Source organism: Phaseolus vulgaris, chromosome 4, assembly GCF_000499845.2.
Source record: "Phaseolus vulgaris cultivar G19833 chromosome 4, P. vulgaris v2.0, whole genome shotgun sequence".
In the NCBI taxonomy this organism is placed as follows: Eukaryota; Viridiplantae; Streptophyta; class Magnoliopsida; order Fabales; family Fabaceae; genus Phaseolus; species Phaseolus vulgaris.
The window spans coordinates 12235961-12308049 of record NC_023756.2 but is presented as its reverse complement, the minus strand read 5'-3'; the positions used below and the strand labels follow the sequence as shown (position 1 = coordinate 12308049).

General features: G+C 35.4%; 2 protein-coding genes and 1 long non-coding RNA gene across 3 annotated transcripts; 2 read left to right on the top strand and 1 right to left on the bottom strand.

The window, feature by feature from the left end:
- Nucleotides 1–15366: 15366 nt before the first annotated feature.
- LOC137838297 (uncharacterized) lies at nt 15367–16136 on the bottom strand. The gene is made up of 2 exons (XM_068647548.1): nt 15560–16136; nt 15367–15515 (listed from the first exon to the last, which is right to left on the bottom strand). The coding sequence occupies exons 1-2, from the start codon at nt 16134–16136 to the stop codon at nt 15367–15369; spliced, it is 726 nt and encodes a 241-aa protein (XP_068503649.1).
- Nucleotides 16137–43935: 27799 nt separating this feature from the next.
- LOC137836472 (uncharacterized) lies at nt 43936–44311 on the top strand. Its single transcript, XR_011085295.1, has 2 exons — nt 43936–44043; nt 44132–44311. It is a non-coding gene; the product is annotated as an uncharacterized lncRNA (long non-coding RNA).
- A 5886-nt stretch (nt 44312–50197) lies between these two features.
- Nucleotides 50198–71185, top strand: LOC137838296 (uncharacterized). The gene is made up of 7 exons (XM_068647546.1): nt 50198–50296; nt 50413–50589; nt 55469–55499; nt 57336–57818; nt 60543–61031; nt 61532–62029; nt 64944–71185. Exons 1-7 carry the CDS (start codon nt 50198–50200, stop codon nt 71183–71185), a joined length of 8019 nt encoding a protein of 2672 aa, XP_068503647.1.
- Nucleotides 71186–72089: the final 904 nt, after the last annotated feature.

Sequence of the window (72089 nt, the reverse complement as noted above, 5' to 3'; positions counted from 1 at the left end):
GACAAGGCGAGTATCGGATGCAACAAAGTACACCGTCTCTGTGATATCGCTCGTCGCAAGTGCCATCCTCCTCATTGCTACACCATGCATGTTCCAGCTGAGGAAACCTCACCGTCGATGAATGTCCACTCTGCGAATCCCGTCATCGATGGGCAAGCTGTTTCCTTCATGCTGACGTAACAATCATCTTTACTGAACTTACACGCTTGAACTTACCCGCCTGAACCTCCAACAGCTTCAACTAAGTTTACTGGGAAACCCGGCAATGTGCTTCTTGTGGCGATGTCAAACCACCTGATCTTCCATTATCTAACACGGCGATGACACAAAGACCTGGCGACAACCGACTATGTACACTGCAGAACGACACTTCCACAAACGGCGACTATGCTCACTCCTGGACCATTCATCTTTCTCTTGTCCACGTGTCCTGCTGAGCACGCCCTACGTAGTCATTTGCTAAACACGTCGTCACACCCGATGACCTGATCAATACACAAGCCGCCCAGTCTTGAGCTGTGGCTTGCTCGGCGAAAAGACTAAAGAGTTAAATTTCCGGCGACCTACGTGGCCTTGCGCGTTGGCGCTCATACTGTTTACTGATTTGACATTTCACCAACCCCTCCGATCAAACGACACGTGGACTTGTCAACGACTATTATTCATTGCCGTTTGCGCTTCTTGCAACGTTCGAAATTTTTAATACCTTCGCGCCACTTCACTGTTTCATTATCTTCTTCTTCACTTCAAACTCCCGAAATACTCTAGCGAACGTTTCGTCTCCCTCAATCATCATCTTGATCAACACACTTCTGATCATCAAAAAGGTAACCGTGCATCTTTAGGTCTTTAATTAGGAGTCTTAGGGGGGTGTGCGTTAGTAGAGCGATGTAGGAGTAATAGGGAGGTGCCAAAGTGAGAGAGGAGGTCACACCTTCCTCATGCTTGACGCCACTTTCATGTATTTGGGGGGAATTTTGAATTTAATTTGCTTTGCATTTCAGCACCTCTAGGCTATAAATTAAGGTGCTGCCTTTGTATTTTTCAGATTTGAATTTTGATTAGAGAAACTATACTCAATATTTGAGAGAGCATTGGAGAGCTTTGTGCCTTCCTCACTTAGTCTTATCTTGAGAGTTCTATGGTTACCTCAAGTGGCAGCTTGCACACTCATCTTGGAGTCACCATCCTCTAAGTGGCGTGATCATCCAACCATTCCTCCATCTTCATGAGCTTTCTCTTCTCCTTCCTTCCTTCTCTTGTTATGTTCATGTCTTAGCTTGCTTCTTTGCATTTTTCAGTTTAGCATTTTCAGTCAATTGTGTTTTGCTTCGATTCATTTCAATTTCTACCCGTTCATCTTTGCTTCTTCTTCATTTTCTTGCTTAATTGTTTGGTGCATTTCTGTTCTTACACTTTTGGTTCGGTGCCTTTGCCTTTTCAATCAATTTGTTCGGTTCAATTTGACAATACATGGAACTTCCATATGAGTTTGGTTTTGGTACTAGTCTTGGTGAGTTCTTAAACATAGAACCTTGATCCAATTCTATCTTAAAGTGCCTATCTCATATCCAACTCAAGATGATTCCTAAGAATGTCAAGAATCATTCATATTGTGCTATTGGAATCATATCATGTGGTATCATGAGTTTAGGTGTGTTCTTGTTTAATTTTTGAGTTGTGTTGCACTTTATTTCAATAGCTCTTTAATTTCTTGCAATTTACGTTTCTGTTTTAGGCTTATTTGAGTTTTCTTGTTGTTTTCTTTATGTTGCCTATCATATGTTTGAGTATTTTCCTTTTTGAATCCATACAAGTTTTGTCTTAGTCTTGTTTTTCCATAATTGTCATCACTTCTTGTAGTACTTTTATTGAATTTTTTGTTTCTTGCTTTGGTGTCATATAATTTTTCTGAGTTTGATATTTGATCCTTTGTGCATTTTCTGTTTTAGAATTGAGTTCATACTTGTATTCTAGACCTATACAAGTTCCTATACATCATTTTCCATTATGTCTTTGCTAGTTCATAATTCTGTTTTTCATTCCTATTAGGATTCCTCTGTTTTCTGAAAATGTGCTTACTGTTTTTCCTTATTGCAATTGATTTACGCACTGGAAAATTCTGAAATTCTGGATTTGTGTTCTTCAAAGTGTTAGAAAAGAGTAGAAAAAATAAGTACTCAAAAATTCAAAGTACACAAAAAATGATAAATAAAACACAAAAAGTGTATAATTCTGCCGAAAAAAATACGGTAATCTGGCAGCGATTTTGAAAAATTTATCTCAATTAATTGGCTTACTGTTTTTGCGTAATTCCAGTGCCATTTTTGAGCTAAGATCTTGAAGTTTCTGTGGTTTAAATTTCATAATCCAGTTCGCTTTATATCATTCCAGTTAAATCAATGAACATCAAGCACAGTTTGCAAAAAATATATATATATATATATATATATATATATATATTTTTTCCAGTAGTTCTGTTTTTGTTTTCTTCATCTACTCTAGTGCTTTTCTTTAAGTATTCTTTTGTGTGCCTACTTTTTCATTGAGTTCCTTCACCGCGCGCCTAAACGCCATGGTTGTCGAGAGTCTTCCTCAAATCGTCGGTGAAGGTCTGAAAGACTCCTTGCGCAAGTTCGAAGTTGATAACCGCATCCATCAGGAGGAGGCGAGCACCGCGAGAGCCGAAGCTGACAAAGTCAAATGTGACATGATGATGCAAGGGCTAGAGTTCTCGCGGGTGGAAAATGCTCTCAACGACGAGCTCCGAAGTTTGCGCAAGGACAAAGCTGAACTGCGCCAGAAACTGCACAACAAACTTCAGGACGTCGTTGAGTTAGAGGGCAAGATCGTTCCTATGAGGACCAGAATTGCAGAGCTGGAGGTGGCCCGAAAAGCTGACGAGGCCAAGATGGCCAAACTGGAGAAGAGGTCGACCGAGAGGGAAACCCTTCTGGGGAAAGTCGAAGCGGATCGGAACAAGAAGTCCAAAGAGCTGAACAACGCTACTGCAGAGCTTACCCAAGTGCGCGAGGAGAATAGTGGGCTCAAGAAGAAGATCGACGAGCTTGAACTTGAGGCCGCCCAGGTTCGTGAAGAGAACAGTGGGTTCAAGACAAAGATCGACGAGCTTGAGCTTGAAGCTGCCCAGGTTCGTACCTCAGGCTTTGGGGCTGCTTTGGAGCAGTTTGCTTGCAAATTCCCCGATCTCGACCTCTCCGAGTTTTCAGTGTACAACGAAGTGGTGGATGGCAAGATCATGCCTCCAACTTAACTGCTCCCATCTGCCACTTCAATTTTACCACCTTGAAACTCTTGTATTTAACCTTGATTTATATGTAATAACTTTCATTCTGTTCAAACTGTTTTGATATACATGTATATATGTGGCTTCTAACTTTATCTGTTGTGCGATCACCTGATATAACTGGCTAGTTTTTACTCAACCCAATTCACTTAGCACAAACTGATACTTAATTCTCTGGAAATCAACTTAACTTAAACAAACTGTTAGTCTATAGCGATAACATTTGACACGAAATCACTTACTAGGCAGTAGGCGTGGGTCAATCTTAGTATCTGGAATCTTGCTCGCCTGATCTGCCAAGTGGCATGTGTGTTTCTATGTTATCGCCTAAAACTTTGCTGATCTGGCTCTCACCGTGTAACCTTCTTTCTATTTCAATCTCAAAGCCATAGGCTTTCGGCGACGCCATTTTCCTTTTAACTGAAAACGTCCCCTGCGGGGCCACCTCACGACTTCATCTTTGCTCGACTGGAAGGAGAGCTGCCTTTCGGATCTCCCTCTACCTTCCCTGAGTCTTTAACCTGAGATAGCTTAAGTCATTGTTCCCTCATCTGGGGGTAGAGCCGCCTTTCGGATCCTTCTCTACCTCCCTAAGTTTTAGAACGATAATTTAGGTGGTGAGGTGTCCTTTGCGAACCTTCCTCAGCCATCCTTTAACTTCTTTTCTAACTGGTCTTACTAGGTCAATATTGATGTTTCACTCAAGGGAAAAGGCGTTTTCCATCAACCTTCCTTTCCCATACTTAAGATCATTAACACCCCTGACTTTTCAGCTTTATCTTGCCTGAACTCACTTGAGGGTGAGAAGGGCTTTTCCTGATGCCTCAACTTGCCCAGGGGTTACATCTCCTCCTCCCCTGGATGCACTGAGGACTTTCAAACTTGCCTCAATTTGCTTACGCAAAGAGGTCTTGCAATCTGCTCTTGCCTGTACTCGCTCAGGGCGAGGAGGACTTTTTACTCTCTTCTCGCCTACACTCGCTCAAGGCGAGGAGGTCTTTTTAATCTCTTCTCGCCTACACTCGCTCAAGGCGAGGAGAGTTAATCTTTTCTCGCCAGATGGCGATGAGAACTTAAAAAACTTTATACTTGTGCCTCCGATCGCCAGGTGGCGATTAGGACTTAAAACTTTTACTTGTACCTCCGATCGCCAGGTGGCGATGAGGGTTTAAAACTTCATGCTTTAAAACTTTGTACTGAATGCATGCGATCTGAATTCACCGTTGCTTTAAATTACACAAGGGCGACAAAGTCTCTTTTCTGAAAACTTAAAAACGATAATCATGCAAACTTAATAACTTGGAAACTTTGATAAACTTCAAAACCTTCTTTATTGGGTGGCCTCGTTAAAAACCCTCCTTAGGGAAAAAAGAGTGCCCCCTTGAAAAACTGTTTTAATTGAAACTGCTTTAAACTGTTCGAGTTAACCACTACTTACAATGCTCTAACTGTAATAAAACTTGAGATGGGTGGCGTTCCAAGTGCGAGGAATCGCCCCTCCTTCCAGCGTCTCCAAGCGGTAGGCGTCGTTCCCGAGTGCTTCGGTTATTCTAAACGGTCCTGTCCACTTGGGTGACAATTTGTTCTCCATCTCATACTGGTGGGTCTTCCTCATCACCAGGTCACCATCTCTGAATTGCCTTGGCCTTATTCTAGAGTTGTACTTGTGTTCAACTCTTCTCTTCACTACTTCGGCCTTCACCCGTGCTTCCTCCCTGACTTCATCCAGCATATCCAAGTTCATTCTCCTTTCTTCGTTCGAGTCTTCCGCCACGAAGTTTTGGAATCTCGGCGAGCTTTCCTGGGTTTCAACTGGAATCATCGCATCACACCCATACACTAAACTAAACGGGGTTTCGTGGGTTCCCGATTGCTCAGTGGTATGATATGCCCATACTATACGGGGAACATCCTCAGCCCAAGACCCCTTGGCCTTCTCCAATCTCCTCTTCAAGCCTCTCAACAAAACCCGATTGGCTGACTCCACTTGCCCATTCGTTTGTGGGTGCTCCACAGAAGCAAACACCTGCTGTATTCCAACATCCCCACACAGCTTCTTCAACAGGTGACTTGCAAATTGAGTCCCATTATCTGATACCAAACGCTTGGGCACACCAAATCGACACACAATATTCTTCCACACGAAACTCTGAATCTTGTGCGCGGTGATCTGGGCTACTGGTTCTGCTTCAATCCACTTTGAGAAGTACTCGATCGCCACAACCAAATACTTCATTTGCCTGATCGCCAATGGAAAGGGTCCCAGAATATCGATTCCCCACGTATGGAACGGCCAGGGGCTGTAAATTGACTTTAGCTCTTCTGGAGGCGCCTTGTGCCAATCGGCGTGCTGCAGGCATTGCTTGCAACACTGAGCATATTTCTTGCAATCTTCCCTCATTGTGGGCCAGTAATAACCTGCACGGAGAGTTCTTGTTGCCAAAGCTCGGCCCTCGATGTGACTCCCACAAATCCCCTCATGGAGCTCAGCCATAATTCTCATGCACTTCTCTCCATGTACACATACTAAAAGAGGATGTGTGAACCCAAACCTGTACAACTCGCCATCGATGAGGGTGAACCTGCTGGAGTTCTTCTTTATCTTTCTAGCCTTCGTCGGGTCTTTTGGGAGCACGCCATCCTCCATGTAGCGCTGGTATGGCGTTATCCATGTATCTGGCTCGTGGATAGCGCAAACTTGCGTCATCTTCGTCTCTCCCACTGGATGTGCTCTGACTCTCGGCGTCCTCAAAGTCTCCTGAGTCAAAGATCTATGACTCCTCGCCGTCCCTTCCATTGACTTGCAAAATTGAAGAACCTGGTGATCTGCCACGAATGCTCGAGGTGTCTTCAAAGTTTCTTGTATAACGGTCCTCTGCCTGCCCCCCTTGCCCGAACTGGCGAGCTTGGCTAGGAAGTCAGCTCGGGCATTCTGCTCCCTTGGCACGTGCACCACTTCAAACAAAACAAAGGACCTCTTCAACTCTTTCACATACTCCAGGTAAACCGCCATCTGCGGATCTTTGGCTTGAAACTCGCCAATTACCTGCCCAGTGACCAACAACGAATCACTCTTGGTCATCAGCTCCTTTGCTCCCATCTCCTTTGCCAACAAAATACCGGCGATCAAAGCCTCATACTCCGTTTGGTTATTGCTGGCTTTGAAGGCAAACCTCAGAGATTGTTCTATCAACACACCGTTGGGTCCTTCCAAAATAACTCCAGCCCCGCTACCCTGCTGGTTAGACGACCCGTCCACCGAGAGCACCCAACGAAAATCATCCCCGGCACTCTGCACTGTTTCAGAAGATAGCTCGACCACAAAGTCAGCAAAGATTTGCCCCTTGATCGGTCCTCGGGGCTCATACTTGATGTCGAATTCTGACAACTCCACCGCCCATTTTACCATCCTCCCAACTACATCCGGTTTCTTCAAAACCTTCTGGATGGGTAAGTCAGTCATTACCAACACTGTAAAGCTCTGGAAGTAATGACCCAGCCTCTTCGCCGAAAACACAACCGCCAGCGTTGCTTTCTCTAAGGCCTGATATCTCACTTCTGGGCCCTACAACACCTTGCTAACAAAATAGATAGGCTTCTGGACTTGATCTTGATCCTGGACGAGCACCGCACTTATCGCCTTCTCAGTTATGGCAAAATATAACCTGAGGGGCGTTCCCATTTGAGGTTTGCACAGAACCAGCGGGCTCGCCAAATACGCTTTGAGCTTCACAAAAGCTTCTTCACACTCCCTCGTCAAGACAAACCTTTTATTCCTCTTCAGACATTGGAACTACGGGTGGCCTTTTTCTCCACTGGCAGATACGAACCGAGACAGGGCGGCCATCCGGCCTATGAGCTGCTGCACCTCCTTTACAGTGGCAGGACTCCTCATAGCCAGAATGGCAGCACACTTGTCAGGATTCGCCTCGATTCCCCTCTCAGTCAAGAGAAATGCCAGAAACTTCCCTGCCTCCACGTCGAAAATGCACTTCTCGGGATTCAATTTCAGCTTGTACTTGGTTATTGTAACGAACAACTCCTCCATATCAGTAACGTGCCTGCTCTTTTCCAGAGATGTCACGACCATATCGTCAACATACGCTTGCACGTTCCGCCCAAGCATAGGCGCAAGCACCTTATCCATTAGCCTCTGGTACGTGGCTCCCGCGTTCTTCAGCCCAAAGGGCATCACCTTGTAGCAATAGCACGACCTTTCCGTCATGAAAGAAGTCTTTTCCTCATCCATGGGATGCATCTTAATCTGGTTATATCCGAGAAGGCGTCCAAGAAGCTAAGCAATTTACACCCTGACGCACTGTCTACCAGGGCATCTATACTTGGCAAAGGATAAGAATCCTTTGGACAGGCATTATTCAGATCCGTAAAATCAACACACATCCGCCACTTCCCACTGCTCTTCTTGACCAGAACGACGTTGGCGAGCCATTCTGGATATTGAATTTCCCTGATATGGCCTGCCGCGAGGAGTTTCTGCGTTTCGTCCCTGATCGCCTGTCTCTTTTCCTCGTTGAACTTTCTCCTTCTCTGGCGGATTGGCCTGACTTGGGGATCCATTGCTAAACGATGACACAAAAAATCGGGGTCAATCCCCGGCATGTCTGAAGCAGACCATGCAAACGCATCCAGGTGTCTACTTATTACCTTGGCGATCTGGTCTTGTGTCTCGCCATCTAAGATTTTCCCCAGCTTAAACGTTTTGCCGCCAATCTTCTTCTCAAGCCACTCCTCGACCGGCTGAGGCCTCTTCTCATGGGCGATCAGCGCTCTCGCAACTCCTGACTCCCTGGCGACCTCCGAGCAGTTTTTCTCTTCCTCCACCCGAGCGGCGTTCTCTGACACCGCCTCAACATCCACCGTCACCCCGTCCCTTTCGGCGGCCACCTCAAATGTTGTATCCACAACTAGCCGATTTACCTGCTCAGGCTCCACACCAGGGGGCGACGTTGTGGTTACATGGCATACTGATCTCTTGCTCTTGAGACTGTTTTCATAGCACTTCTTAGCCTCCTTTTGATCAGAACGGATAGTGATGACCATCCCCTCCATTGCAGGTAACTTGACCTTCATGTGCCTCGTTGAAGGCACAACTCCTAACCTGTTGAGTGTTGGCCTTCCCAGTAGGATATTATATGCCGAAGGAGCGTTCACAACAAGGTACCTGATCTTTTATGTGCGCGAGGCCAACCCATCTGTGAACGTCGTCCTTAACTCAATGTACCCCCTGACCTCCACTTGATCACCAGCGAAACCGTACAAGCAGCCCCCATATGGCCTCAGCTGGTCAGGGGATAACTGTAACTTTTCGAAAGTCGGCCAGAACATCACATCTGTCGAGCTTCCTTGATCGACCAACACCCGATGAACCATCCTCCCCGCCGTAACAAGCAACACCACAATGGGATTGTTGTCATGAGGCACAACATCCCTAAGATCTTCTTTGGTGAACGTGATGTCCACGTCGGGCGAGTGATCCTCAAAAGCCTCTACTGACATCACGGACCTTGCATATTTCTTCCGCTGTGATGCAGTACACTCGCCACCCGAGAATCCACCAGCTATAGTGTGGATCTCGTCGTGAATGGGTACTTCATGTTGCTGTCCCTCACCGCTCGCCGGTTGTGAACCTGACAATTGCCTCGTTTGCTTCTCCAGCAAATAGTCTTTCAAGAACCCACACTTGACCAACTCGGCGAGTTGGTATCCCAAAGCCAAACACGAATTGATGGAGTGGCCAAAGCTCTTGTGGAACTCACACCACGCGTCTGGTTTTGGCCCCAACACCTTATCCGTCGTCTTCTCAGGTACCTTGAGCCTGGCAGCAATGTTCGGAATGGCGAGCAGGTCAGCCAATCCCATCACAAACTCGTACCTCGGCGGGCGATTAGACTCTTTAGGCCGCCCTGGCCCCTTCCCCTTGCTCTTCTTTGGATCATAAGGATGATGCATCCTTTGATCCTTCTTCCCTGCCGCCGCCTCCATCACCCTCTGCGGCTGAATCCTCCTTTGAGCGCGTGGCTTAGTTGGGGCCACATTTCCCCTTTTCTCGGAGACTTCTCTCTCAGCAGCGATGTGAGCCACGACACGTCGCCGGATTTCAGCGAACGTGGCGGGGTGGCTCCTGATCAGCGATTCACTAAAAGGTCCAGGCAACACGCCCTTTTTGAAGGCATGCACAAACATTTCTTCATCCTTACCTGGCAAGCGGACAATCTGAGCTCCGAATCTGTTCAAAAAATCCTTCAGAGACTCCCATTGATACTGCCTCACGTCGAACAGATCGTAAGACTCCAACGGCGGTGCCTTGTTCACTATGTACTACTCAACGAACATCTTGGAGAACTGCTGGAACGTGGTAATGTGGCCAGTAGGTAGACTGACGAACCAGTCCAACGCTGTTCCACTGAGAGTGCTCATGAACACCTTGCAGTAGACCGCGTCTGAACCTCCTGAGAGCATCATCTGCGTGTGAAATGCCGTGAGATGAGCCTCAGGATCTTCCACCCCGGTGAAAGATGCTTTCACCACTACCGCGTTTGCAGGGACCACCGTGTCCATGATCTCCTGAGAAAACGGCATGGGAAAACTACACGGTAGGGACGGGGGTGCAGATCTGTCCCCAATCGCACGCTCCTCCCGTCCCTGAAGGGCTTTACGTAGCTCTTCGTTAACTTTGTTGAGCTCTTCATTCCTAAACTGTGCCACTAGTGCCTCGTGCATTCTCTCTTGTTCAAAACGTGATGCAGCTACGTTCTCCTGCAACGTCCTCATCATCTCCATCACCTGCGTCATAGACACAACGTCCTCTTCGGTTGACGGCGCGACTGAACTAGATCGTGTTGTCCTCATTCTTTCTCAGCAAACTCAACAACTCAAAGAAACTCCAAACGAAAGGTGAAATCTCATGAAAACCGACTGCGACAGCAAGCAGTCGAACAGAAATCACCAAAACTTCAACAAACTCGAACTGTGGTTGGGAATCACCTTTTATACGACCCCACGGTGGGCGCCAGATGATCCTGCCGGTTGACTAAGCTCAGGAACGATGCCTCGTCACGATCTTTCCTCACCAGCTTTGACACCACGTGCCCTTCAAGTCCGCACTACAGATTGTCTCTCCGAGAACCTGAAAACACAAGATGGCGCCTTTGCCGCCGGTGGCACTCCGACGCTCAAGTCAGTAACAAGAACACCCAAAAACTGAGAGAAAACTATGTTCTGTAGAACCTTACTAAAGTGCACTCAACCCAAAAACAATAAGCCGTAATGAACGTACCTCTGCAAATTCTGTTAAGTTTACCTTTATACCTAGGTTTTTTCTCTCTCCAGGCAGTTACGCTTTGGACGCGTGGCTCGCATCCAACCCTGCACGTGTCATCATCTAGGATGGGGTAACAGGTAGTACCCAGCCCTACACGTGTCATCATCTGAGCTAGGATAACTTCAGCGTCATTTTTATGTAGCATCCAACCCTACACGTGTCGTCATCTGGGTTGGGGTAACTGGTAGTACCCAACCCTACACGTGTCATCATCTGGGCTGGGGTAACTTGAGCGTCATTTCTATGTAGTAACCAGTCGCGCGACCAAGCCTCCTATTCAAGGAGTAATCTAGCACGTAACACGCTCTGGAACGCCACCCGACAAGGCGAGTATCGGATGCAACAAAGTACATCGTCTCTGTGATATCGCTCGTCGCAAGTGCCACCCTCCTCATTGCTACACCATGCATGTTCCAGCTGAGGAAACCTCGCCGTCGGCGAATGTCCACTCTGGGAATCCCGTCGTCGATGGGCAAGCTGTTTCCTCCAACTCACTCGACCTTCACACTCCATGCTGACGTAACAATCATCTTTACTGAACTTACACGCTTGAACTTACCCGCTTGAACCTTCAACAGCTTCAACTAAGTTTACTGGGAAACCCGGCGATGTACTTCTTGTGGCGATGACACAAAGACCTGGCGACAACCGACTATGTACACTGCAGAACGCCACTTCCACAAACGGCGACTATGCTCACTCCTGGACCATTCATCTTTCTCTTGTCCACATGTCCTGCTGAGCACGCCCCACGTAGTCATTTGCTAAACACGTCGTCACACCCGATGACCTGATCGGTACATTCCTCACCATTAAAAATTAAGCATACTACTAAACCCAAGGAATTTGAATCTCAATATAAAAAACAAGCATTCATAAACTACAATAACTTAAGAAATATCACATTGCTTTTCAATCCCACTAGGGTATGTTTAGCAACTCATAATAAAATCTTATAATGAATATTCAAGATGATAAGCAAGAGAACAACAAACATGGATCCTTTGAATGTTGTTGGCCAACTTAGGCTTTTGATCCTTTTCTCCAGAGTCTTGGCTAGACTTCAGCCTTGAGACTTTCTTATGATCAATCTCTTATACCTCTCAGTGCATCTATTACTCTTAATGACTCTACCTATCAATGGCTTTCCTCCTTGATGGTTTGGAATACTGCCACGAGGTCTCTATTTATAGAATTTTAGAGTGGAGCTCTAAGGGATTCATGAGATTGGTGGTTCGCTTAGTAAAGGCCAATCTACTCCACATATTGGCCTTCTTCAAGCTGAAGTAATTTTTGGGCTTCAAGCCTAGTTCTTGGGCTTCTTAGTATTCTCAGATTCAATGATCTACCAGGGATTCTGTTGGATATAGTCTAGCCACAAACACCTACATAAGAAGGAAAATTAAGAACTAGAGTTTGTCTAAGCATCTACTTGCACGTATAGGCCTAATTGGGCTTTTGTTTATCTTTTGTAGGTCTACTAAAGAGGACATGATGCAATGGTGCCTTGAGTTGGGCCATGGATTCAATGGAGGCAGCAGAAAACTTGTAGAGTTGTGGAGGAAGCACCGAATGGTATGAGTTTTGGAGAGTGAAAGGGTGGTTTTCTCTAGGTGCAAATGGCCAAGTAAGAGGTTAGGCCAACTTCATTGAGTTCTAGAATGCAAGAGAGCATCATAGATAGAGACTTGAGAGATATGTGCTGAGAGTTTTAGAAACATAAATTCAATATATCATTCAAGTCTAAAGTATTACAAAATAAGGAAGCTCCTAAGATTACTATTAGTGTTCTAAAATACTCTTCATTCCTAGCATGTCATGTGTAAATCCTATGTGCAAGAAAATTTCCACTCATGACTTGACATGTGGCACAAAAGGATTAAAGAGTCCTGGAAGAGGCGCCTTGTTTTGACTCTTGAGAAGAGCTTGAAGAGTCACTCCATGTAAAGAAGAGGCACCTAAAGGATATTTTGTTTAGAGAGAAAGATATTCCCACTCTAAAGTTGGCTCAGAAATACAAATACAAAAAATACTATTATATAATTTACATATTTAAGACTAGAAGATTTTGATTGTGCATGTGAGGGGAGTCTTCTGAATATCTTCTCCTTTCTCTATTCTTCTACCCATGGCACGTGTGAGTGGTCCTACATGGGTATTGATGGATGGTTCTCCATCAGGAAAAATCTAGGATGAAAAAGGAAATAAAACATATCCAAGACCTCCAAGCCATCCCAATATCAACTAAAATATTGGTTAGAAGAACACAAGAAGACTGAGTCTCAGCTGACTTCAGAGGAGAGAAGTCAACATTATTTTAGGGTCAAAACTTAGTTAAAACTTAATAAAAATTACAAAATCACAGTGAAACTCATCAAATAAGTGAGACTCACAATTTTGTGATTTCTAATCAATTTCGGTCAATATTAGAGGTTGTGTTTGAATGATTGTATTGCTAGCATTCTTTGTGTTAAGAAAGGAAAAGATGCAAAAAAAAACAAGTTTAAGGACCCAATCAAACTGTAATTGTTTGTGTTTTCCTCTTGACAAGAGAAGATCTAAGAAATAAGCTAGCAGTTGAAAAAACATTAACAAGAATAATCATGTTACCTACCATAAACCCATGATTATATGTACTACTTTGGCTCATTCACAAACAAAAACAAGAATGTGCTAGAAGGTTTAGCACCCAAAGAAACAAGCAAAATAAGAACAGTTAGAAAACACTACTTCATAAAATTTTATACCCTCATAATAAAACTCACAGCCACTCACCTTTCTAGTTCTTTTTAATCCTTTGAAGAACTCTATGCATACAAAGTAATAATCCTCATTAGTAATACTAACAAATTGTATTACTTGAGTGTAAGCACACTACTAAAGAACACAACTTGGACACTACTAAAGAATACAACTTGAACAATATTAAACAAAATAGAAGAGTCTGACGTATCACCTTTAACTCCCAGAAGATTAACTCCTTTATCGCTCACCTCTACAGGGGATGACACATATCCACACTCAATCAAAGTGCTCAGAATAATTTCAAGCTTATCCTAAATAACGCTCCTACAAGGCAATAAACTAAATAATACTCTTCAGACAATAAACAAAAACTAGAAAGTGATAATGTTGTGAAATAAAGTGTAGAAGAGCGCAATGTGACTGCAAACAAATTTTGAAAGCAGAACTTGTTTATTACAAATAAGGAATCTAGAAGATTGTTGTTAGATTTGCATATCGGATTCTATTAGGCTAATATGGCATTCTGTTATTTTGTTAGAGCATGTTTATGTTATACTTATTATTATTCTACATCACACACTTGTTATACTTATTATTATTCTCTTGTCAAATAGTTGTTTCCACTTTATTGGAAAGCATTTTGCCTAAATCAATAACTTAAGAAATATAGGAATAAATTGTCCAAACCCACCAGACAAAGTTACCACATAATTTAACCTTTAAAATAAAAGGAACATCTTCATACTAAAGATATATAAATGTGTGTGGTTTGGATCATTTGCAGTTATATTTTCTACTTCACCCTTAAATATTTACTTTATAAGTAAAAGTTAAATAAATATATAAGCTACAAAAATATAATTAAGCATTTGTTAGATATCTGAACAAGTACTTCACGAGCTTTTATAAAAAGATATATAATAACAGATCTGAGAGATTCATTCACTTGTCCCATCTTCTAAGAAACCATGGGCTGAAACACCATAATAATTTAAGGAAAATGCAAGATTGGTTTGGCCTCCCTGAAGATGAGTCCAACAATACCAAAACAAGACAATTCAACTATACAAAATGACAATGAGGCATAGATTGGCCTAAGAAAGCGTGCATATTCATGAGGCACACAGTATAATTTTTTATCTGTTGACCTAAACTTTATCAAACTTTTAACAAATTCAAAAAAAAGAGAGCAAAGGTAGTGATTATGACAATTTTTTTTTATCAGCAAAGAATGAAAATTAAATTAAAAAAGATACAAAAGGAGTATCCCAACTCATTTACACAAAACAAACCACTTAAGGTGTTATCAAGTACAAGAGAAAAACCTTCACAGGAAAGAAACATATGCCATTTGCTGTAGGAGCTAAAACCCTGCACCAGCAATCACCCTATCTATATTGGGCTGCAATAAGATAAACAGTCTACAGCAGCAACTCCTCCATAGTACACCAAGCGAATTAGCTATCTCCATCATCTTTTTAGCTTCCAGTAACATCTCCAGATGCTTCAAGATGACATTTGGCTTCACCATTGGCTTAAGACACCTGCCACACATGCCCGTCCCAGCTGCATATATTTCTTCCATTCAAATCTGGCACAACACAAATGGTTACTACACATATGTGAATTGCATTTACATGTGGTTGGCTCTTCCGGGAGCACCGTCCAGCTTATACTCAAAAGAATGCTACAGAATAAACCCCTGCTCACACTAGTTCAATAACCAAATGACAGATTTATCGTCTACCTTTACAGCTTCTATTACTAGCTCCAGAAACTTGTACCATCTCCACTTTTCACTATTATTAAGAGCACTCTCCAGCAACCTAATGCTTATTTCCTAACACCCTGCTAACCCCTCCTCCCAATCTGCTTCGAGCTGCATTACTCACTACTGCAACTTTACACATAAAATTAACTATCAATGATAAACCGCTGCCCCCTATCTTTTACAACTTCAGCTAGCATCGGCCTATTTCCCATACATGCTCCGCTTTGTTTCTGCAGCAACACCCTTGACAGAAACCATACCACAATATGCAGACCATAATTCCAAGTACCCCGTGATATTATACATTCGCTGCCCAGGAAAAAGCATACTCAAAACACTGCTAGAAGACACTGGTTAGGGTTCAAAAGCCAGTCAGAAAAAGCATAAGAGTAACCTGCTACCATGTGTTTTAACCACAACCATGAGTGTAGTTGAGCATTCTGAAAAATCTCATCATCATCAGGGACCCTTTCCTTATAAACTACCAAGTTCCTTTGGTCCCAGATACAGCTAACAATTGTCGCCCACAAGCCAAGCCACACCTGGTTTTGTTTATTAGAAAGGTGAATTAAGTGGAAGTTCATCAGGTGATTCTGAATATCCTTGTTTTGGGCCTCCAAAACACTGATCCAACGGTAGCATCTTGACCAGACACGTTGTGCAAATACACAATCAAGGAAGAAATGTTGAGATGTTTCTTCGGATAGGTTGCATAACGAGCATAAAGTCGAATTCGCAATCACTCCCCTTCTTACAAGATTAACTCTAGTTGGAACTCTGTCCAGAAGGATTCTCCAAGCGGTGGTAAGTACTTTAGGCTTGGCTCTTGCTTGCCATAAATTACTAAACACACCTCCACTTGTATCAACATGGTTGGTCAAAATAGAGTAGGCTGATTTAACCGTAAACATACCTTTTGGGTCCCCTCTCCAAATAAGATGGTCCTGGGCCTCCTTGCTCATAGACGTCATACTCAATACAGATATGAGCTCTGACTCCAAATTAGACTCCCATTCAAACCTCTCCCTTCTCCAGTTCAATCCCTAACGCCATCTATCCTCTTCCCATCTTCCTACCTCCCCCATAGTGATTATGACAATAACATAGTATTATTTGGCTACTCAATTTTCTTCACAAACAGTATTGAGCGTAAAATTAATGCAAGCAATTAAAATACCTTCGCTCGCACTTCCATTCTCACTTCTGCTCACACCTCCATTTCACCTTTGCTCGCACTACCTTCTACTCCTACACTGCTAATGCCTCCACCATCACCACGACCAAGTCCACGACCACCACCTACTCCCCTCCAATGCAACCACCACCTCCTACACCACCATCGCCACTTGCTCCTCCTCTAGTGTTGCCACTTGTTCCTATTCTACTGTCGCCGCTTGCTCCTCCTCCTCCTCTCAATGTTGCAACTTGCTCCTCTTCTTCCAATGGCTCTGTGTATTAAGGTGATTTATGAAAACTTACCCACTCCATTACCTAAAAGTTAACAATAGCTTTGAAGCTTGAAGAAGAACAAAGTGAAAGAATTTGAAATAAAAACAAATAATAATAATTTTTTAATTAATTATATTATTCATTTAGTGACAAAAAATAAATTTGAAAAATATATAATTAGTTTAGATATTTATTTTATATTAGAAGATTTTTTTTTTAATTTTATTAATTTAAAAAATCAGTATTTTTTTACACTTAAGAATAAAATGTTTACATGATTATATAATTTTAATTATATAAAACAATAATAATATTGACTAATTTATTTATTTTTATTTTAAAATAAAATAATTGTTTGGTTATTTTAATTCTTTTTGGATTAAATTGTTTTAGTTTAAGTGAATTGTGTAATTTTTTTTATAATCTCTAAACAGACAAAGAGGTTAGCATACTTAGAAATTATCTATTAAACAAACTTTAAATCTATTTTGAATTTTTATTTAATTCAACGCTAAATAAATGATATCAAAAGTTTTTCGGTTAATCGAACATTTAAAAAATTTAGATCTCTAAAATAATAATTTATTTTGCATTTTTAGTTCAATATTAAAGTCCCTTTTAATATATAATTTCTAAGCTGACTCAAACCGTTGTTTATCACTTTAAAATTTATAAAAAATACGTAATCCAACTTATTACTTGATCTAAACCAATTTAATCCAAAATTAAACTAATTTGATTTATTCAGGTATGCTAGATTAAATTTGAAAAAAAATAGAAATACTAGTCTGATATTATTATTTAATTTTACTATAATATATATAAATTTAAATTTAAATAAAGAGTCAATTTTAATTTATCTATTAATTATTATATTAAATAGATAAATCAAAGTTGATTCTTTTATTTTTTTTAGTCTTTTATATATATTTTAGATAGTTTTAATATTTATATTTAGGTTAACGTTTTTTAGTTAGACCTTTTTAATCAAGAAAGAGAACCAAGCTCTTTTCATTTTAAAATATATGACAGAGTTTGAAAAGCGTTGAAATTGAGATTGAAGTGAGTAAGTTATTAACAAAAAGTTGAACCTAACAAATTGTGAGTTATGATCCTAAAAAATGGAGAAATGAGAGGAGAAAAGAAGTACCTGCATGCTGAGGTGAATGAGCGAATACATCACTGTGAAGGGTTTAGGGATTCAGAAGGATCAAAACCAAAGCTGCTGCAGTAAATCTCTTTCCACCCAACAAATGTTACAAGTCAAATATAATACGGAGTTAAAAATGTTTAATGTAATATCATTGAGTTTTTCTTAAAAATAAAAAACACTTTAAATAATTATGTTTTTTATTTTATATATAAATTTATTGTATTTAATAGATATAGTTTTTCAATGTTAAAAATCAGAATCACTACAAAAAAAATCAGTATTATCTACGGATTTTTACCCACGAATCTGAGTTCGTAGGTAAATTCCGCATTACCTACGGATATTACCTACGAACAACATTACTTACAGACATTACCTACAAATTCTGAATCCGTAGGTAAATTCAGCATTACCTACCAACTATTACCCACGAATTCTGAATTCGTAGGTAAATTCAGCATTACCTACCAACTATTACCTACGGATCTTATTACCAACCAACTTTTACCTACGAATCCCTATTACTTACCAACTATTACTCACGAATCTCTATTACCTACGAACTATCACCAACTGATCTCTATTACCTACCAACTATTATCATAATAATTATATATATTAAAAATATTAATATAATATGAAAAATTATAAAAAACAAAATTCATATTCATAAATAATAATAATCATAACTAATTTATACATATTATTAATATTAATATAATAATTTAAACAATATAAATAGTATTATATTAATAATATAAATAATATTAATAATAATAATAGTATTAATGATATTAGTAATATAATAAAATTAATAATATCAGTAATTATAACATTAATAATATAAATACTATTAATAAAAAAATATATAAATTTAACATTATTTATAATATTAATAATATTAACACTATTTATAATATTTATTAATATTAATAAATATTTAATCATATTAATAAATATCTATAATATTAATCATATTAAATAATATTAATAATATTTAATAATATTACTAATATTTAATAATATTAATAATAGTTAATAATATTAATAATATTAATAATATTTAATAATAAAAATAATATTTAATAATATAAATAATATTTAATAATATTAATAATATTTAATAATATTAATAATATTTAATAATATTAATAATATTAATAATATTTAATAATATTAATAATATTTAATAATATTAATATTATTTAATAATATTAATAATATTTAATAATATTAATATTATTTAATAAAATATTTAATAATATCAATAATATTAATAATATCAATAATATTTAATAATATTAATAATATTTAATAATATTAATAATATTTAATAATATTTAATAATATTAATAATATTTAATAATATTTAATAATATTAATAATATTTAATAATATTAATAATATTTAATAATATTAATAATATTTAATAATATTAATAATATTTAATAATATTAATAATATTAATAATATTTAATAATATTAATAATATTTAATAATATTAATAATATTAAATAATATTAATAATATTTAATAATATTAATAATATTTAATAATATATAATAATATTAATAATATTTAATAATATTAATAATATTAATAATATATAATAATATTAATAAAATTTAATAATATTTAATAATTTTAATAATATTAAATAATATTAATAATATTAATAATATTAAAATATTTAATAATATTAAAATATTTAATAATATTAATAATATTTAATAATATTAATAATATTTAATAATATTAATAATATTTAATAATATTAATAATATTTAATAATATTAATAATATTAATAATATTTAATAATATTAATAATATTTAATAATATTAATAATATTTAATAATATTAATAATATTTAATAATATTAATAATATTTAATAATATTAATAATATTTAATAATATTAATAATATTAATAATATTTAATAATATTAATATTATTTAATAATATTAATAATATTAATATTATTTATTAAAATATTTAATAATATCAATAATATTAATAATATCAATAATATTTAATAATATTTAATAATATTAATAATATTTGATATTAAATATTAATATTAATAATATTAATAATATTTAATAATATTAATAATATTAATATTATTTAATAATATTAATAATATTTAATAATAATAATATTAATAATATTTAATAATAATATTAATAATATTTAATAATATTAATAATATTAATAATATTAATAATATTAATAATATTTAATAATATTTAATAATATTAATAATATTTAATAATATTAATAATATTTAATAATATTAATAATATTTAATAATATTAATAATATTTAATAATATTAATAAAATTTAATAATATTTAATAATATTAATAAAATTTAATAATATTAATAATATTTATTAATATTTAATAATATTAATAATATTTAATAATATTAATAATATATAATAATATTAATAATATTTAATAATATTAATAATATTTAATAATATTAATAATATTTAATAATATTAATAATATTTAATAATATTTAATAATATTAATAATATTAAATAATATTAATAATATTAATAATATTTAATAATATTAATAATATATAATAATATTATTAATATTTAATAATATTAATAATATTTAATAATATTAATAATATTTAATAATATTAATAATATTTAATAATATTAATAATATTTAATAATATTAATAATATTTAGTAATATATGATAATATTTAATAATATTAATAAAATTAAATAATATTAATAATATTAATAATATTTAATAATATTAATAATATTTAATAATATTAATAATATTTAATAATATTAATAATATTTAATAATATTGGCTTCGAGTCCCACCTGCAGTTTAGTTCTAACATTAATTATAATTGTCATAGCATATATAATAATTATCAATAGTAATTGAAAATAAAAAAAAAAGATTCAAATAATAATTAAAATTTTAAAAATAAAGTATATTAACATTATACATTAGCTACGGACTCGCAGTTGGTGTGTAATGTTGTTTTCGTTACCCACAGACTTAATATCCGTAGGTAAATTACCATTTTGAGTGTCGTTTGTATCCTTCAACATTTATAAAATTCAAAAATATATTTAGTCGTTAAATAAGCGACAAAAATTAACACTTTCATTTAAACAACAAAATGAATTTGGTTGCTGGAAAATAAACATATTTAGTTACTAATTTAGTGACAGAAACCACCAAAATGAATTTGGTCGGTGAAAAATAAATCAATTTTGATCGCTAATTTGGTGAAAAAAATTAACACTTCCATTTAGTCACTAGATTTATTTTGGTCGCCAAAAAATACACAGACTTAGTCTAATTCGATCGTGGATTTAACTATTTTTAATTTATTCAATTCAATCATCAACATATTTTTTGCTACTTTCACTTTTGGTCGCAGTTTCGGTTGCAAAACTAACTAAAATCATTAACACTTTATTCAGTCGCTATTTCATTCGCAAATTCGATATTGAGAACAATTGGTGACTATTTGATAACTAAATTGCTAATTTTTTGTAGTGAAATAACGAAAGTTATTTTAACCTTTGCTAAATACCAAAAATTTATTCTAATACCTCAGCAAAATAATTGAAGTTTTTTAACTTTTGTTAAATTTCATAGGTTTATTTTAAAACATTTACAAAATTATGGAGGTTTTTAATCTTCGTTAAGTTTCAAAGATTTATTCTAAAAGGCGAATTTTAATCATACATGTTTTGTGTAGAGTCATATTTAGTTCGCCATAAACTCCATTAGTTGAACTTTTTGATTTTGTTTCAAATTCTTCATAGATTAGAGCTCTTGAGTGTTTTTAATTTTCATTTTTAAGTTCTTAAATTACTACTACGTCCTTAACAATTTTTTTAAAGTTAGGTTTCCATTATGATCTTCTAAAAATTTCATTTTCGAAAATTTTTGGAAAAGTTTTCGTGGTGCAGAATATCAAACAACATTTGTTGTTTTTTCCATTGGATTTGTGGTGCGAACATTTGACGTGGAGGTTCAAATAAGAATTTAAAACGTGTTTCAAATTTACTTGAATTTGTTGTGCCTTTTTATCCGCGTTTTGTGCTTCATTCATCAAATCTTCTTCATTTTCTGTGAGCTTTATTGAAATTCTTCGATTGCGGAACATTGAAGCGGTGCGATTTTGGAAAAATTGCGAACGTAGGATTTTACGATTTCCGACGAATAGAAAACAGTAAACAATGAACAGTGGGGAGATTTCTTCATCTTGAAATGGTGAAAACATGAGTCAGTCTGCAAAACTTGATCGGAATAGTGCATCTTCTGGGGTGGTTCTGTTCACCGAGGCCTTCTCTATCGTGGTGGTTATATGCAAATGCAATTTAGTTGAAGAGATAAATTTTGCATTATTTGTTCGAAGTTGTTTGGTGCGAACCTTTTTTTTCTGTTCTGCTGGTTTCAACTATGATAGAATTTGTTGGTGTGATGCCTAATTGAATATGAATAATGAGACGGTTTATGAATAGAGTGAAGAAAAGTATAAACATAGATAAAATATTCGATAGGAATATCTGAAGTGAAGAGGTGGTGTAATGTAGAATGAAAGTGGCAATGAATTTGAATTTGCGTTTAATGATGAAAGGTGTTAAATTGTGTGATAGTTGGGGGCATTGTTTGAAGGCAAAATTAAGTAATGTGGATGATAGCTGTAACGCAGGGGTGCAGAGTGCAGGGTGAACATTCAGAAATTAACTGCTAAAGAACAATAAGTTTCAGGAATGACTGATTCTCCATCATTTTGAACTCTCACCAAATCGCAGGTAAGAAAAGACTAAACTACCCTTAATAAATTTGAAAATACCTTAAGTGAGATCTGCACCCAATGTCATGCACCCAACCCTATTCTTCTTCTTCGTTTGTGCGTGAACCAATGTCATGCATCCAACCCTATTCTTCTTCTTCGTTTGTGCGTGAACCAGCAGCCGCAGGCGTAGTCATCACCGTCAGCCACCTTCGTCTTCGTTCGATTTCGCAGGCAGAGCAACAGTCGCCAAGGTCAGCTTCGACATCGCACTTATCCTCTGAGGCAGCGTAAGTCGGAGAAGGAACCATCGTCGAAGAAGTCAAGGTACACTCACATGACTTCCGGATGTTTATATTTGTAATTGAGTTGTGTATTCCGGATATTTTTATCCGTAATTGATTATTGCCTTTCAGATATTTTTATCCGTAGTTGGATATTGCTTTTCGGATATTTTTATCTGTAGTTGATTATTGCCTTCCGGATATTTTTATCCATAATTGATTTTTGACTTGCGGATATTTTTATCCAGAATTTGTTGTTGTTCTGCGGATATTAATATCCGTATTAGTGTTAGGTAGTTAGGGCACTTGGCTTCTAAGGAATTTTTTATTTGTTCTTTTATACTATCTATGTTATAATTTTTTATATATGTTGGATTGAATGTTAAGCAAAGCTTCACCACAATAATGAACTTCCTCTCCTCTGCACCTCACCATACACTATTTTTCAAATAGAAGAAGAGAATAGCTTAATGGAAATTTTAAAAATCCGTCCGGTGCCAATCATAATTGATCGGGTGCAAGAAGCAATTGCGTTCATGAATTTGTTACTTAAGTTTGGCTAGGGTAGGCTTGGATTGGTCTTTGTGGGCGTGAATAGAAGTACAAATTTGCTGTTTGGAACAAGAGTACATGCTTCTTTTGTGTTTGTAGCATCAACCCTTTGCGCTCACTGCACCACATTTTTCTTCGTGTCAAGATCTGAATGGTGCCAATTCTTTTGAATTCTAAAGTGAAATTTCAATTGTGAAAACCAAAACAACTTTAGAAATTTTATATAAACATTGTTTTTTAAATAATACATGAGTTATTATTTAATAATTAGGTATCAATCATGCCGAATGAATATATAAATAACGAACAAATTTATATCTTTAAATAAATCCTTTTACATATAAATGTAGAAAATCTAAGTTATTTGAAGTTTATAAAATGTTTATGTCTGCTGCAGCTTGAGGCTATCCACACATGCAACTGAGCAAGAGCTTGAGACAACAGACAACAACTTTGTGGTGGCTTTTCTAATGGTTTGGTGTTAAGAACACAATGCCGGAGGTGGGGGCTGAGATTCATCTTGTACCGGTTATTTTTTTAAGGCCGAATCATTTCTGGAAAAAAAATTATAGATCAGCCAAGAACCTTTCAAAAATTTTGTTTGGTAATCTACTATAGTGTTATTCTTAGGTTTCCAATTTGTGTGCTTACGTTCAAGAGAAGGGTGAATTGTATTTAAATTGATTTTCGCAAAAGGTAGTTTAGTCAATTGACAAAATTTCAATTGATTGTTTTTCAAAATAACATATTGAAATTTTCTAAAAGAATACGGATTAAAAAAAAACTTGTTATTATTAAAAACAATTGATTAAAAAATCTCAGGCACACAATTCTTAAGGCACAAATCTATAAATCAATTTCACTTAGAAAACACTTGAATCTATTTTAAAGAAAGAAATTTCATAATTAATTGCAAGAGATTATTTTTAAAAACAACTAATTATTTTTCTAGTTTTAGTAATAGAGCAAGAACTAACAGATTAAACATGAAAATAACTGATTCTTTTTCTAGCTAAAGTAATAAACGAGAGATATTTCAGCTTTCAAGAACTAATGCAGAATCCAATAAAATCAAACAAAGTTTTCAAGAAACTTATTGATTCAAACAATGTAAATGTATACAAACAAAATCAACGTACAGAGTTCCACACATAATTGCTTAGAACATTAGTTTTGTTCAATTCAGAAAGCCAATGAGATCTGCAGATAAAGCAACCAATTGATTTTAAAAACAACTGATTGAGTTTTAAGCAGTAAGAACAATTATGTTGAAAAATAAAGTGCAATGATAAAGAGAGCTTAAAGCACACCAAGATTTATACTCATTCACTCACAAAAGAGTTACATCAAGTCCCACCTCACACAAAGATGAAACTCGCTAGATTAACAAATTCTTTTTACAAAAGAATATAAAAAAACAATTCTTGAACACTACAAGAACCAAACCACACACTGGAACACTCTGTCACAGTTATGATGCCCACCAAGAAATCCTATCGTGGCACTTACAAACAAAAAATTATAACACAATAATGAAAAGGAACGGAATAACCTTAACTATGAACCAAGAAACTCAAAGGGATCTCCCAATTCTCAACAACATTTTGAATAACCTTTGACCTCAAGTTGGATGATGAAAATTAGGCACCAAGAACACTTAATGGAAATTGTAACTCTAATAACTTGTTATTGAATTAATTAACAAGTAATGAACTCAAATTCAAAAATTAAAAAGCATTCAAAGACATATATTTTTAACACAATTAGAACCATTAGGTCAAAGCAAGAAACATCAATTCAACAAAACTACTACTAAGAATTGTTGACAATTATGAACTAACATGACTTGACATGACTAGAATTAGATTAAAAAAGAATCACTCAAAACACACTGTTATCGCAATTAAAACATCAAATACTGAAATAAGACTTAATCAAAATAAAAGTACATACATGGATTGCATAATTGGAGCCCTAAACACATGATATGGATGGTTCAAGATAGAATTTAAAATTTGAACTCGTTAAACCTCAAATAGCCACAAAATAAATGGTAAAACAATATTAAAAACAACTCAAGACAATTAAAATGAAATGTAGACAACAAAAAATATCAAAGAAATACTAGAAAAGAAGAATAACTCACTACACCTTTGTTTGAACCATAGCTCTAGATACCAAATAATGGAGTTCCTTTTTCATGATGTGAAAACTAGCACCAATTGGCTTGTAGGTGGAAGCAGAAGCAATGAAGGAGTGAAGCCAATGAAGAACTCAAAGAGTTCTCATGGAACTTGTAGTGTTGTGAGGTCTATTAGAGAGTGATAGGTGAAGCCTAATCACTTTGAGAGGGGAAGGAGATCAACAAAGGTGTCTAACCTAAATAGAGGCAAGACAAATAGATTTCTTCCTTGCAATATTGGCAATATAACTCTAATATTATTGATTTGAAAAATACCAAGCCTTGGACCTTCATTTATAGGTGAGGAGGCCGACCAATTACAAGGGAATTTGGAGGGGAATTTTAATTCAAAAGATAGCACTAATTCTAGGCACATGGCAAGTGGGATGACAATGTGAACAAGGAGTTTATCTTAGGCGTGTAAAGTTAATATGTGACCGACCTATGGTTTAAGATGGGCCAAGATTGAGATCAATTATACCCTAGGTAGGTTTAGAAACTCTAATCCTAACCCTAGTCTACTCAAGGAAAAAATACAAGTCCATAATCTACACTACTTGACCTAATTATTTTGCAAGTAAAAGTAAAATCCTATTCTAATTTTTACAACTAACTCATGACTCTTTAAACATGTATAAAAGTATGTATTTGCTTGGGGTAGCCTAGTCTCACTCTTCTTGTATTCTTCTACTCATTGTCTTAATGGTTGGTTCTTTGTTAGGGGCTCTGCCATCAGTAATAGTAAAATCATGCATTAGTAAGTGAAAGTATGTCAAGGGACTCAAAGTGTCACTTGCACTTTCACGACACGTCTAGTTTACTTTCTTTATATTTTCTTGTTTTCTTTGCTTCTTTCTTGTTTAATTTCTTGCTTTCTTTTATTTTCTAATTCTTCATGATACTTAGGGTATTTTCTCTCAATTTATAATTTATCTTGCTTTATTCACTAGGAAACCTTGCACACACACATTTAGGGAAAATTGTTTTGAAGTTTCTTTTGAGGAAAATTGGCTAAGTCTATTTGAGGAATCTCTAGCTAGGAAATACTTTGGTAATTAAGCGATCCAAGTAACTCACCGCTATTTTTTAGGAGTGAACTTAGAGAAAACCTGACTATTTGACCTTCATAGAAACTTCCAACCTCAAACCTATTTGTGAAATTTTTTTATCACTCATTATTGAATCAAAATCTGTGTGAAAATATTTTTTCTTAATTCAAAATGAGTGATCATAATCATGTATCTAGTGTACAAGGAAGTAATAGGGAACCAAAGGGGGAGTATGGGGGGAGAGAGGAGACCATACTTTTAAAATAAAATTTAGAAAAATAACAAGAAAGCATGGAAAATATAAATAAGAAATTTGATACCTATGTTTACACAAATGACCCTTAATCAAAATAAGGGCAATGGATATGAAGAAGAGGAACCTAGGCATAGAAGAAGGAGTCTGGCTCCAACAGGGCAAACTGAGGGGTGGTGTAGTCCACAATATAATGAAGATTATTATGTACCACACCCAAAAAACTATCATAGGCCTATATATGAACCTTTTCCTAGAGAACCAAGGATAGACCTTCCTCCTTTTTATGAAAAAGATAATGTAGAAGAATTTTTAGATTAAGAGATGAAAGTAAAACAACTTGTTTGCCAGTAACCATGTTGATGAAAAAAGAAATTTTTCCATGGCTACACTTAGCTTTTAGGGACCAACAATGTATTGGTGGACCGGTTTAATGAAACACCCTCTTATTCAAATTAGAAACTGAAATAAATTGAAAAAAATTCCCTTAGGAGAATCCTAGGAAAAAAATGGAATTACTGATTTTGAGGGTTGGTATTGAGGAAGACCCTAGGGTTATCATTGCTAGATTTTAGAGTGGGCTTAACCTATAAATTCAGGATAGGGTTGAAATATTTCCTTTTAATGATTTAAATGATTTGGTTCAACTATGTGTTAAGGTATAACAACAAGTGAAGAGAAGGTCTACTTATACGAGAGACTATCCTAACACATCCTATTCTAGGAGAGAGCATAACAGGGAGAGTGATGCAATTGTCCTTGAGTTTTGGGAAGATCTGATGGAAGGAAGCGAAAAACTTGTATAAATCCATGGAGTAAAACACCGAATGGTCATGGAGGAGAAGTGGTTTAGGCATGAGGTTTTAGGTGCAAGGGCCAAGGAAGAGGTTAGGACAACTTCCTTGAGTTTCTAGAATGCAAAAGAGCATCATAGAGGGAGAGACTTGGAGAAGTGTGCTAATAATTTCATAAACATAATTTCATATATCATTCAAGTCTAGAATTTAAAAGAGAGGATCTTCTTATTTATAGACTAAGAAAGCTCCTAAGATGATTGTCCAAGTTCTACAAAACTCTTCATTCACAACATGACATCTGACACCTTATAATCCTCTCCATTGGTGGGTTACCATGTGGCAATCCAAGACATTAAGTAACTCTCCAATGGCATCAAGACAAGTGACACTAGGAGGTTGAAGCGGCATTGGTATGTGGCACCTAAGGAAGTGGAGAAGCATGAAGAGTGACTTTGGATGAGAGACACATGGCTTCTTCTTGGAAGCCTTGAAGTGGGGCCATGTTGTTGCCTTCTTCTTGGTCTTTTAAGGCCAAAAATCCTACACTAACTTTGCCCAGAATACAAGGCCCAAAAGTACTATTCTATTATTTACAAAATTTATACAAAACTAAGGCAGATGTTTCTACTGTAATCTTCAAGTTGATCCCCTGCTCTTACTTGAGAGAAAAAGATGGCGTTAGCAAGGATGGTCCTCCATCAGAGGGTTACCCCTCCAAATTTGGGTATGATGGGTCTAGGGGAAAGGATATAGAAAAAAAATAAAAATATAGAAGAGACTCTTCCAAGGACATTATGGTTCTAAGTGTCCCAAAAAAATAAATATGGTTTTAAAGGACTATGACAATGATGGTCCTAGTGGCTCTATATCCCCACCTAGTGAGGATGAAATTTTGGAATCTGAAGAGGATATCCAACCTTGTGAAGGTAATCTCTTAATGGTGAGGAGGTTACTTGGCAGCCAACCTATGGTGTTGGAATAATTTCAAAGGCCTTGTAGGTAAACATGTAGACTCTCTTCTTGCCTCTCCAATTAGGGTTTTGACTTCCCTAATGGAGAGGGTTTCACCTTGACTTCCATTTGGGTCTAAGACTCTCCAAATAAAGGCCTATTCAAGCCCAAATTGGTCCAAATTAAGCCCACTTATGTATCTATTTTTTTAGACAACAAAAATCCTACATTTTTATAAGACTAAAAAGAAGAAAAATGTTTTAATATTCTTCTCTTAATGGTGAAGAGGTTAATTGGCAACCAATTTGTGGAGTTGGAACAATCTCAATGGGAAAACCTATTCCATACTTGTTGTAAGGTTTTTGAAAATATTAGTTCAGTGATTGTGGATAATGATACCTATTGCAATTTTTGCAGCTCTAGATTGGTTGATAACACAATTTTTTCTCTCCATCCCCCTCAATATTCTAATTATCTTAATCTTCTAATAACTTTTCTGAGAATACGGTCCCTTCTATCATTGAATCCAAGAAAGAAATATTATCAGACAAAACCAAATACACCTAGTTGTAATGGCAATGGTTACTTACACTAAGTGACATTTCCTCTTCCACAACCACTGAATATATTTGGTCAATAATCTCAATATTATGATTAAGTGAAGCAGTAAAACCCACCGATACTCTAACCTTTATTCTAGCATATTCTATATTTTCTAATGTTTCAGTTGCTTCATCTAATTCAACCAGAGTGGCAACCTGCTTTACAACCATACTAAAGCCTCTTTGTTCCATAATGACAAAGGAACTCCCCAACATCTCACTCGAACTACTCTATAACCTGCAATTTCTTGTTATGATCAGGGCACAATGGACTTGAATAAGCTTTTAAACCAATCCTTATTAAGTTCAACTATTTCCTCCACACTTTCTTCCTTTTCCTGAGTTAAAAGAACTAGATTGTCCCCCATGTACCTTATGTTAGAATATATAGCCTTAAACAAGAGGGGGTGAATTATTTAAAGGAGGTTTTTGAAAGCTTTTTCAGGTTCAATTAAATTCTATGTATGAATCCAGAACAAGAATCAAGTTGGCTTACAAGATCAACAATTATACAGCAAAGCAACAGAAAAACAATCGGTTGTTTATACCAGTTAAAAACACAAACAACTTAAAACAAAATTTAAAGGAGTTCAGAGTAAGAGAGAATCACTCAAACCGTTTATACTGGTTCACTCTTAAGCCAAGAGCTAAATCCAGTCCCCAGAAACCACTGGGAAAACCACTATGTAATCAAACCAAGTTATAAAAGCACAACACACCAAAGTAGTGACCTTGAACCCCTCAAGCAACACACTACCTTTAGCAAACCACACAAAGAGTATTGATCTTGAACACCTCAAGAACACACAACACTCATTGGAAACACAACAACAGAAATACAATAGGTTTAGAAAGGATTACACCTGATCACAGTACAATCTTAATTGAATACAATTGCAATCCTATTCCACTCTCACTTGAAAATTCAAAGCTTGATGTGAATCTTGAAATCTCAAAAACAAATTTGTCAAACTGGATTTCTCAAAGCTATTTCTTACTTATTTGAAAACATAAACAAACCATTTATATTTTCCAAAGATTGGTCAAAGAATTTAATGAAGGAGCGTATTCAGTTAGAAATCATTTAAAACAGATTCACCATTCAAAATTGAATTCTGTTAGGAGTTTCAAAGAAACAATCGGTTGAAACCACGAAACAATCGATTGTTTTGGTTTGACAGTTAAGTCAACCAAACCAAACACCTTTCAACCTTTTTCAAAAACTCCTAAGAGTAAAACAACCGGTTGATTCGACAAAACAACAGGTTGTTTTTCACTTAGTTGGAAAAACACTTAATTTCAATTAGTTTTAGATTCAACAGTAAAGTGGATCACACTTTATTCTACCCAAATCCCAGCCAAACACAACAACAACACCAGCCTTCCATCAAACATCTTGGATTTGGATTCTACAAAGCACTTGATCAACAATCTCCCCCTATTTGATGAAGACAAATCCCTGGTTGCTTGTGTTGATCTTGATGAATCTGAAACATCACCTGCAAAACAAAAAACTATGCAATCCAGAGCATCTCTAATAGCAGGTTATGGTTACACATCAACTAGTTTGCTACATAAACACTAAAGCAAAAAAAAACAGCCAAAAACTATGTGAATGTACACCAAACTGCAGCACCAACACAAGCTATTGTGCAGCAGAAAATTAAATCAGAGTTGTAGCAGGTTATAGCAGTTTTTAAGACAACACATAAACTATATTCTTCCCCTATTTGTCTTCACAAATAGAATTAGCAAGAGATAAAAACAAAGTAGTTCAAAATAAGGCAATACAAGCATAGAAAGAATAACAAAACTTGGCTTCAATCTTCTTTCCCATACTGCAGCTCAAAAAGTTGGTTTTGAACAACTTCAATCTGTTCATAAAGGGTCTAAAAACGTGTATCCATGCTTTGAAATTTGTTGTCAAAGTTCTGGAAGTTTGTAGCACAAAGATCATAAAGATTCCTTTGATTTTCAGCAAAGTTGTCCAACCTAACCATGAATATCTCAAAAGAAGACATTGAGAGAAATCTATTTCCTTGATTTCTAGCAATTGTTTCAGCACTTATGTCAGCAGCAGGTTGATCTTCATCTTGAGCATCATCAGACCCGTTAGCAGCTTCTTGATCTTCTTCATCCTGTTCACCATGTGCACCACTTGAGGAACCACCATGTTCACCATCCTTGCTTACCCATCTTTCACCAATCTTGGTAAAACCCATCTTGCTTAGTGAACCATTGTTCACTTTTTGTGTTGATTTCACCAATTCAGATGTTTCTTCCTCAAGATCTACTTCAAAATAGTTTAAGAAATTAGAAATCAAGATAGCATAAGGATAATGATAGTCACTTAACCTCATAGATTTCTGCATGTGTTCCTTGATGATATGGATCCAATTTATCTTGACTTTGCTCATAATGCAGTATATGTAGACAAGATCTTCCTCAGTGAGAACAAAATGATTGCTCCCTCTTGGTGTTAGAATCCAAGTTACAATGAGAGCTAGCAACCTTTCATTCAACTTCAACCCTCCAACAGAACAAGTTCTTACTTATGTTTGAGGATTCTTCAAACAACTTTTATAATACCGAATCTTGTTGAAATCTTCCACCACACCAATATTCCCTTTGTTGATTCTCAGTCCAGCATACTTTAAACCAATTACAATAGTCCAAACCTCATGAGTAATCTCCATATCCACACCTTTAACATGAGAAACAAGGTTGTTTCCATCAAATTTCCAGTTGGTGTAGAAAACCCAAATAAGATTAGGATAAATGTTCCCTTTCATCTCCAAGAACCTCTTTAACAATTTTCCTTTGAGAAGATTCCTCACATCATCCAGCTTTTGACTTTTCAACCAGCTGAAAGAGACAACTTTAGGATTGTTTATCACTTTTCTACTTGTTTCAAAGCGATATTTTTCAATCAACTCATTATCTCTTGAAAACCAGCCTTCAAGACGCCCTCCTGTTCTTACAGCCCTGGTTTTAATCCTTTTTTATGATGGAGGAGTGGAATCCATGATAATAGAATGAGAGAAAAGGAAAACATAGAAGAATATGAGATGCAGCAAGAGATGTGCGAATGGGTTGTTTTTGTGTAGAAAAACAGTTGCAGAGGGTTTTATTGCAAAATAAAAATCCTCTTTGATCCTTTGGTTGCAGTGGTTTCTAGTCTTCAAGAAGAGGAATCAGGTCAAACTTGCACAGTAACCACGTCAGCCCATACCAGAAAAACATATGGTCAGCACATGTGGATTTGACTAGTCATAAAGGCACTTGAATTTCGAAGATATGAAATATCTTCCTTTTATGACAAGAAGTAACCTCCTCCTGAACCAAATCAGGCTCTTATGACTGCTTTATTGACTCATAATTCCTTTAAGATTGAATCTGTAAAAGATAGAATGCATAAAGAAATTAAATCAATTTTATGCAATGCTGTCAGAGAAGAAACAATCGGCTGTTTTTCTGAAGTAGCAACAAGTTTGAATTTAAAAACAGAGAAGAATCAAAATGTAATTGTACACATATAACACAAATAGACGAAGATTTTAGCATGGATTAATAACAAAAAAAAAACAAAGACAAAGAAAGTCTTATCCTTTTGTCATGCATTCCCTTCAATGAGTCATTATTTATGATCAAGAAAGCTTCTTTTGGCTTTCAAGAGGACTTAAGCTGGTACATAACCTTAATTCAATTCAAGATAAAATCCTTTTCTTCCAAAAGCTTGATCTGATAACTCAAGAGCCCATGTTTCTTTTAGTATCCCTGTACCACAATAAATTCAAGCAACAAGATTTGGTCCCCTTACAAATGTGGGTCCTTTTGATTCACCTTATCACTGGAAACTTCAGAACCTTTGGGATTCCATCTCACAATACCTTTAGGAACATAATATTTCCTAATTTTACAAAATCTAACTAAGTGGCCTCTCTTCATGTAGTAAAAACATGTAACAACCGGTTGTTTCGATCTTTCAATCGGTTCTTTTTCTGGCACTTTTGAAAAAGGCTTTGAAATCCCATTTTTCTTGTTTTGAGGATTAAACCCCAAATCAGATTTTCCAAAAACACATTTTTGGGATGCCAAGACAGTTTCAAAGTTGAATTTACCTTTTGAAAGTTTATCAATAATTCTTACAAGATAGTGGACTTTACTCTCAAGAGTTTTACAATTTTCACAAGCTTTTGAGTGACACAAACAAGAAGACTTTTCGCAATGCATTTCAAGATTTTCAAGATCAGTTTTAGAATTTTCCAATTCTTCTTCAAATGTCTTGACTCTGTTTTCAAGCCAGTTATTTAACCCTTTCAACCGGTTATTCAAGAGAGCCAATATGTTAGTTTTTTCATGAGTTTCTTTAAAAGCTTGAAGCAATTGACTATAGTTTTCATCATTTAAAGAGGCAGAAGAACTTACGCTGCTTGAACTTCTTGAATCATCATCTCCTTCAACCATCAAACACAGATTGGCTTTTTCATCACTTGATGAAGAGACTTCATTTTCATCCCAAGCAATTGATTCCCTTTCTTTTCTTTATTGCTTGACTTATTTTCCTTGCCTTCTTTATTTGGGCAATCGGCTTTTATATGCCCTGTTCTCCACAACCAAAGTAAGTGTAATTGTTAGGATTAAAATCACTAGTTTTCTTGTTTCCATACCTTTCTTTGTTGGATTCCTTGTTGCGGTTTTTCTTCAAGAATTTGCTGAACTTTTTAGACAACAAACTAAGAGTTTCTTCATCACTTGAGTCTTACTTATTCTTGTGCTTGGCAACTTTCAAGGCAATGTTCCTTACATGCTTGTCTTCACTTTCTTGAACATTGAGTCTATTCATCTCCAACTCATGTTCTCTAAGATTTCCAAACAAGGAGGTTGTAGTCAGAGATGTCAAGTCCTTTGATTCTGAGATAGTCGTGACTTTAGGTTGCCAAGATCTATCAAGACACATGAGAATCTTGATGTTCAACTCCTCTTTGTCAAAGATTTTCCAAGGCTCATTAGATGATTGACAATGTGAGTGAATCTCTTTTGTACTTCAGCAATTGATTCTCCTTTGAGCATTCTGAACATCTCATACTCTTGTATTAGAGTATGTTTCCTCGCTCTCTTCACATCATTTGTCCCTTCATGGGTGACCTCTAGAGTATCCCACATTTCCTTAGCAGATGCACATTGTGAGATCCTAAAAAATTCATCAAAGTTCAAAGTAGAGGTTATGATGTTCTTGCATATTATGATTTGGTCATTAATCTTCATATTATGATTAAGTGAAGCAGAAAAACCCACCGGTACTCTAACCTTTATTCTAGCATATTCTATATTTTCTAATGTTTCAGTTGCTTCATCTAATTAAACCAGAGTGGCAACCTGCTTTACAACCATACTAAAGCATCTTTGTTCCATAATGACAAAGGAACTCCCCAACATCTCACTCGGACTACTTTATAACCTGCCATTTCTTGTTATAACCAGGGCACAATGGACTTGAAGAATCTTTCAAACCAATCCTTATTAAGTTCAACCATTTTCTCCATACTTTCTTCCTTTTCCTAAGTTAAAAGGACTAGATTGTCCCCCATGTACCTTATGTTAGAATATATGACCTTAAACAAAAGGGGGGTGAATTATTTAAAGGAGGTTTTTGAAAGCTTTTTCTGGTTCAATGAAATTATGTATATAAATCCATCATAAGAATCAAGTTGGCTTAGAACATTAAACCAAATTAGAAAAGCACAACATACGAAAGTAGTGACCTTGAACCCCTCAAGAAACACACTACCTTTGGCAAACCACACCAAGAGTATTGATCTTGAACACCTCAAGAACACACAACACACCTTGGCAACATAACACCAGAAATACAATAGGTTTAGAAAGGATTACTGATGAAAACCAAGTAGAAGAGGCGTTTGAGGCCCAAGCCCAAGAAGCCCTAGCCCAAGAGGGGGCCCAAGCCCAACCTATCAGCTCAACATCCTTCTTGCCTCAAAGGATCACTAGGAGCATGGCTAAAGCTTTGGGTGATGAGCATCATTTGATGACTCTTCTTGTAATTACTCTTGTATAGTTTTTAGGGAGGTGTAGGTATTAAATAAGGAGTATTAATGTACAAAACAAAGTCACATCTTTCATGTGACTTAAGGAGATGGTGTAGGAGTACTTTAGGAGGTGCCAAAATAGAAAATATGTCACACCTTCCTCACGACTCTAGTTTAGGCACCAAAACTTGATTTGAATTAGGAGGGAATTCTGAATTTGTTTCACTTTCATTTCAGTCCTCTAAAGCTATAAATAGAGGTGCTTGGTCATTGTAAACATAAGTTGAAATTTGAAGTAAAGAAACTATACTCAATTTGTGAGTGTTTGGTGTGAGATTTGTTCTCCTCTTCTTGGTCTCATCTTGTGATGCATTGGGAGCATTCAAGTGGCAGCTTACCAACACATATCTTGGATCATCACCTCCAAGTGGCGTGCCATTCCCAAACCAAGCTACAACCACATAAGTTCATCTTCCTTCACTTTGCCTTTTCATTCATTCGGTTGTTCTTCCTAGAAATTCAATTTTGTTCGGTTGATTGTGTTCTTCATTTAATTTTGTTCGGTAATCTTGTTCCATGGATGTTCACAAGGAGATAGCACTCTTATTGAGTTTGGATCATCATTTTGGAAGGTTTTGTCTCCATTGATGATTCCTTAAGCTTCCTTGAGTCCATTTCTGTTTTAGCATTTTGTTTTGGTGTTGTTAATTTTGTTTTCATTGTTTAGCATTCATTTGTTCTTGAATTGTTGTCTTCTTTCAAATATAATGTTGTGTTCAATTGTATTAAAGTGTCTATGATTGATTCAACTCACATCAATTACACCTGATCACAGTACAATCTTAATTGAATACAATTGCAATCCTATTCCACTCTCACTTGAAAATCCAAAGCTTGATGTGAATCTTGAAATCTGAAAAACAAATATGTCAAACTAAATTTCTCAAATCTATTTCTTACTTATTTGAAAACATAAACAAACCATTTATATTTTCCAAAGATTGCTCAAAGCATTTAATGAAGGAGCGTATTCAGTTGGAAATCATTTAAAACAAATTCACCATTCAAAACTGAATTGTGTTAGGATTTTCACAGAAACAATTGATTGAAACCACGAAACAACCGATTGTTTTGGTTTGACAGTTAAGTCAACCAAACCAAACACCTTTCAACCTTCTTCAAAAACTCTTAATAGTAAAACAACTAGTTGATTTGACAAAACAACAGGTTATTTTTCACTTAGTTGGAAAAACACTTAATTTCAAAAAGGTTTTAATTCACATTAGTTTTAGATTCAACGAGGGAGTGGATCGCACTTTATTCTACCCAGATCCCACCCAAACACAACAGCAACACCAGCCTTCCATGAAACATCTTGGATTTGGATTCTACAAAGCACTTGATCACTCTTGATCAACACTTTACTCTTATCATATGCATGTTCCCTTTAATAAATTATTGACTGAGCTAGCTAAAGGACATTTCAGGTTGCATACAACCAACATAGCTAGTCTCCAACCATGACAAATTCCCCTTCTTAGCTTTTTGGACCTTTTCAAATGTCTTGTGTAAATAGTGTTGAAACCCCTCTCCTCCTAGCATTTGCATAACAGACATTCTTTTTCTTTTCCTTCCAAACCAGGTGCTTCCTTTGTGTTGTACTCTTTTTTAGCTTTCCATTGTTGTTTCGGGGTTGTTGACTTTTTTTTATCCCTCTTTTACCTTAGAAATTGACATGTAACTTAAAATTCCTGATTCTATTATTGTCAAGCTTCTTCTCTATTCTTCTTGGATTCCTAACATCAAAGAACCTGAAAAATCCAAATCTTTTTCCTCACCTATTGACCTTCATGGATATGAACACCTCTTTCACTAGTGCAGAAAGGCAAAACAAGGGCTCTTTATTAAGTGCGATTTTACGAACAGACGCACTCGTAAAAAACGCAGTGGCATTTTTTAAATTAAGTTCATTTACAAATGCGGCTATTTGTAACAGCCGCATTCGTAAATCAAGCGCTTTGACTTACAAATGCAGCTATTTGTAACAGCCGCATTAGTATATCAAGCGCTTTGATTTACAATGCGGCATTTGTAAATCTTTTTTTACCCTAACTCACTTCAGAAGTGCGCCATTCACTACTCTTTCTTTCTCCATAAGCGTTTCGCCATTGACTGTGCTCTCATTTGCGCTTCGCGTTCCTCTGTTCTTGAAGCTTTCGTGCCTTCGTGGTAAGTTTGTGAGCTCTTTTTCTTCTTCGTGCATTTGTGCCTTCATTCATACAACATTATTATACTGTTCATATTGTTGCATTGCCTTCATTGATATTGTTACATTGCCTTTGTAGGTTCTTCTCTTCTTGCTTGTGTGCTCCATCGCCAAGTCCGCTACCGCCGCCTCATTCGTTGTCGTCGCCCTGCCACCTTGGGAACGTTGCCTTCACACACAAGGTTGGTTGTACTTTTTTAATTTTGTTTTAATGTTATGAATTTTTTTTATGTATTATAACTTTTATTTTTTAAAATTTATATTATTTAGTGTTTATTTTAATTTTAATTTATATTATGTTAGTTGTTTGTATAGAATAGAATTATCGTGTTTGTATTGAGTCCGAGGGTGGAACACCCTCGGCAATTGATACGGGCTGGTATTGAGTCCGAGGGTGTTCGACCCTCGGCAATTGATACGTGTTGGTATTGAGTCTGGGGGTGTTCGACCCTCGGCAAATGCGTTAGGTAGAACACTGATTAAAAATCACCTGCATGACTATTTTAGAATAGAATGGATCGAAATTGGATTAATTCTCTTCGCATAAGTGATGAGTACGAAAGAGGAGTAGAAGAATTTATACAATTTTCAAAACGTAACGCGATTAATAGTGGTCATGATGGAGAAAAGATCAGGTGTTCGTGCGTTAACTGTTTAAATGGAAGGATACTGGATGTTAAGATAATGAGGGAACACCTTCTATGTGATGGGTTTCTTCGATCTTATAAAACTTGGACATGGCATGGTGAATTGTTAAATTTACCACGTGTTCCGTAACTGAAGAATATGTGGGGTCCATAATGGATGATGCAATACATGATGATGTAGATGATGATCAATTGGAGGACATGATTCGTGATGTGGGAGTTGATTCTTTTGCAAAAGCGCATGGATATGGAAGTATGTCAAGCGATGCAGAGACTCCATTGTATCCTGGACCAACTAACTTCACACGGTTGTCGGCGATGTTAAGATTGATGAATTTGAAGGAAATAAACGGATGGACTGATAAAAGCTTCACGGAATTGCTTCAGTTGTTGAAGGATATGCTTCCAGAGGGAAATACTCTACCTAATCATAATTATGAGGCCAAAAAGATTCTTTGTCCAATGGGTATGGAGTATAAAAAGATACATGCATGTCCTAATGATTGTATATCATACCGAAAAGATTTTGAATTGTTGAAAAGTTGTCCGAAATGTGGGTTATCACGTTATAAGTTGAAACAAAAAGATGATGATACTATTGAAGATATAGAAAAGCATGGACCCCCAATGAAGGTTATGTGGTATCTTCCCATCATTCCAAGGATGAAGCGTTTGTTTGCATACCCAAACGATGCTAAGAATCTTAGATGGCATGTAGATGAGAGGAAATGTGATGGCATGTACTGACATCCAACTGATTCTATTCAGTGGAAGAAATTTGATGATGAGTTTCCAGAGTTTGGTAAAGAATCAAGAAATATCTGCTTTGGTTTAGCTACAGACGGAATGAATTTGTTTGGTAATATGAGTACAAATCACAATTCATGGCCTGTTTTACTAGTTATTTACAAATTACCTTCTCGATTGTGCATGAAGCGAAAATAGATTATGTTGTCTATGATGATATTCGGTCTGAAACAGTCATGGAATGACATAGATGTTTATCTAAGATCCCTAATTGAAGATTTGAAGTTAATGTGGAACCAGGGTGTTGAAGTATTTAACAGATTTGCTAATGAAACTTCCAAGGTTCATGTCATGTTACTTTGCACCATCAATGACTTTCCGACATATGGTAACTTATCAGGTTATAGTGTTAAGGGTCATAAAGCATGTCCAATATGCGAAGAAGACACTGCTTCTCAACAATTGAAACATGGAAGGAAGACAGTATATCTTCGACATCAAAGGTTTCTTAGGAGTCATCATCCTTACCAGAGGTTGAAAAAAGCCTTTAATGGACACCAAGAGACTAGTGGTCCACCAACTTCATTAACTGGTGTTGAGGTTTACGAAAAGGTAAATAACATGGACCACACCTTCGGTAAGTAAAAAAAAAGTCATTTGTGAAAAACATTTGGAAGAAGAAATCAATCTTCTTTGATCTCTCGTACTGGTCGAGGTTAGAAGTCAGACATTGTATAGATGTAATGCATGTTGAGAAGAATGTGTTTGATAACTTAATTGGTACACTTCTTAACATTAACGGGAAGACAGAAGATGGTCTAAATGCTCATTTAGATTTGATTGAGATGAACATACGAGGCGAGTTGGCACCCATAGAAATGGGTAAGCGTACATATTTGCCCCCAGCCTGTTACACCATGTCAAAAGATGAAAAAATTAGTTTTTGTCAATGTCTAAAGGGTGTGAAAGTGTTACAAGGACATTCCTCAAATGTGAAGAGCCTAGTGTCAATGCAAGATTTGAAGTTAATTGGGTTGAAGTCTCATGATTGCCACATCTTGATGCAACAGTTGTTGGAAGTTATTTGTGGGATCTTACCAAAAAATGTTAGACACACCATAACCCATTTGTGCTCATTCTTCTCTTCCATATGTTGTAAAGTCATTGATCCATCAAAACTAGATGAACTTCAAAATGAAATTTTGTCATCTTGTGTGAATTGGAGATGTTTTTTCCTCCATCTTTTTTTGACGTCATGGTTCATCTAGTGGTGCATATGGTAAGAGAAGTTAGATTGTGTGGACCAGTGTACTTAAGATGGATGTATCTTGTTGAATGGTATATGAAAATTTTGAAAGGTTATATGAAAAATCATTATCGTCCAGAAGCTTCAATGATTGAAAGGTACATAGCTGAAGAAAGTATTGAATTTTGTTCAGAGTACATGTCAAAAGCAAATCGAATAGGTCTTCCAGCTAATTCATGGCACCACAAGGAGTTCTACAAGTAAATGTTTATGTGGTGTGAATATTGTAAGCAAATGTCGATCAAATGTCTTGCAAGCACATATGTATATATTGAATAACACAGATGAAGTTATACCTTACATAGAAACTCATAAAGCCATTGTGAAGGCAAATAACCCAAGACAAGCAGAGAAATGGGTCTTGATGGAACATAATAGAACTTTCATGCCTTGGTTTAAAGACGAAGGTGTTAAAGAATTCAATGGCATCAGGGACCTTGACCTAGTTGGCTGCTGGATTGAAGTTTGATGTCATTTTAGGTAAAGCGTACGAAGTGAATAATTGTATATTTTACACGAAGTCTATGGATGAAAAGAGTATAGTTCAAAATTCTGGTGTTACTCTTGAAGCCGAGTCAATGTAGTTTTCGACTTCGAAAGACACAAATTCAGTGGCATACTATGGGTTTATAGAAGAGATATGGGAGGTTGACTACACTAAGTTTTTCGTTCCAGTTTTCAAGTGTAAATGGGTTGACAATAAAAATGGGGTTAAAATTGATGAATCAGGATTCACACTAGTGGACTTTCGAAAGATAGGGTATCGAGATGAGCCATTTATAATGGTTCAACAAGCATCTCAGGTTTTCTACGTGAAAGATCCTATGTCAGAACATTGGTATGTCGTTTTACACAGGAAAAAACAAGGGGAGGCCATAGATGATATTGAAAATAGTGACCCTCGTTCATTCACACCATTGATAATTAATAAAGATGACGATGTACTTGATGGTGTACATGCAACCCGTAAAGACCACAATGAAGGAATTTACATATGAACATTCAACCCACATGCAACCCGTAAATACGCATTTAGAATTTTATGTATTTTTTTATATGATTTTAATTTGATGCAGATTAACTAATGTTTGTTACCTAATTTTTTTTAACAAAGATATGGATGACGATCAAACTCCAATCAGACCTCGATCCGGATGAGGCAGCAGAGGACCTACTAGATTGAAGCGTCTTGCATTGATACGTGTTGTTGGTGATAAGACACGTGTTGTTGACATTGACGTCAACACTAGAGTGGCTTTTGGTCCTAAAGCAGATGAGTTTATGAGCTATCTTGGAGTTGTTTCTCGTGAGAGGCTCTCCATTTTGATTAATTCATGGGATGAGGTGTCAGAGGTCGATCAGAACATGATCTGGGAGGATGTTCTAGTAAGCTTTACATTATTATTGTTACCATATAATGCTTTTTAATATTCATTGATTAATTTTAATTTGGTGATGTTATTTTCTAGGCAAACTTTGAAATTCCTTATGTGGAACCGCTTCGATCAAAGATTATATCCAATATCGGACTTAAATTTCGTCACTTTAAGTCAAGACTGACTTCGAGATATGTTTTTGGTGACCTTAAAGACAAAAATCCATGTTTAAAGTACAAACATATTGATGAAGAGACATGACGTCTTTTTAAAGAAAACCGTGAAAATGAGGCTTGGGATGGTAAGTGAAGTAACTTAACTATTTTTATTTATATAACATTAATAAGTTTATCTTATTTAACTCACTTTGTTTATTTCAATTATGGCAGGATCGTCGGAAGAAAGCTCAAGAAATAGCTTTAAAGAATGTTACCCCGCACGACTCTCTTGTTCGGGGTATCAAAAACTTGAGCAATCACTGATGGTGAAAAAGGAGAAATCTAGACAGGGGACCTCATCTGAGAATGTGGAAACAGGGGTCACTTCTCCTCCATCACCACCTTTTCACCATGTAAAATGGAAGAGGACCCGAATTAAAAAGTCGGGTGCACCAAGTTCTGAGCAATCCGGGGTTATCATCGAAAAAATTGTAAGTTTTTTTTAGTTTTTTTTTCATTTATTTTAAAACATTAATTATATTAAAAACCGATATGATTTTTGTCTCTTGCAGGATTCCTTGGAATCCCAAGGTAATTTTGTTCCTGAAGGTGATCACGATATCTCGGTTGAAACAATTGGACGACCTGAGCACTGTGGTCGTGTTCGTGCAGCTGGACAAGGGGTTGGAATTAAACTATATTTTGGAGTTTCACAACGAAAGTCATCCTCCTCCCCCAAAGAGAGTGAAACTCAAATGAAGACTAAGATACGTGAAGAATTAATGGAGGAGATGAGAAAGGAGACTGGTCGGATGCGGCTAGAGATGAGAAAGGAGAATGATCGAATGCGACAAGTGTTTCTATCGCAACAACTTTGTGTTGAGCCGATTCAACCCCTTGTCAGTCCCACTCCTAAGAGCACAAAGGGGAGTTGTGCGGCTCCTACGACATCAGGGGATGATATCATTGGGAAGACGAGGGAATGTAAGCTACTGGTAGCGGGCAACAAACTTCCTCAGGTGGTGGCCCTTGGAAAAGTCTATGAAGAGGTCACCACCTTACATAACGTTCCTCTCTCCCCTGATGTGGCGAAGGTAACAGTTGAAAAAGTACGAGTATCTGATGCTCGTGTTCCACTACCTTCAGATGAGGTAACCACTGTGGTCGATACATTTCAGGCATTCGTTGCCTGGCCCAGACACCTCATTCGAATTATGCTAGAACCTCATGTAATAATTTCATTTCATTATATTAATTTATATTTATATTTATATATTACATATAATTTAATACAAATGTTCTTTATTTTGTAGAAACCTCATCAGAAACCAAGTCCGAAAAAGAAGCATGAGGTTCCGGTTGACAATCCTATAGCTTCCTTAGCTGTAGTTGCTAGACAGATTGGTCGAGATCCTTTTTCAAATAATCATTGAACTGCCACTATTCATGTACAACACAGATTATTAGAATTTGTAGCTGGGGATCAGGAGCTCAATATAAATATAATTCAATTTTTTATGATGTAAGTATCTTTACCTATATTTCAATTTACTTTATGTTAAATTATTATTGATTATGTTTTAACTAATAACTTGTAGGTTTTTGCATGGAGTCTGTCTCACTGAGGAGAAGGAAAATGTGTATGGATTCTTAGATCCTGTATATACTAATCTCATTGGACCAAAGGCATATGAGACCCAAGCATACATCACTAACACCTTGGGGAAAGAGGGAAAAAAATTTATTTATGCCCTTATATTAATGAATAAGTTTAATTATATGTCGTCAATTATTACTATTTCATGTTTTAAATATTTACTAACTCTTTTCATGGATGATATAGGCGTCATTGCCAGTTACTTGTCTTATCAATGGTTGATAAGACTCTTGTGTGGTTTTGTTCCCTACACAAGAAGATACCCAAAAATCTTAAGAATATCAATGATACGTAAGTACACTATAAACTTAACTCTGTAAGTTACTAATTAACCATCTACTAACGAGGTTTTTTGTATTAACTAGTTCATGGCGTGGATATAACATCCTAAAAGGTCGATCCAGTTCAAATAATTTGAATTGGATAAGAATAAAGGTTTGTAATTTTTTTTTCTTTCTCTTATCATTGTTTATCAATATACTAACTTTTACTTTTTGTTGGATTATAGTGTAATAAACAACCAGGAAGCTATGAGTGTGGCTATTACGTTATGCAATGGATGATTACCATTGTAAGACTAGGCCTTAAAAGTGATTGGAAAGAGGTAACATGATATGTTAAATTATTTTTACAATTCTTGAACATATATGTATCTTAAAACTAATTTATGCCAACCATATTTTGAAATGCAGTTCTTCACGGATGAAACACCAATGAATTCGGATGCCATAACATATGTGAGACATTCTTGGTCCACATATTTCATAAATTTTTATAACTCTAGGATAGTTGATCAATAGTGTAGGGATTATATGTAATTTGATTAGTGTTTGTAATGTACATTTTGATCAATATATATTTGATTCTCTGAATTTTTGTAAATTTATGTATTTGTCTGGCTAGGTATATATAATTGAACAGGTTAATTTATATGGGAATTAGCACTAAAACAGATTGCACTAAAAAAAACCATTATTTACAAGGGCGGCTATTTACCATAGCCGCATTCGTAAATGCGATTTACAAATGCGGCTATTTACCAAAGCCGCCATTGTAAATCACATTTACGAATGCGGCTATGGTAATAGCCGCATTTGTAAATGCTAAACCCCTAAACCCTCTAACCTGATTCAAAAGCATATACAAGTGCAACTACCACAAATAGTCTCCCTTATAAATAGTATTTACAAATGCGGCTATATAGCCGCATTTGTATCTCTTTGATTTACGAATGCGTGCTGATCAAATGTGGCTCTATAGCCACCCTTGTAAATTTAAAATAGCAACCATTGTTTAGCCTTTCTACACCAATGCTTCCACCATTTTCCATCTCTAAAATATTTCAAACATATCGTATTCTCCATAACTATTGGAAAAGTTTCAGAAGAATAATGTGATAACAGCGATGGAAGTAAATTATGTGATAGCGTTCCTACACTAATAGAAAAGTGGAAACATACTAATGTTAGTATAGGCATGATACGATACTGCCATTGGTTCTTCCTTTCAGAGAGAGAGTCTTCGGTGAAGCATGGCGGAAGTGAATTTCTTTTTCACAAACTTTCCTCATGAGTACGTGGAGAGGGACATGTGGAAGATTTTTCAGAGGTAGGGAAGAGTAATCGACGTATTCATTTCAAGAAGGTTAGATTATGGTAAACGGCGCTTTGGGTTCGTGAGATTTCAAGGCGTGTTGGATGCTCACATTTTAGAAAGGAAGTTAGACGCTATTTGGATAGGTCTTTGGAAGCTGCGGGTAAATATACCTAAGTTTAGCAGGAAGGAACCATACAGACCCGAGTTGGGTGACGTTAGGAAATATGAACTTGCAAGGAAGGTTTGGAGGCAGAAGGCTCAACAAAGATCCTTTGCTCAGGTGGTTAGTGACGGTCACGAGTTTGCTTCTCAGAAGGTCTTGGACGCCACACGGTCTGCGTTCAAGTCATGGTGGATTCTACAAAGTGGCTGGAGGATTGCTTTGTAGGGAGACTTATTGAGTTAAAAAATGTGAAGTCTATTAAGGAAAGTTTTATTTTAAGTGGAGCTAATTTTGTGAAGCTAAGATCTTTAGGGGAGAAGTTTGTCTTGTTGTCCTGTAAAGAAGCGGGATTTTTAGAGAAGTTAGTTGTCGAAAGTAAAGAATGGTTAGATGGGTTATTTTAGTCTTTTGTCCCTTGGGACGATAGCTTTGTGGTAGGTGAAAAATTTGTTTGGGTTCGCTGCAGAGGTATCCTGTTGACGTTGTGGAGTAGCCGGTGTTTCGAATTTATTGGGTCTCTAGTCGGTTCGCTAGTTGAGGTTGACGATGCCACGATAACAAGGGAGGTTGTTGAGTTCGCTCGGCTGCGCGTCAAAATCCCGGTCGGAAGAGATGCAAAGATGGTGAAGCAAGTGCAAATTAACGGTACTTTATGCACCGTCTCTTTTGAAGAAGAGTTTGAGATTCCGTTAGCAATGCAGCGGTTCTATGATCATCATTGGGGAGTGGCTCGTGAGGAGGGTTCTGAGGCAAGCTTGGACGAATTTGGAGGAGTTGGGTCTGTCAACTGTTTCTACTCGGAGCTTGGTGAAGGGTTTGAATTAAAGGAAGGAGAAGATAAAACGATTCATTTTCCTGCGGAGGTGAAGGGTAGTCTTTTTGGTGGTGAAGGTGGCGCATGCAAAAATAATCATTGCGGAAAAAAACCTAGTTTAGGTGGAGTAGGAGCCGCATGCAACCCTAATAATTGTGGGGTAAATTTGTCCAGCCTGGGGCAAAATTTTCCTATTCTGGTAATCCAACAATTTTATTTAAAAAGTTAGAAGAGAGCAATAAAGGTAGTGGGGCCCAGTCAGGTTGTTATGGAAAAAGGAAGTTAGGTCTTAATGACGCATTAATTGCTCAGGAGTGGTCTGATGACCTAATTTGTGTTAGGCCTATTCTAGCCTAAGAAAGAGACGCAAGTAGGGTTGGCACTTCACCAAGGGCGACGACGGCTACCATGTGTGTCTTCTCAAGGGAGGTCGCAGGTCAAGAGGCGACGCGGCAAGCGGTAGTCTGCGGCGGCTCCGGCAACTGGTTTACTCAACAAAGCGGTGGGTTCTCGTCGTCTTCCAGGGGCGTTTTCGAAGCGGCAATAACCAGTGGCAGAGTCTTATTCGTGGACTTGTGTGTGGCGGCAGGTGTTGACCTTCTATCTACGCCAACTTCGGCGCTGGGTGTCGTTGCCACCGCTGGTGATGGTAGATCGGGGCGGAGCGGCGACGTGAGTGGTTGCGAGGGTGCGGGGTTGGTTAATGGGAGGGAAGACGGAGCGATTTTGCAGAATGGTGGCGCAGTGGTGGACGAACGGAGGAGTTTAAGTGGGAGCGACAACGCGGTTTTGATTCCTAGTTCGTCAAACAGCGATGGTGTCCATAAGGTTGATGGTAGACACACTAGTTACGTCTTTAACTGTGCACCTTTGGTAAGCTTTGGAGGAACAGGTTCACAAGTTGATGGAAAATTGGTAATAGGGAAGGTTTCTCAAACCCTATTTTCGGAATCGGATGCTAAAGCTAGCCGTGAGACCATTGTCCCTCTCAGTCGAAGCGCCGACAGTGTTGATAAAAATGGCTCTAAGCTTAATTGGTTGAAAAATGAAAACTTAGAAGCTATTAGAATGTGGAGCATAGGAAAGGAACTTGGGTTTTCCTTTAGTGGAAAGGAGGAAATTGTTATCAGCAAGTTAAAGTACTTGGAAAATTAAGACAGTGGCAAGCATAAGGTTGTTAGGAGGGAGAACAGTGTTTCAGATGATGAAGATTGTTAGTCTGAACATAAGGGGGTTAGGAGGGAGTATTAAACGAAAATATATGACAGACTTGATTAGCAAAGAACAGGTGGACATGATTTGCTTACAAGAGACTAAATGTTCTGAGATTAGTAAGGAGAATGGTTTCCTGCTGTGGGGATATAATGATATTGGTTGGATTGAGGTTGGTGCTAGTAATAACGCAGGAGGGATCATTACTATGTGGAGAAATAGTCGGTTTCAACTCGTCAATTCCTTTAGAGGCAACCATTTTTCTGTTGTTGAAGGGGTGTAGAAAGGTGATGGAGGGGTTCAGATTATGATAGTGAATGTCTACAGTCCTAATTCGTTGAGGGAAAAGAAGATTCTTTGGGAAGAAATTAGTGAGTTCAGACGGCGTCAGAACAATAGGTTGTGGTGTGTACTTGGCGACTTTAATTCTGCTTGAAGACAGGAAGAGAGAATGAGTTTGTTCTCAGTGTCTGACTATAGCAGAGATATCATAGGGTTTAATGATTTTATTGAAGAGTCTGAACTTGTGGATGTACTAATGGTAGGTAGAAAGTTTACTTGGTACAAGCCGAACGGGTCAGTTAAAAGTAGAATAGACAGGGTCTTGGTGTCTAGGGAATGGTTGGATGCATGGCCGGATTGCAAACAATTCGTCTTAAGTAGAACTGTTTCTGATCATTGTGCCTTAGTGTTTAAAAACTCGATAGTGGATTGGGGACCGAAATTGTTTAGAAGCTTGGATGCGTGGCAGGGTGATGGTAGGTTTAAAGATTTTGTCTGGAGCAAGTGGCATAGCTACAAGGTTCAAGGGGGAGGTATGTTTGTTTTTAAAGAAAAATTGAAGAAGTTGAAGATTGATTTAAAAATCGGGAATAGGGAGGTCTTTGGGTTTGTGAACCTTGCAAGGGACAAAATGCTTAAGAAATTACAAGAGTTGGATGAAAGAGACGATGAAAGTGATCTCGATGAGCATGGAAGGGAGGAGAGGCGGTTGCTGGTTGCAGATCATAGTCAGTTTCTCTTTAAGCAAGAATCCATTTTGAGGCAGAAAGCCCGACATCAGTGGTTGGAACATGGAGACCTTAATACAAGCTTTTTCCATTCAGTTGTTAAGTGGATGAGGGCGAGGAATGGTTTAAATGGAGTTTCCGTGGACAATCTATGGTGTGATGATAAAGAGGTGGTAAAGGATAAGGTTAGAAGTTTTTTTAAATCTCAGTTTGATGGAGTTGACAGGGTTCCTATAAGGTTGGATAATGTCCAGTTTAACTCAGTTTCTGGGGAGGAGAATAGAATGCTGGTTGAAGATATATCTGAAGAAGAAGTTAAATTTGTAGTATGGAGTTGTGAAAGCTCGAAGAGTCCTGGTCCCGACGGATTTAACTTTGGCTTTTTAAAGTTTTGTTGGGAGATTTTAAAAGAGGATATTCTGAAGGCTGTGAACGAGTTTGCAGATAGAGGCAGTTGACCCAGAGGGTCAAATGCGTCTTTCATCTGTTTGGTGCCCAAGATTGACAATTCGCGGCAGCTAAGTGACTTCAGACATATCTGTCTGGTAGGTTGTTTATACAAAATCGTTTCAAAGGTTTTGTCTCTTAGGCTGAAGAAGGTAATAAGTAAGTTGATTGATATTAGGCAATCTGCCTTCCTGAAAGGAAGGGGCTTATTGGATAGTGTTCTCGTGGCTAATGAGGTTTTAAAGGAGGTGAAGCGGAGGAAGAAGAGTTGTGTTTACTTTAAAGTGGACTACGAAAAGGCATATGACTCTGTAAGTTGGGAGTTTTTATATTATATGCTTGGAAGGTTAGGCTTCTGCGAAAAATGGATCAGATGGATTAAATCCTGTCTAGAGTCTTCCTCTATGTTAGTGCTTGTAAATGAGAGTCCTACTTCAGAGTTTTACCTTAAGAGGGGTTTACGTCAAGGCGACCCTCTTGCGCCTTTTCTGTTTCTTATTGTGGCAGAAGGATTGATGGAGATCAAGATGAAGAAGAGAAAGAGGCCGAAGATGGAGATGCTCAGAGGATTATTAGCTCATCATCCTTTTTACCTCAAAGGATTACAAGGAGCAAATTTAAAGAATTAGGAAGTAGTGGTCAAATGTTTTCTCTTTTTGTAGTATCTTTTGTATAAAATTTAAAAAAGCTTAAGATAGTGTTTAGGTAGGTGCTAAGAGGGAAACCTAAAGATACCTCTTGTGTAAAGCATCTTTAGATATTAGCTTTAGAAAAATCTAGAAAGGTACTCCTTCCTCCTCCACTTTAGGCGCTAGAAGTGGAAGAGTTACAAGGTAACCTTGGTTAGCTTCTTTTGTAAGCTTCTTGTACACTCATGATCGGTCCTTCTCCTATAAAAGGAGGGCTTGAGTCTTTCTAATATAGATTTGATATTTTGAGTACAGAAATTCTCCCAAATTGGTGAGTGATTGAGAGACTTGTGTCTTCTCTTATTCTAGTCTTATCTTGAGAGCACTATTGGAACCTCAAGCACCGTCTTCTCTTATTCTACACTCATCTTGAAGCTTTGCATCCTTCAAGTGCCGTGTTCCTCTCTAAGGACTCCAACCACATAAGTTATCTTCTCCTTTCCATCTTATTCATCCATTTCCATTCCCAAATAAACTCTAAAACATGTCTTAGGTATTTCTAGTCATTGTAATCGGTTCATTTGCATCTTTTCTTACTTTTGTTCGGTTCATTTGATTTCTAGGATGTTTTAATCGGTTCATTTGCTTCCTATCTTGTTTTTGTTCGGTTCATTTGATTCCTAGGTAGTTTTAATCGGTTCATTTGCTTTCTTGCTAATTCTAATCGGTTCCTTTGACATAAAATGGGTTTCCATATGAGTTTTGGCTTGGTTGCTTATGATTTGGTGAGTTCTTGAATGAAAGAACATTGATCCAATTCTAGAAAAGTGCCTAATCATATTCCAACTCAAGTTGAATCCATAACATGTCCTTGAAATATCTCTATCATGTTAGTGGAATCATATCAAGGATTGACAGGTGTTGTAAGGAAAGTTGTAGAGAAGAATCTGGTGGAGAGTCTAGAGGTTGGGGTACAAAAGGTTAAGGTAAATATGCTTCAATATGCGGATGATACTCTATTTCTTTGTGAAGCTAACCTTAAATTTGTTTGCAATTTGAAAGTCAATTTTTGCACTGTTTTGAATTAGTCTTTGGTTTGAAGGTCAATTTTTCGAAGAGTAGAATTGGAGGGGTGGGGGTTGACCACACTGTGATTCAGCAGTTTGCTACAATCCTTAATTGTGATGTGATGAAAACCCCTTTCAAATACTTGGGGTTGCTTGTTGGGGGAGCCACAAGCGAGTCTCGTTTTGGGACGGAGTGCTGGAAAGAGTTAAAAGTAGGTTGAGATGGAAAGGTAGATTTCTTTCGTTGGCCGGGAGAGTTTGTCTCATTAAGTCGGTTCTTTCTTCTATCCCGCTTTTCTATTTATCTATGTATAAGTTGCCTTCTGCTATGCTAAAGGAGATTGAAAATATTTAGAGAAGGTTTTTGTGGGGTTGGGGTTCAAAAGGAAGGAAAATAGTGTGGGTTTTGTGGAAAAAGGCTTGCAAGCCTAGAGAAGCTGGCGGTCTTGGTATTTTGAACTTATGGATTTTCAATGTGGCTTTATTGGGAAAGTGGATTTGACATCTGGAGACTGAGAATGGTGGTTTGTGGAAGGAAATTCTCGACTCTAAATACGGAGGTTGGAAAATCTTGTAAGATCAAAGGAGTAATGCTAAGGATTCCAACTGGTGGAGGGATTTGAAGGGGGTTTGGGGGATGAAGGAGTGGGATAGAACCTTTGAGAACTGTTGTGAGTGGAGAGTGGGAAACGGGAAGGATATCTTGTTCTGGAAAGATGTTTGGATGGGCAAGGAAGGTAATTTAGAGTCTTGCGAGGAGTGGGTTAATGATAGTTGGGAGTGGAAGTTAGTCTAGAGGAGAGGTCTATTTGATCGGGAAAATAGTCATGAAGCCCAACTGTTACAAGAGGTGCTTGGAAAGGCCCCGGTCTTGAGTATTGAAGATAGCCGGGTTTGGAAGGTAGGTAAGGATAGTGGGTTTTCGGTAAAGTCTGTTAATGCTAAATTAAGATGCCCCTGCGAGGGAGATAGTTTGTTTGTATCCCTCTGGAAGTCTTATGCTTTGCCTTCAACCCAGTTTACTGCTTGGAGGGTGTTGTTTAATTCGGTTGCTACAAAAGTTAACTTGGAAAGGCGTGGGGTTTTGGTTGATAACAACCTCTGTAGCTTTTGCAGGATGGGAGTGGAGTCGACAAATCATTTGTTTTTTGAATGCAGGATTGTTGGACTTGTCTGGAAATAGTGTTTTACATGGTTGGGGATTTTGTCGGTTGATCATGTTGATCCAGTTTCTCACTTCTTGTAGTTTAATTTGTTAAATGCATCTGCCCAGGTTAAAGTTGTTTGGAGTAGTGTTTGGATTGCAATAGTAAATGAAATCTGGAAGCACAGGAATAAGCATATTTTCCAAGGTGGAGTGATCGACCATTCAGAAATGTTTACCTTGGCTCAATTAAAAGTTTGGTCTTGAGTAACATCTAAATCTGATTTTGCTTGTTTTACTTATTATGAGTGGTGCATTGATCCTATGGCTTGTATGTTTTCAATTAAGTGAGTTTATGCAAGGTTTATTCTTTTGGCTGGGGTGTTTATTGTTTTAAGGTTATAAGGATTAGGTAGGTTAGAAGGGGTTTTGAGAAATTGTTGTGTTATAATTATGTATAAAGAAGGTTAAGTCACCTCTAAAGTAATTCATATTAATTTATTTTTTCTTGCCTATAAAAAAAATTAATGTACCCTCCCCATTTTGGTATACTAGTGTTGACGATTCTGAAACACTTTATTACTAATGATATTCAAGAGATGAAATCTAACGATTCTCAGAATTCAGTTGCTTTTATGATTTCATGATCTATATGATCTGAAGAGATTAAACACAACTAAAATGAGTAATATTTTATGATCTTGAATACCATAGCCCTTTCACATTCCATCTATTCTTTTTCTAATTATATTGCATGGTGTTCTTAATAAGTGGACTGAAATTTGTGTTGATAATGGTATGTAGTACTTAAGGACTATACATTTCTCGTATGATTCAATTATATCACTTGCTCTTTTTTTATTTGGTAAAAAACTTAAAACACTTACACAAACTTTTAAATTAATTGCACAGTTGAAAATAGCAATCAATTCAATTATTTATGCATTCTCTTGTTCACAAAACGTAAATCCAATATGGGGAGTGAAGATTTTCATTTTGTTTTGAAATAAAATAAAATCAGACTTGCAGTGACAGACTTTGCATATATACATGTAACACACCAGAGTAACGACTTGATTAATACTAATATTCAAATATACAAGCTCTTATTTTTCAATTATAACTTACATTATTTAAATTTAAAATAATTAACAAGTACCGTTATACATAAGAAACATGACTTGCTACATAGACGTTTGGTAAATTGAAAATCAATGCAATTTGCTTTAATTCAATCAAAAAAACTCATTGTTTAGCTGTGTTGTCAGTTTCATCTCGAAAGGGAAAAATATTAGTTAAATGGAAAATAATCTTATTAAAGGATAGAATTTTTTTTTAAAAAAAACTTATTTTGTTAAACTCTAAATAAACTTGATTCACCTATTGTCTCTCATAGTTAACTTTATTTTTTTAAATAATGCTCAGGATCACCTTCATAAATAATATGCATGCACCATCTTTCTCTTCTATCTATTGTCACCCCACATCTAAAATTATTACTGGAAGGGGTTCTAAGATATATTTAATAAAATATAATTTATAATGGTATGTTACATTTTCACTTAAAAATATTTAATATTGTATTAATCACAAAAATAATAGTATAATTAAATAAAAAAATATTATAAAATTGATTAATTAATTAATATTATTAAATTTTAATTTATATATTTTAAACACAATGATAATATTTATACAAAAATACAATTCTAAAATCATCATCATTCATTTAATGATAATAAAATATTTCAAATCTTGTTATAAATTATTAGTTATTCTTTTTTTGATAAAATATTTAATTTAAATTTTATTTTTATTATTATTTAATGGAAATGATTTTTGTATATATGAGATATTTCTCTTACATTAGAATTTCTTTGAATGTAAAAATAATAATTTTTTATTTCTATAATTTATGGTTTTATTTAACATTTTATTGCCTTAAATTTAATTTATTTTATGTGTATATATTTTAGTAAATTTTATGAGACTCAAGTCTTAAATTTATGATTTTTATTAATGACTCTTGTATGCTCTTTCATCCCTTTCAACACATCATTAATCCTACTCATTTCATCCTTCTACATGTTTATCTGTAGCCAACTCAAATCTGAAACAAAACGAAATCTTATCTTTTCCATAACTTCAATAGCAGAGTTTAATTTTAAAAAAGTAAAAATAACAAAAACAAAATAAATTATCATAGGGATTCACAACCTTGATATTAAAGTAACATTCATGCAAAAGAAGAGTAGCAAGTAGCAACAAGAGGGAGTGATGAGACTTGGCATGTGAAAGGAGGAGGCAGGTGAAGGAAAAAGGGGTTACATAAGAAAGATTGACAAAACTGATGAAATTTGCTAAATGGCTTTAATGACTCAATTATCCATGTGGCTTAGGAGCAAGAATGGCATTGATTGAAGGTGGTCCAAAATAACTTTACCCTCATTTTAGTGCATGTTTGTGTCTTATTATCTCTATCTTTATTTCATAACATTTTTTTCCTAATTCTCTTTTTACCTCTCTTTGTGTTAGGCATATGTTTCCATTCTCTCAAGTTATCTCTTTAGTTATATTAATTATTAAACATTCTTGAGCTAAAACAAAAAAAAAAAATCAAATAAACAAACTTTCAACACTTTTAAGGATTTCAAGCTTAAGTTCAATGTTTAAGATTATAACTTTAGTTTGTAATTCAAGGTTTGAGTCAAGCAAATTTTGTTTACAATTTGGTGTGGTTTGCATAACATATCATAATGAGATTCAATGTGAGAAGAGAGTAGTGCATCATAGACACCTATAAAAGGTGGTTCACAATAACATTCACCCCTTTTTTTTATACTTATTTGAGTTTCTTTCTCTCCTAGAGTGAGTTTTATTTCTCTTCTTTTTCTCCTTAGGTTTGTGTTTCTTATTCTTCTCTCTCAAGGTGAGATCTGTATCCCTCTTCCTCTCTCTCAACTTAACTCTCTTTGCATTCATTTCTCTTTCTCCATTAGAACACTTTCTCCTTTTATTATCCCATCTACCATTCTCTCTAGTTATCTTAATTGCAAGCAAAATTTTCTGAAAAACACAAATTCAAATCTAGAGCACTCTAAGATTTCAAGCACAAGTTCATAATTCAAGAATTAAGCCAAACATAATATTGTTTAAGATGTCACAAGAGTAACATTGATAGATGGTGAAAAAGGTGGTGCATTGTAGGACAATTATAAAGTTATAAGATTCATTTTTTTTAGTATCCCTTTTTGTTTTGTATATTCCTCTCTCAAAGTTCTCTATCTTTTGTTCATTTTCTCCCTCTTAAACTAAATTTTTTCCTTTTATTTCTATCTCATTTCTCTTTGTTATGTTTGTGTCTCTTGTTTTTTCTTTAAAGGTGAGATCTTTATATCTTGTTTTCCTTTTTCCATCTACTAGTTTTTTTTTTCTCTTGTTTTTCTTTCTCGATTAACACTTTGCCTTGTGTCATCCCATTCTCCACTTTTTAATTATCTTAATTACAATCAAAATTTTATGAGAAACATAGATACAGATCTCAATTTTCAGAGGAAAATAATCATAATATAGATTAGAAAAATAAACTCTGAGAACTCTAAGGATTTCAAGCTTTAACTTTTTCAATTTGAAGATTTTCCTTTAGTTTGCAATTTAATGTTTGACTCAAACAAATTGTTTGAGTGTTGCATATAATCTAGTATGGTTTGCAATAAGATCTTATCATGAGACTCAAATGCATCTACCGTTGAAAAAGTATTTTTTTCTTAAAAGTGTGATACATTATAGACTACCTGTAAAGGTGGCCCATACTATGATTCATCATTTTTTTATAATATATGTTTTTGTCTTTTTCTCTCAAAACGTGTGTTTTTTTTTTTTCATCTTTTCTCTCTCTTATAAGATGAACATTCTTTTTCTTTCATTTCTCATTTTCTCTTTGTTAGATATGTGTCTCTTATTTCTGTCTCTCTCAAGGTGAGTTCTAATCTTTTATTTATCCCTCTTTTTTTCAAAGTTAGTTATGTGTTTCTTATTTCCCTTTCATGACTAATTTTTTCTTTACCATCATTCTCCACTTTCTAATTATTTTAATTTCAATCAAAATTTTCAAGAGATTTGTACAAGATTTAAAGGTATTGGTGTTAGTAATATAAAAGTTTGTGTTAATACCAAGAAATTTTGTGTTAATTAAATTCTATTTTGATTTAATTGTGTGTTTAGATTTCTCGTGGACTGCTGAATTATACTATCATTGATCTTCTATGCCTCAAAAACCCACATGGAAACAAAAAGGTTTCTACAGGAAAAGAAGCACCAGAGGAATGAATTTCCTCCAAGACACCATGGATTTTATAGGTTTCAACAAGCTCATGGTGGTGGTGAGTTCTCTATCTATAATATACTTAAGGAGGTTTGAAATTATCATATCACCATTTGCTTTAAATATTAAAATTTAGGATAAAAAAATACTATTACAAAATCCATAAAATTCTTAACATTTTATTATATTACAAACATTTTTATTTGAAAAAAAAACAATAGTATATTATTTGTATTATTAAGTTGTGAATAAAATTAAATAATAAACATAAAGAAACCTTCTTTTGTTTCAAAACTAGTCATTGATATATAATTAATAATTATTCATTGTACTTAATAAACATATTTAATAATTAATATTAGAGAAAAAGTTATACATGCGAAAGTATTATATTATTGAGAATTATTAACTGCATTAAATTTTTTATTAACTTTATTCTATTGTTTTAATTATATTACTTTCTAATTATTTTATGAACAACAATAACTAAACAAATATTTTTTTAAATATATTTAATGAGTAATAAGGGTATGCTAGTTTTCATTTTAACTATGTATCAAAAACTAGTTTCATTATTTGTTTTAATATTTAAAAATAATTTAATATAACGAAATTTGTTAATTCTGAGTGGATAAAAAATGTATTTGGTTAAATTTAATTAGATTTTATAAATACTAATGTCAAAATTATATAAGTATCAAATTGTATAATTATTATAAAGTCTATGCTTTGTTTAATGTTCAATATTCAAATTTTTAATTAAAAAATAAACGTAAACACACCATTCTCTATCTCTATCTCTTCCTTTGACAAGAACAAAAAAGGGTTCAATTATTTTCCAAACTATGAACCAAATTTAGTTTTTGGATAACTTATAATGTAGTTAAATTGGAATATTGTAGAACAAATATGTACATTTTTTTCCAAATATGAACAAGGAGATGATACTATAACACAGTATACAACTCATATATCTTATCGTCAAGTCAAAGGTGTATTTAATGAAAATTATTAAAAATATTTTTTTAATATTAATATTATAAGTATTCATGCTTTTTTATAAAGAAAATATTGTTTTTATTTGTATTTTTAAAATTTAAAAATATTATAAAAAATTTATACCCTTATTTTTATTATGACCTAAAAACTGGTTGGTGAGAAATTTTTTAATGAATATAATAGATAATTTATTTAAAATTGTATTAAAAATAAAGAACTAAATATTTTCTTTATTTAAATAAAAGAAATTTAAGAAACTATTATATATGAAAATAGGATAATTAAATGGTATTTATTTTAGTCATTCATATACACAACATATTATATATACATATTTATATATATATTAATTTGCAGAAGTGAGTATTATCAGATTTTTTTTTCTTCTTCTATAGGTATGATAATTAATTCATACTTTGTTTGCATATATTTCTCTTTTCTCTTTCTCTTTGTACCCATGGGTGACATGTTCATTTGTTTTTTCTATATAGGTTCCAAATCACCTGGTGGTGGTGGTGATGCTAGGAACCAATTTCTGGAGGATCCTAGCCATAACTCTGGATCTGGCTCCTATGTCAGAACCACTAAACACTCTAGAGACTCCAAACCCCAGTTCTGTGAAAATGCTAGCAATAGACATTCTAATCACCTGCTAGAATCTCCCTCTCAAGCACATTCTATGAATACTCCAGAAAGACTTCACTGTACAGAACAACTTTATGTTGATAATGATCATAATAAGAAGTATGAGAGGGAGGGTTCTATGGGGTTGAAGCCCTTTAATAAATGGAAGTGTTATGGAAGGTTCTATTCTGGAAGAGGGGTGAGTGAGAGTGAAGGAACAAGGAAGAGGCCCAGGTTGACTTGGGGTGAGGAACTTTCTAAGCTTCAGAAAAAGAAAACTGAGAGTGATGATGGTGAAAGTGTAGCTTCTGTTGCTACTCCAGTTTCTGTTGGTCACAGTTCCTTGTCAGGTACATCCACTCATTCTTTTTGAAACTGTTTGTAGCATTGCTTTTGTACATTTATCAATTCATAGACACTTACAAAATTGAAAATAAGAAGAAAAATTGTATTAGGATCTTTGGACAGTTTATGTGATTGTAATAGAGGAACAATATAGTCAAATAATTTTAAAAAGTATAACTAGGTTAATTAAATTTATCAATTAGATTCCATCCATAGCAGAATTGTAAAATTTAATTATAAATCAATCAGTCACATTAGTTAGTATTTAATTAGATAGAGATATATTAGCTGCATACAAATCTTGACTACTACACTATTTGAAGTGCCTATCAAAACTGTATAAATGCATACAATTTTGATAAAGTGCATTCAAAATGTTTAGCAATATGGTATTTGTAACATGCTCTTTAAGATGGATCTATGAAATGATTACAAAATGCGTATAATTGATAGATACTTACATTACAATATTGTAATTAAGATTTTTATTGGGTGGGTTATCAATGACCAATCTTAAATAATCTAATCCAATTAAATTAGATTAAGTTTTATTTATAATTAAATCAATTTTGATCAAATTTTAAAAAAAAATTAATAATGAAGTACTTGAGGATACTTCCATCCTTGTAAAAAACAAAAATTCAATGTGGTACTAAAATAAACAACACATCCTATATTTATGTTAACTATCATTAACAAGTATAGCATGTTGTGGGTTTTGCTATGTTGTAGAAGTTTACAATTCGTTCCTTCCTATGGAGGACTGTTTCTCCCTACAAAAGCAAGGTAATATGCTCCAGGGACAAACTTCTAACATGTATAACATGAAAAAGGCAGTAGCACCATACAGAGCAAGCAAAACATAACATGTAACCAATCCTTTAAACTAACCTATTCCAACATTTTTGCACATAAGATGAATGGAAACACCAATCTGAGTAGATGAGACATTTCTTTGAGTTATGTAAAAAATATCAGTTGCATCCAGATTGTCATTATTGAAAACTACATGATTTCTTTGTTTCCTTAGCGTCCAAACCATACCTACTTATTATATTCTTTTTCCAAACAAGATTGTTTTTCATATGAAGATGGTTTAGGTCAAAAACTTAAATCCTTTTACGAGTCAAGTGATGATATTAGTATGAATAATCCCACAGATAAACTTATTATGACTTGATTTATTAAATTACTTAAAAATATATAATTAAAAGATAATTTTTATAAAGATTACATTATTTTTCAATTAAAGTAAATACTTGAAAATTATAATTTTTAACAAAAATAATAGTTTTTTAAAATTTTTATCCAACCAATTTTTTTTAGTGTTCCAACCTTTATAAAAAAAAAAAAGACACTCATAATTTAAGTATTCATCAAGCAAAACAAAATTAAGTGATACACCCCTTTTAACTCAAAAATCTTAAACCAGTTCTGCAAAACACCAGCAGAGACATAAACCTGATAGCAAGGTAGGTGCTGAAAATTTATAAAACTAACAGCAAGATGTATAAAAACTCCCTCCCTTCCCATTGCTTAGGACCAGCACAACTTAAACAGCAATTGTAATGCCAAAGTGATGCCTGGACCTGCTGCCAATCCACTTCCATGGCCATTTGGCTACCTTTACTCACATCACCCTTCACTTGCTTCCTGTATAACATGATAACCTGCATTAAGAAAGAAACAAAAACTGTGTGCAGTAATACACCCCTTAGCAGCACCAAAACACCTGCACCAAAAAGCCGAAGTATTAACATCAGTGTTGCCTTAGTCCAAACTGTGGTTGCAGCACCTCCACCAGCTTGCATCACCCATATAGAATGCAAAATTCCAGCAGGAAGTCTGTGTTGACAGATGCTGCCAAGGCATTCACAGGACCTCCCAGAACTCTCTTAGTGGTTGAGTTGGATTGAGTTTAACATAAAAAAGATATAAAACTTAATATGATGTTTTTAGTAGGTTGAATAATAAGTTTCTCTTAATCCAACACACGAACACCCCTAACTTTAGTAATTTTATTGTTATGCTACAAAATTTAAATGTTTACAAATTCTAGCAAAAATATACATTAAATAAAAATATATTTAGTTATTAAAAATATAAATTTATTATATTTATTTGATGCCCTTTAAATAAAAATATTTATAAAAAACATTTTATAATATTAAGCGCTACATTGACATGCATTGTAAATGTATAATGTAAGAAATTTATTATTTTTTATTAAATTAAGACCTTTAAATTTGATTAGACCGAAGTTTTATTGTAAAGTTCAGGTTTCTATAAACAATTGCTGTAATATTTATTTTATGTTTATAAGTTTTATATAAATAAAGTACAAGTAATTATTAAGGGTAAGGATGCATAGGTATACATGGATTATTGTTGCTGTCCCAAGTATATACATAGGTAAATATGAGTATTTATTTGTGATCAATATTATATTTAATTTATTTCAATCATATACATAAAATATAAATAAACTTTAAACATACTTAAACAAAGCATATTCCACTCTAATATGTCGAAAATTTGATTTTAAAATAGTGAATTGTATAGTATTAAATCTTATATTTACAGTGATTCAATATACTATATGTTATCACACATACCTTTTTCTTCATCTATGAATACAAAAATACACACACCTCTGTTGTTGTGTATAGATTTTTTTCTATTTCTTCTTCTATTTACCATTGTGATCAACATTTTTTTTTTCTGTATAGGTCTCAAAACACTGACTGGTGTTGATGCCTCTGGCTCTGAGTCCCATGGCAGAAAAACTAGAGCCCCCAGGGACCCTAGACCCCAGTTCTGGGAAAATGTTACACAGAAACACTTTGATAACGTGCTAAACCCTCCCTCACATATAGATCCTGTAAACACCGGGAGAATGTTTCAGTATGCAAAACAACATTACCATAATGATCACAATAAGAACAATGAGGAGGAGAGTTCTGAGCAGTTGAATATGGTCAAGAGATGGAGTCGTTCTAAAGGATTCTATCATGGAGACACTGGAAAGGAAAAGGACAAGAACATGAATGTATTAGGGGAAGGTAGTGATGAGATTGAAGAGACTAGGAAGAGGCCTAGGTTGAATTGGGGTGATGGACTTGCTAAGTTTGAGAAAAAGAAAAGAGATGTTGAAGGTGTAAGTTCAACATCTGCTGTTGATTCTACTCCAACTTCTGTTTCATGCAGTTCCTTATCAGGTATATTGCTCTCTTTGGTGCTTTTTCTAGTAGACCTTAGATCAGTTTTTGAATAGATGTATATATAGATATAAAAAGTTTACAAAAGTTAATAAATATGCAAAGACTAGGAATAATATGGATTTAATTCATTTCTTGAAATAATCATGAAAGAGGAAAATGTTCATTTCTGTATTATACATGTTCCTATATCTCATGTACTTATACTAGATATGCAAAGATGAAAGAAAATGAAAATATTAGTGTTTGAAAGAAAGTTGTATATAGAAAGAAAACTTAACAAGTAGAAGTGTTTATTATTATTATTAATAATGTAATGTCATCTGATTTGTGGAGGTTTACCTTATCATATATAGAATTTTAATAAATAGAACTTTGATATCTGGTGAGACAGATTTATTCAAGAGTTGGAATGTATATTATGTATGGAAATTCACATTTTTTGTCCTTCTATATATGTATTAGTTGTTTGTAGTAATCCAGGTTTTGCTTTGCAGCAGGTGTGGGTGATATTTTACATGCAAAAACTGCAACTGGGGACCATAATAAGGTTGATATTTTATCTGCTTCTGTTATTAAGTTGCTAGAGTCTTCGGATTTGAGCTCTGGTTTAGGAGGATCCAATGCAGTGACAAAGGTGCTGATATGGAAAACTATCATTTCTAAAGTATTGGAGGAGACTCAGACAAAAATCAGTTCACTTGAAAATGAATTGAAGACAATGCAATCTGAATTTCAATCTGGTCAAATTCCAGAGGCATTGCCAATTGCACCCTCTAATATAGAGAAAAGGCCTCTTTCTCTTGATCACTTGCATGATAGTGGAGAAGATACTTTGTGTAAGACAATTATTTCTTGCAATAGAGAAATAGTGGAAAGATCAAGTGCAGCATTTGATAATTTTTGGCCAACAAAATGTCACAAGGTCATGTGCAGTAGCTCACTTTCCCATGAAAATGCAGTCATAAAGGAAAAGTTTGCGGAGAAAGCATGGTTTGGTAGATTTAAGGAAAAAGTTTTAATAAATAAATATAAAGCCTTGGATCACCTATGGAAAAAGGACATGCTCTTACGATCTCTCAGAAAAAATTCGCCAACATCTTATAGCAATTTTGAGTCGAGCCTGCGAACTATCACTAGTGATTGCCACAGGAATCGATCCTCTACTCGTCATCGTTTTCCTTTCCCTGGTAAGACATTCTTTCTCACTTCCCTTTTGCTAAAAATATGACATTACTTTTGCAATTTGTTTCCTTACCTATATTAGTTACTCCAATGATCGAACTATGTATTTGTTGTTTATTGCTTCACCCAATTACCTAAAAATAGTAATTTTACAATTTATTAGAATGGATAACTTTAAAAAATATTATAAAAATTAGTAAGTCGTATTTCAATGACACGACTTTACTTCTGAAGTCTGTCATCCAAGAAAATGATTTTCATGGGAGTAAATGAGTAATTTTGAAGTCATCATATAATTTCATTATGTTTATTCAAAAAAAATATAAGAAAATCGTGTTTATTAATAACGACTTTGATTAACTAAGAAATGTTGTTAATCAATTAAAGGTATTCTACTAAGAAGAGGAAAATAGCATGGGTGTCATGTGAGGAAGTAGGTGAATTAAGGGAATTATGAGGGTTAGGAATTATAGATATAAGACTGTTTAACGTCACTCTCATTGAAAAATAGATATGAAGAATAAACTTATATGAAGCGGGGTTATGGAAGACATATTATAATCAAAGTATGGAGAGGTTGGATGAATCTTATGGTTCAAGATAATAACAATAAGAATTTTCTGTTGTGGAGGGATATGAAAGCGATATGAAAATTAGGGAAGTGGAAAGTCGAATTTGATGACAATGTCAAATGAGAAATTGGAAGCATGGTTAGAAAATGAGGACTTAAAAAGTAAATTTTCAAGACTGCTTCTTTGGCTAAGGATAAAGGGTTAAAGATGAATCAAGCAATGGAGTGGAATAACAAAGTATGGAAATGGATCTTGGTATGGAGAAGGAGTTTGTTTGAGTGAGAGTCAAGTGGAACAGTTGGAGAGATTATTGGAAAACAAGAAATTGGTTAAGGAGATGCACAATAGGTGGGTTTGGAGGGGGAGGGATGAGATTATTCTCGATTAGATCGGCTTATATGATTGTAAAGGATGAGGTAGGTGGGGAAAGTAACTCAATGTTCGAAATATTTTGGAAAATAAAGGCTCTACCCTCAACAAAAGTCTCGACTTTGAGGGTTTTAGTAAATAGGATAGTAACTAGAGTGAATTTGGAGGTTAAGGGGTTAGAGGATGAGGAATCCATGAGTCATTTGTTCTTTAAGTGTAAAACTACTTGGAATGTTTGGGTAATGCGTTATAAGTGGTTAGGAATTACATTGGTAGATCATCATGATTCAAAGACTCATACCAATTCTTTGAATTCAAAGCTTGAACATGTATTGGTTTGCTTGGAGGTTGGCAGCTTTCATGGTCACCATGCATGCACTAGCTTATGTGTGGATTATTTTTTTTGGCCATGGTGGTCTTCAATCTCCACCGTTGCCTTGATCTGAGGCATAGGTGGCACACCAACGACGAAACTTCCCATGTCCATCAAGAGCGGAAAAAGTTCCCTGTGGTGCTTATTGGGTTGAATCTGACACCACGACAACAATAATGGTGGATGATAATTTCATTACCCCCAATTACTTATAATGGATATCCTGAACTTATTAGCCATTTTCTGAAGGTATTCAGAGACACAAAAAGCGACTCTGATAGAAAAGTCCTCTTTATTTGTATATCTTTTTTCTTCTTTGGTTGGATAATTGGATTATAATCCTAAAAAGAAGTCATCGAACAACAAATGACTTTGAATTTGTATTGAAGTCGTTATACATACATACTACTTTCTCCTTCAATCCTTGGTGAAGTTGTTACCCTTTAGAACAACTTTAGTTAATTAATGTTTTTTTGTTAATTAAAGTCGTGTTTAGTAAACACAACTTCCTTAAAAAATTTATTGAACGAAAGTCATTACTACGTGACGACTTTATTGTTAATGCTCCCTTAGAAATTGTCTAGTTGGATGATAACTTTAGAAGAATGAAGTCATGTTATATTTCAATGATATTTTTGTCATAGTATTTTCAAAACTATCAATTCTCATATATTCTATATAAAATTACACCATTTTAATACAAATTTCCCATATTGTCATAGACACTTTGCTATTGAAGATTATAGATATGAAATAAATCATTTATGATTTATATACACAAAAATTCTTAAAGTGAAAATCTTAAAAGTGAAAAGTTATCCAAAATTATTGATGTATCTTGTTATTGATCATAATGATAATAAATTGTTGTAATCGCGTGAATGAGAGCAGCTAGATGATAGATATGAAGTTATAAAAATTGTTAAAATACTAAAAAAAAAAAGATGAATTAATTACTTGTTGGATAGTGAAAGGTGGATTTAGAAGAAAGGTTAAATAGAAATATATGTTTGAATACAAGTAGATTAATATATATCTTTAGTTCCTTATCAAGCTTCGTATTTTTTTTGTTTTATTTAATTTTTTTTTAAGTTAAAAATATTAATTATTCTTATTTTTGGATTGATAAAAAAATTAAATAATATCGATCTAAAAAGAAAGGGGGAGTATTTAAGTGTTTACATTTTTCTATTTCTAAACTAATAGTTACATTTCTTAACTTTTAAGGTAAAAATTTCACCTAGTTTTCTCCACGTGTAGCTACAACATTCTATAAATTTGTATAAACTACTTGTTTTTATTATGGATCCGTGACATTTATATTGGATAGCTGTTTTATTCTAAATTAGGGTTTTGTTGTAATAATAATTATACTTCCATTTTTTTACTGGTTTCCTTCTGTTTTTATAGCAGGAAAGAAGCTAAGCTTGGTTCCAACATCCGAAATGATAAATTTTACAAGCAAACTGCTTTCAGAATCCCAAAATGAAGCTAAGAAAAGTATCTTGAAGATGCCACCATTGATTTTGGATGAAAAGGATAAAATGGTTTCAATGTTTAAATCTAGAAATGGGGTGGTTGAAGATCCAGTGGCCGTTGAGAAGGAACGGGCTATGATCAACCCTTGGACATCAGAGGAGAGAAAGATTTACTTGGAGAAATTTCAAGAATTTGGAAAAGATTTTAGAAAAGTTGCTTCTTTCCTTGACCACAAGACAACTGCTGATTGTGTTGAATTCTACTACAGAAGTCATAAGCTTGATTGCTTGGAGAAAGATAAGAAACGAAAGAGTAGTAAGAGTGAGAAGTTGACCGCAACCAAAACTGGCTTCACGGCATCTGGTAGAAAAAGGAATTCAAAACTGAATGTTGATTCACAAAAGAAGCTGAATGAAACTCCACTGAAGAAACGTGTCATTGCATGCAATCGAAGAACACGTTCAGGAAGACATTTCCTTTGGAGAACACATGAGGATACAAAAATATCAACAGGTGATGATATCATCACATGTAGATCAAAGTCGAATAGAGTTGGCATTGTTGCACATGAAAGAGAGAGGGCTTCAACTGATGTGTTGGTTGACTTGTGTGATTCTCTTCCAACTGATCCTGTGGAGGCTAGCTGTGATGAGGTAAATGTTTTGAAGACAAAGTCAGACACCAACAAAACTGGGGATAGGAGGAATCTAAACCAGGATGAGCCCCAACATGTGGAAGACAGCGATGTGTCAGAACCAACCAAAATCATAAGCATGGTTTCTAATGAAAGTATAATTGTGGAGGGTATCGTGGAAGAGGGAGATGAGACCATGAAGTTTGTGCCTGCTTTTAAAGTTGTAGAATCTCTTGTGAATGAGGTAAATGGTGCAAGGGCCGAGGTAAGTGTTGTGGAGGCAAAGTTAGACACCAATAAAAATGATGATGAAAGGAATCTGAACCGTGATGAATTTCAACCTGTGGAAGATGGGAATGTTTCAGAAACAGTGGAAATAATGAATATGGTTTCTAACGAATGTGTAACTGTGAAGGAAATCATGGAAATGGGAGATGAGGTAAGAGAATTTGCGTCTGCTTGTGAAATAGTCGAATCTCCAATGATTGAGGTAAATGGCATCAAGGATGAGATAAATGCTGGGGAGGCAAAGGCAGACACCAGTAAAAATGAGGATCATGGGAATTTGAACTATGACGAATCTCAACCTGTGGAAGATAGGAATGTGTCAGAATCAACAAAAATTATGAGCATGGTTTCTAATGAATGTATTATTATACAAGATATCATGGAAGACGGAGATGAAGACACAGAGTTTGTGCCAGCTTCTGAGGTAGTGGAGTCTCCAGGGATTGAGGTAAATATAGTGGAGCAGAAATCAGACACCAATAAAGTTGAGGATGAAAGGAATCTGAGCCATGATGAATCTCAACTAGTGGAAGATGGAATTGTGTCAGAATCAAAGGAAGCAAGCATGGTTTCTAGTGATTGTATCATTACGCAAAATATCGTGGAAGTGGGAGGTGAGGTTATACAGTTTGGGCCTACGTTTGAGATGGCGGAATCTCTAGTGCATGAGGTAAATGGTTCCAGGGATGCAGTAACTGTTGTGGAGGCAAAGTCAGACACCAAACCAAGAGGGGATCAAAGGCATTTGAACCTTGATGAATCCCAACTTAATGAAGAAGGCGATGTTTCAGAACCTGTGGAAATTGTAAGCATGGTTAGTAATAAATGTATAATTATGCTGGATACCATGGATGAGGGGCAAGAGGTTTCAAAGTTTCTGCCTAGTTCTGTGATGGTAGAATCTACAGTGAATGAGATAAATGTTGTGGAGGCAAAGTCAGACACTCATAAAAAGGATGATCAAAGGAATCTGAACCGTGATGAATTCCAACTTGAGGAAGATGAGAATGTGTCAGAATCAAAAGAAATAATAAGTTTTGTTTCTAGTGATTGTACAAATATGCAGAATATCATGGCAGAGGAAGATAAGGTCACTATGCTTGTGCCTGCTTGTGTGATAGTAGAATCTCGAGTGAATGAGATAAATGATCATAGGGAGGAAGTAAATGATGAGGCAAAGTCGGACACCGATAAAAAGGCGGATCAAAGGAATCTGAACCATGATGAATTCCAACCTCTGGAGGACAGGAATGTGTCAGAATCAACAGAAATAATAAACATTGTTTCTAGTGATATAGTTATGCAGAATACCATGGAAGAGGGAGATAAGGTCATTGAGTTTGTGCCTGCATCTGTGACAGTAGAATCTCCAGTGAATGGGGTAAATGATCCTAATGATGAGGTAAATATTGTGGAGGAAAAGCCAGACACCAATAAAAATGATGATCAAAGAAATATGAACAATGATGAATTCCAATCTGTGGAAGACAGGAATATGTCAGAATCAACAAATATTGTTTCTAGTGATATAGCTATGCAGAATATCATGGAAGAGGGAGATAAGGTCACTGAGTTTAAGCCTTCTTTTGTTATAGTAGAATCTCCAGTGAATGAGGTAAATGACCCTAGTGATGAGATAAATGTTGTGGAGACAAAGTCAGATACCAATACAAAAGAGGATCAAAAGAATCTGAACCATGAGGAATTCCGACCTGTGGAAGACATGAATGTTTCAGAATCAACAAAAATAATAAGCATTGTTTCTAGTGATATAGTTATGCAGAATATCATGGAAGAGGAAGATAAGGTCACTGAGTTTGAGCCTGCTTTTGTGATAGTAGAATCTCCAGTGAATGAGGTAAATGATCCTAGTGATGAGGTCAATTTTGTGGAGGAAAAGTCAGACAGCAATAAAAAGGAGGATCAAAAGAATCTGAACCATGAGGAATTCCAACCTGTGGAAGACATGAATGTTTCAGAATCAACAAAAATAATAAGCATTGTTTCTAGTGATATAGTTATGCAGAATATCATGGAAGAGGAAGATAAGGTCACTGAGTTTGAGCCTGCTTTTGTGATAGTAGAATCTCCAGTGAATGAGGTAAATGATCCTAGTGATGAGGTCAAATTTGCGGAGGAAAAGTCAGACAGCAATAAAAAGGAGGATCAGAGGAATCTAAATCGTGATGAATTCCAACATGTGGAAGACGGGAATGGGTTAGAATCAATAGAAATAATATGCACTGTTTCTAGTGATATAGTTATGCAGAATATCATGGAAGATGGAGATGCGGTCCCTGAGTTTGTGCCTGTTGCTGTGATAGTAGAATCTCCAGTGAATGAGGTCAATGATCCTAGTGATGTGGTAAATGTTGTGGAGGCAAAGTCAGAAACCAATGAAAAGGAAGATCAAAGGAATCTGAACCATGATGAATTCCAACTTGTGGAAGACATGAATATGCCAGAATCAACAGAAATAACAAGCATTGTTTCTAATGATATACTTGTGCAGAACATTATAGAAGAGGAAGATAAGGTCACTGAGTTTATGCCTACTTCTGTGATAGTAGAATCTCCAGTGAATGAGGTAAATGTTGTGGAGGCAAATTCAGAAACAAATAAAAAGGAAGATCAAAGGAATCTGAACCATGATGAATTCCAACCTGTGGAAGACATGAATGTGCCAGATTCAACAAAAATAATAAGCATTGTTTCTAGTGATATAGTTATGCAGAATATCATGGAAGAGGAAGATAATGTCACTGAGTTCGTGCCTACTGATGTGATAGTAGAATCTCCAGGGAATGAGGTAAATGATAATAGGGATGAGGTAAATTTTGTGGAGGAAAAGTCAGACTCCAATAAAAAGGAGGATCAAAGGAATCTGAACCGTGATGAATTCCAACATGTGGAAGACGAGAATGTGTCAGAATCAACAAAAATAATAAGCATTGTTTCTAGTGATATAATTATGCAGAATATCATGGAAGAGGTCTCTGAGTTTGTGTCTGCTTCTGTGATAGTAGAATCTCCAGTGAATGAGGTAAATGTTATGGAAGAAAAGTCGTACAACAATAAAAAGGATGATCAAAGGAATCTGAAACATGATGAATTCCAATCTACGGAAGACAGGAATGAGTCAGAATCAACAGATATTGTTTCTACTGATATAATTATGCAGAATACAATGAAGGAGGGAGATGAGGTCACTAAGTTTGTGTCTTCTTCTATGATAGTAGAATTTCCAGTGAATGAGGTAAATGATCCTGAGGATGAGGTAAATGGTTTGGAGGAAAAGTCAGACACCAATAAAAAGGATGATCAAAGAAATCTGAACAATGATGAATTCCAATCCATGGAAGACAGGATTAATGTGTCAGAATCAACATACATTGTTTCTAGTGATATAGTTATGCAAAATATCATGGAAGAGGGAGATAAGGTCACTGAGTTTGAGTCTGTTTTTCTGATAGAATCTCCAGTGAATGAGATAAATGATCCTAGTTATGAGGTACATGTTGTGGAGGCAAAGTCAGAAACCAATAAAAAGGAAGATCAAAGTAATCTGAACCATGATGAATTCCAACCTGTGGAAGACATGAATATGTCAGAATCAACAGAAATAATAAGCATTGTTTCTAGTGATATACTTGTGCAAAACATCATAGAAGAGGAAGATAAGGTCACTGAGTTTATGCCTACTTCTGTGATAGTAGAATCTCCAGTGAATGAGGTTAATGATCCCAGTGATGAGCTAAATGTTGTGGAGGCAAAGTCAGAAACTAATAAAAAGGAGGATAAAATGAATCTGAACCATGATGAATTCCAACCTATGGAAGACAGGAATGTGTCAGAATCAACAGAAATAATAAGCATTGTTTCTTGTGATATAGTTATGCAGAATATCATGGAAGGGGAAGATAAGGTCACTGAGTTTGTACCTGTTTCTGTGATAGTAGAATCTCCTGTAAATGGGGAAGTAAATGATCCCAGTGACGAGATAAATGTTGTGGAGGCAAAATCAGACACCAATAAAAAGGAGGATCAAAGGAATTTAAACCGTGATGAATGCCAACATGTGGAAGACAGGAATGTGTCAGAATCATCTGAAATAATAAGCATTGTTTCTAGTGATATATTTATGCAGAATATCATGGAAGAGAATGATAAGGTTAGTGAGCTTGTACCTGCTTCTGAGATAGTAGAATCTCCATTGAAGGATGTAACTGTTGACAGGGTTGTACCTGCTTCTGAGATAGTAGAATCTCCAGTGAATGAGGTAACTGTTGACAGGGATGAGGTAAATTTTGTGGATGCAAAGTCAGACACCAATGAAAATGAAGATCAAACTAATCTGAACCATGATGAATCTCAACCTATGGAAGGCGGGAATGTGTCAGAAACTACAGAAACTATAAACATGTTTTGTAATGAATGTATAATTATGCAAGATATAATGGATTTGGAAGATGAGGTCACAGAGTTGGTGCCTGCTTCTGAAACGGGAGAACCATGCCAGACTCATTCTGTTGCTGGGGATGGACTAGTTTCTGAGAAATTGGCGGAGTTGCCCACATGTCTGGATGGTAAATGTGAATATGATGATTCTAATCTGGTCACTGATGGCTATGGGGTTGTCTTGTACAATTCTGACAAGTGTAGTACAGTAAGTGATGAAAGAGCTACAATTATGCCGAATATGATGGAAGTCAGAAATGATGAAGTGAGAGGTATAGTTGCAGAAGTGGAATCTACTTCTAGGATCATTGTGTCATGCCAAACTCATTCTGCTGCTGCTGAGGAGGATCTATTGGTTTCTGAAAACACACTGCAGCAAAACACCATTGATACTTGGGTTCAACAAGAGATAACAACTCTCCAACCTCAAGATGGCAACGATAATGGTGGCAATGATGAACTTCACAATCCTGGGATTTCATTGAAGGATCCGGTTGTCAGAGAAGTGAAATGCAGCAGCAGTTCAGCAGCAACTGGGTTGCCTCAAAGCATTGAACAAAGTGATGAGCCTTCAGAAACAGCAGCCACAGATGCTGTTGTTTTCAAACTGTTTGGGAAGATAATAATCGCTCCTTCATCAGTAGGGAAGCATGATGTATCTGTCAACGAAAATGGAGAACGTGGTGAAATACCCTTGGGTGAAGATTTGGTACATGAGCAAGTTGCACGTAGAGAAAGGCCCAAGAGAAGGGTTTCAGAACCCAAGTATCTGAAAGATTACATCCGATTCAAATAGAATCATATGTTGTTCATCACTGTTAATGTTTATATTGCTTTCTTTTCTTTCTGAAAATGAATAGTTGTTGAACTTCTGGGGTATTTTTCTTTTGAACTCTCTAGTTTGAATTGGTTAAAAAGTTTTATTTTCATACAATCTCAGATCTTGTTAATGTAGACCATGGTGAATGATCAAAGCTAAACATCCCAACTTTTTTTTATCTGGTTCATGATTGATGGAGATTATTCCAGTATTTATTGAATGATGGAGTGATTATTTTGAGTCATGCAGTGTTGTGATGATAAACATTGAATGAATGTTATATAATATTTTCTACTGTATAATAGTTATATCTGTCTATAATTTTTGTCAGCTTTTAATTTATGATTAGTGTAAACGTTTTACACCTTTTATTGCTTTAAACGTGTTAAAAAAAATACATGTAATTCTGTAAGAAGACAACGGAAGTTCATAAACTCAAATAATGCAATATAAGTAGGAGTGTATTGTGTAAATCGACAACTAGTATATATAATACTCTACTCCTTTCAATATGTATTTTTATTTTTAATATTGTACAAATGGTATGAGTACTAGTTTTAGACAACTTAATTTGATGGTTTTTTTGACCATGATGGGGTTATTTTTTTTTGTTTTTACCAAATGGGGTCTGTTTAAAAAAAATTACAAATTTAGACAAATCATGCCAATTCGGTACGACTTCATATGCAGAAGTCGTCCCAATTAGGCACGACTTCTGCCATGTCATATTAAAGTCGTGCCAACTTGGCACGACTTCTACCCTGTTATACTGAAGTCGTGTCAACTTGGCACGACTTCTGCCCCGTCATACAGAAGTCGTGCTAACTTGACACGACTTCTGCCACGTCATAATTGTCCACACAGACTAGCTTAATAATAA

What these genes read in the sequence shown, in the direction of transcription:
- LOC137838296 (XM_068647546.1), top strand. Translation starts at nt 50,198, where the DNA reads ATGTTAGTGGAATCATATCAAGGATTGACAGGTGTTGTAAGGAAAGTT. An exon ending in TTGGGGTACAAAAGGTTAAG is followed by an intron (nt 50,297 to 50,412) that starts GTAAATATGCTT and finishes TTTGGTTTGAAG; the next exon opens with GTCAATTTTTCGAAGAGTAG. An exon ending in TTCATGCAGTTCCTTATCAG is followed by an intron (nt 61,032 to 61,531) that starts GTATATTGCTCT and finishes GCTTTGCAGCAG; the next exon opens with GTGTGGGTGATATTTTACAT.
- LOC137838297 (XM_068647548.1), bottom strand. Translation starts at nt 16,136, where the DNA reads ATGACGTCTATGAGCAAGGAGGCCCAGGACCATCTTATTTGGAGAGGG. An exon ending in GTTAAAACACATGGTAGCAG is followed by an intron (nt 15,516 to 15,559) that starts GTTACTCTTATG and finishes AACCCTAACCAG; the next exon opens with TGTCTTCTAGCAGTGTTTTG.